The sequence below is a fragment of the Humulus lupulus genome, chromosome 1, assembly GCF_963169125.1.
Source record: "Humulus lupulus chromosome 1, drHumLupu1.1, whole genome shotgun sequence".
Lineage (NCBI taxonomy): Eukaryota > Viridiplantae > Streptophyta > Magnoliopsida > Rosales > Cannabaceae > Humulus > Humulus lupulus.
The window spans coordinates 18,793,661-18,865,749 of NC_084793.1; the positions used below are offsets into that span (position 1 = coordinate 18,793,661).

General features: G+C 34.3%; 2 protein-coding genes across 5 annotated transcripts; both read right to left on the reverse strand.

Annotated features, from left to right (window-relative positions):
* Positions 1-421: 421 nt before the first annotated feature.
* Positions 422-2,986, reverse strand: LOC133788317 (basic leucine zipper 23-like). Of its 3 annotated transcripts, none has more exons than XM_062225754.1 (3): positions 2,861-2,986; positions 1,541-2,407; positions 422-888 (listed from the first exon to the last, which is right to left on the reverse strand). In XM_062225754.1, exons 2-3 carry the CDS (start codon positions 2,319-2,321, stop codon positions 860-862), a joined length of 810 nt encoding a protein of 269 aa, XP_062081738.1. In that variant the 5' UTR covers positions 2,322-2,407; positions 2,861-2,986; the 3' UTR covers positions 422-859. The 3 variants fall into 3 exon arrangements, with proteins under 3 accessions (XP_062081738.1, XP_062081754.1, XP_062081745.1); XM_062225770.1 differs by lacking the exon at positions 2,861-2,986 and adding an exon at positions 2,682-2,851; XM_062225761.1 differs by lacking the exon at positions 2,861-2,986 and having other exon boundaries at positions 1,541-2,675.
* A 30,240-nt stretch (positions 2,987-33,226) lies between these two features.
* Positions 33,227-36,786, reverse strand: LOC133788334 (protein kinase STUNTED-like). 2 transcript variants are annotated; one of them, XM_062225792.1, is made up of 11 exons: positions 36,674-36,786; positions 36,157-36,429; positions 35,981-36,054; positions 35,740-35,858; positions 35,521-35,636; positions 34,865-35,410; positions 34,525-34,773; positions 34,247-34,410; positions 33,941-34,168; positions 33,695-33,844; positions 33,227-33,603 (listed from the first exon to the last, which is right to left on the reverse strand). In XM_062225792.1, exons 2-11 carry the CDS (start codon positions 36,326-36,328, stop codon positions 33,337-33,339), a joined length of 2,085 nt encoding a protein of 694 aa, XP_062081776.1. In that variant the 5' UTR covers positions 36,329-36,429; positions 36,674-36,786; the 3' UTR covers positions 33,227-33,336. The 2 variants fall into 2 exon arrangements, with proteins under 2 accessions (XP_062081776.1, XP_062081767.1); XM_062225783.1 differs by lacking the exon at positions 36,674-36,786 and having other exon boundaries at positions 36,157-36,524.
* Positions 36,787-72,089: the final 35,303 nt, after the last annotated feature.

Consider the following 72,089-nt stretch of genomic DNA (forward strand, 5'->3'; position numbering starts at 1 on the left):
ACACCACTAATCCATCCATCCATCTTCGTTGTTCGCCTAATAGGCACGCTAGAGCTCTCAATTGTCCGAGTCATCGGCCAAGATAGCATTGGCAATTCATCAATTCCTCAGTCTTAAAATGCCATTGAGATGAATCGTTTGGCTATGTCTTCCAATTAGAAGGAAAAAATGGTAAAAGTAGAAGTAATAATATTCTAAATTCTAATCCCTTCACAAAATTACATATGAGTCTCATGAAGGGAGATTTGTCACTCACCTTGTTCACAGCTAATAGACTGAAACATGGAAGACATCCCAACTTCCTATGTTCTGTGATGCAAGCAAGAGTTTAATGGCTTAGAAACTCAAGTATAGCCAAGGAAAGGGAAAGAAAAAAAATAAATAAATAATCACATACATATGAAACTTAAACGAATATTAGTTAAGTAATAAATATCAAAATTAAAGCATAGTAGTTTGTATGTAGCTCAATAGAATATGTAGGTTGAGACTCAAAAAAGCTGAGCTTTGTGAAAACCATAAAGTGGGTTCACCGCCACAGGTTCCAAATCCATTGACTGCACATTCTCCACTAAAGCTTTTAGCTCTCTACAAAACATGCTTAATTTAAGTTCATAAGCTGACCGAACTACCAAGTAACATCAAAATCTCGCGAAACTTCAGCTTGGTATCAGAAATCATTCTAGGTCAAAGTACCCAAATATGGGTTTAAAACTAGAACGAGAGAAAAAAAAAATACAGAGCAAAAAATTACAAATGACCTGAGCGAAGGCCGATCCTGCAGTTTGCCAACTACTTATTAGAATAGAATATGTATCTCTAACAGTTAACACAGCTTCACCTTGCCTTATCAAGCATTTTAACTTGCAGTTGCTGCATGAGCCCCTCCTAGTAAACAAAATCCAAAATAATCAGTCGAAACTAAAGGTCACAAGAAAAACATTGTGAAAGGTACTCTTTATCAGCAAGAAAGATCAGCAAGGAGAAAGAATAGAAACACAAAACTATGAACAGACTTGTGCATTGGGAGTCAATTACTGAAAGGACCCAGCAATGCATTATGATTAGGTCAATATGTTAGTTTTGATCCCTTTCGTAAAACTCAAGAAACTATACATACACGGTATAAGCAGTGGCATGAAAAAAAAAATGGCATCATGATTCATGAGCCATCGGAATTGCACTATACTTGCATTTGCATTCCTATGCGTGAAAGATTATAGCAAACAGAGCAACATTATACAAGACTAGTATCGGATAAGCACAAGCATCTGATAAAACTTCCACTTGAACAATGATAGATATGCAAATACACTACGTCCTTCTAGATATGAAGATCTCAAAAGAAACATCTATAACTTCTAAAATTAAAGAATTCGAAGCCAAGAGTGTCTATTTTCTTTTCCCTGCTTTTGTACTCCAGACAGTTTAAAGATTCAACCAAACAAGGAGGATCGGCAATAAACATCAAACAAGAAGTGTAAATCACCAACAAATAACCCAAATAATTTAATATAGAAAAGGTCATTCTAGGTTTCACCTTTCCTCTTGTTTGAGGCAGAAGATTTAGCACGAGCTGCCACATTGCCATCTCCACAACCAGAAATCTCCATGGAAGCTGAGTTCTGATTTGCTAAACATTGGAGACTCTCAAATTCACAAGCATTTATACCTTGGTCATTCAACGAGTCATCATCACATTTGTCATCCACCCCAGGATGAAGACAATACACTTGATCGTTACATTGTACATTACAAGGGTTCACCATGTATGAACCAGGCATGGTTGGGTTTGGAAGGCTGTGATTCACAGGTTTCTGATATGGAAAAGATCCAATTTCCCCTTCAATTCTTCCACGAATATCCACAAGTAAACACTTAAGCCTTGCAACTTCAGCCTCCAAAGCAGCTTGACCTTGCAACCTTTTCAACAACTGCTGATTTAGAGTTCTCAATCTTACAACTTCATCCTCCAAAGATGCTGCTCTTGCCTTCTTCTTCTCACGGTATTTACGCACTGCTTCCCGGTTACCCAAAGGGCGTTTTTTCGATTTCTTTCCTACAGAATCCGCAGAGTCATCTGTTGCAGTGTTGCCTTCAGTTGCAGCAGGCACAATTTTCGTATGGACATGAAAACAAGTGTGGGTATGCGAGTAATCAGGACCGGGTGGGTTGCAAGTGTGGGTGTGCGTGCAAGCATGAGAATCTTTCAGAAGCTCATCAAAGAAACTGTCCATCGAGCAACTGCTGGGAAGTTCACCAGCCATATTTGGACTAGAAAACACATCTTGGTTCGAAAAATCAACCTCTCCATCGTCCATTATGAGAACAAAATTACAGATAAATAACGAATTCAACCCAAAAGGCAATCAAAACTGAAACTTTAGTCTGCGCCCAATTTCGAGTCCTACCCAACACAATTCGAAGTCACAACAACAAAATAATCAAAGACGTAATATAATTCCTAAAAATCAACCAAACCCTAGATACTAACAATGAAAATTGAAGGAATTCTGTGAAATCAGCAATAACCCAGATGAAATATAACAGCCCCAAAATCTAATAAGCAACTAATTCAGCTCAAAATCAAAGATTTCCAGCACCAAGCAAAAAGGGTACCATTAAAAATTAGTAAATGCGATTAAAATTCTGTAATTACAGATTAAAAAGGGATAAGAAACCTGGATTTGATAAGCGAGCACAAAAGAGAAGAAGAAGAAGAAGATGAGGAAAACCGCATTCGAGTTTTGAGAAAGTAGCGGCAAAAAAAAGAGAACAAGAGACAGTGAGAGAACCCTAAGTATAGGCTAACATGGCCATATCTTTGTTTTTGACAGCGAAACACCAAAAATGAACGTACCAGACCTAAGACGACTGGCTCAGAGTAGGAGATTCCACGAACTTTTCTCTTTCTCTCTCTAGAGAAATCAGGATTCGCCTTTATGTGTTTCGGCTTCCAATTTATACTTATTTGGGGGGTTAAAGTGTAAAATTAAAAACTTCTTGGGGAGATACGGTGCTATCAGTCTCATGCCATGAATTGTGAGAAACACTAATGGCAATGAGTAAACAAACGGAAATTTCATATTTCATGTTCTATTCATGTTAACTTACTAAAATTATTTAATATGCCAACATAAATTATTATCTCATATACATAATAATTTCAATTTTTTTTTGACAAAAATATTCCTAACATTCATTTCAAAAATCATCTGAAATAGATATTTGAGTAAAAAAATATAAATTTCCAAAATTTTCATCAAATTTCAGTACAAAGCATCAAAATTATATCGAAAAAATATCGTTTTAGCCAAAAATCAAATTTTCATGATTGCGTCGCAAAAGCTTCTAAACACTATTGATTTTACATTAAAAAATCATCAATTTTGCATCAAAAAAACATTGTCTTGGCCAAAAAATAAGTTTTCATGATTACATCACAAAAGCATCGAAAAAGCATCGTTTTGACCGAAAAGTAAGTTTCACAATTGCATCGCAAGAGCATCATAACATCATCAATTTTGCATCGAAAAAACATCGTTTTGGCAACAAAAAAATCAAGTTTTCATTTTTGCATTGCAAGAGCATCAAAACACCATCGATTTTGTATCGATGCTCTTATGATGCAATTATGAAAACTTGATTTTTTTTTTTTTTGCCAAAACGATGTTTTTTCGATACAATTTTGATGCTCTTTCATTGCAATCATAAAACTAGATTTTTGGCCAAAATGATGCCTTTTCGATGCAATTTCGCTGCAAAATCGATGATGTTTCGATGTAAAATCAATGGTGTTTCAATGCTTTGCGATGCAATCATGAAAACTTGGAGGGTGTTTGGCACCTTAACTAAAAAATTATTTTTTGTTTTTAAGAATTAAAAACTGTTTTTTGAAAACAAGTTAGGGGTACTTGACGTTGTTTTCGTAAAACAGTTTTTAAAAACAAAGTTACAAAAAACAGAAAATTTTGAGAACAATAAAAAGTTGTTTTCTGTTGTTCTCAATTTTTTTTGTCTATCTTTTTTTTTTTCTCACATCACTTTTTTAATTATTATTGTCACATCATTTTCCCTCTCACTAGTTTCTCTCTCTTCACTTTCTCTCTCATCACTTTCTATCTCCTTATTTTCTCTCTCATCACTTTCTCTCTCTTTATATTTTTTCTCTTCACTTTCTCGCTATTTTCTCTCTTCTCACTTTCTATCTTTTCATTTTCTCTTTCATCATTTTCTATTTCATCACTTACTATATCATCACTTAATATATCCTCATTTTCTCTCTCATCATTTTTTCTCTCTCGTCATTTCCTCTCTCATCATTTTTTCTATATTCACTTCTCTCTCTTCACTTTCTTTCTCATCACCTTCTCTCTTATTTTTTCTTGGATCAATTTACCTCTTCTTAATTTCTATTTCTTCAAATTTTCTCTCCTTATTTTCTCACTCCTTATTTTTCATCATTTTTTCTTTCAAATTATTTTATCTCATTATTTGTTACAAACTTTTAAAATGTTTTTCTCTTTGTAAATATATTTGTTAATTTTTTATTTAAGATTTTAAAAAAATAAAACTTAAAAATAGTTTTTAAAAAACATTAACCAAACACCTCTTGTTTTTTGAAAACTACAAAAACTGTTTTCTGTTCTCATTTCCGAGAACACAACTTTGAAAACAAAAAACAATGCCAAATAGGCCCCAAGGAGAAAACTTTTTGCCTGTTAGGACGACTTATATTGTGGAGCAGTATGCTGAGCTATATGTGAAGGAAATTGCACAACTTCATGGGGCTCCAAGGTCGATAGTATCCGACAGGAACCCCACCTTCACCTCCAAGTTTTGGGAGAGCCTGCAGAAGGCTATGGGCACGCAATTGTGGTTTAGTACCGCTTATCATCCTTAGACGGATGGACAGTCTGAGAGGACGATTCAGATTCTGTAGGATATGCTACGAGCCTGTGTACTGGATTTTGGGGATCTTGGATTACGTATCTTCCTTTGATTGATTCTCATATTATAACAATTATCAGGCGACTATCGGAGTGGCTCCGTATGAGATGTTGTATGGGAGGAAGTGCAGATCACCTATCCACTGGGATGAGATGGGCGAGAGGAGGTACTTGGGTCTTGAGATGGTTCAGAGGACCAATGAGGTGATTGAAAACATTAGAGCTCCAATGCTCGCCTCGCAGAGTTGCTAGAAGAGTTACTCGGACTTGAAACGCAGGAGCGTAGAGTTTCAAGTCGGTGACCACATGTTTCTGAGAGTTTCTCCCTTGAGATGACTGAAACGGTTTGGTATTCAGGGTAAGCTAAGCCCTAGGTTTGTTGGCCCCTTTGAGATTTTAGAACGGTTGGAGAGGTAGCTTAAAGATTAGTGATGCCTCCTGTAACGCCCCAACTCCAGGGAGCGCTACAGTGCACATTGCAAATAGTGCTAAACTCGCTAATCGAGTCGTTTGGCCATAAACGTGTAACTAAGTATGATTAGCGGTTTAGGGATTAAAAATTTTGGTTAAGAGATAACGTTTCACTAGAACGTTTACTGTATACATTGGGATCCCAAAAATATAATTTAAGAGTCTATTACAAGAAAGTATTTACAACAGGCCGTTCTAAGCGGCAAAACAGGGTTTAACCTTAGTTCCTCTTTCAAACCTCGCCCAAGTATTGGTCGAGCAGCTGCATATGTACACATCATCACCTAAGCTCTCCAACTCAAGGATGGTCCAGCTTCCTTTTTCCTTTACCTGCACCACAAAGCACCCGTGAGCCGAAGCCCAGCAAGAAAACTCATATGCTCATAAACAGTCATATCATGATATCAAATCATATATGGCATGCCTAGCAAACATAGCTCTATTCAGCATGCAAATGAGTTCAAACAATGCTGGGGTATCCAGGATAAGAAATCCTGCCCTTCTGATTGGAGGACTATCAAGTCAATCCTAATCAGATAAGTGTCTCAACACTTGAGGTTTTGATAAACCATGCTGAGTGACTGACAAGCACGTCACTGTGGGGCCGATGCCCATAGCCATGCATATGATGATCAAAATGATCAGACAGAGCTCATAGCTCTGATCAGATGAGTGAATATCACTTGAGGTTCTGGTAAACCATACTGAGTGACTGACCAACAAGTCACTAGGGCCTCAGTGCCCATAGCCATGTAACGACACCGTTACCTGGGCTTTCCTGCAATGGCTTTTATCAGATGAGTGACTAACAAGCACGTCACTGTGGGGCCGGTGCCCATAGCCATGTGACCTAACAGTCACGGGGCTCGCTGGCCCTGGCTCTAAATGGCTAGCCCTTGGCTAGACAAGCGCTTTTTAATATTGGCATTAATGCTCTTTGAGTCATCCAATGCAGATGTCGATTAGATCTAATCTTTGTTGGCTTGCGTGGAACACGCTAAGGCCGTCCTGACTAGTGAGTCAGCACAATGTGACCAGTGCCCAGTACCACTGCCGAACCTGACTAGTGAGTCACAGCTTCACAGTTGATACTAACACCTTTGTCAATTCTGACTAGTTAGTCAGAGCCATGCACAAGTAAGCAATGCTATCAATATGTCATTTATCCAATAGTAGAACATTCAGCATGCTTACCTAACAGTTGCGAGCATAATAATGATCATGCACAAACACAGAGACTCAAGCTCTGACCAATCTCATATTCATCATTCATGGCATGCCCTAATCACATGTTTCTCGTGCATCACATGAATCACACTTAATCATTCAGCATGCCTCAATAATAATCATATGCAAATGGGCAAGATTGTCAAGCATTCATTATGCTATCAATATTTACATTTAAACATCCAACATGCATCAAACATAACCATGCATGTCACATATGGGGTGTAGTTTTCTTACCTTGGGTCCAAGCGCAGATTACCAACAAACGAGCCACAAGAACGATCCCGATTCCAAGCCTCTAGAGATAACCTAGTCACAAACATAATATAAAACCTCATCAAAATGAGTAATTAAATACTTCCAAACCCAACCCAAGCCTCCGAGACATCGAATCCCACTCAACTAAGTACGTAGTAGGATCGATCTCAGGCCCTTAAAGCTAAGTTTCCATCACAAAAACACACTTTTGGGCAATTTTTCCCTTAAGGGCCGCGGCCCGCCCCCCCTGGTAGAGCCTCCTCCATATTCTTCAAGCTAAGGCCGCGGCGCCCAAGAACAGGGTCGCGGCCCAACCTCGCACCAGCCACTTTTCTTTGTTTTTAACCTTTTAAAACCTCCCAAAAACATGTCTAAACATTCCCAAATCATCAAATCAAATTTCCCAAACTCCCCAATGGTCCAAAACCACCAAAACCTGAGGCTCAAACGAACTAAAAACTCGACAATTCACAAAATCCAATTCAAGCTTAAAAACTTTTAAAAACTTAAAACTTAAACTTGGATTACCTCCGATTGAGTTGTTTCCAACTACATCCTCCGAATAATAAGCTTCTAATTCTCCTTAGAATTGCTATGCTTTGATCCTCGCTTGAATCTGACTCCTAGAACTCCATATATCTTCAAAAACGCGATCGGGAGACGAAAATGGAACTTTTAGGGAGAGAAAACGTACTGATGGCTGTCGTATACCACACAAATTTAACAATAACTTTTCTTTCAATACTTTCAATTATTTCAGTATAATAGCAAGTACAGGTCGAACCCACGAGGACTATCGTTCACTTTATTATTCAAGAATTAACACTAAAACTTAAAAGGAGATTTTGATTTTTTATGCAAAATTAAATAACATAAATTAGAAAGCAAAATAAAGATTTGGATTACGATATTAAAAAGCAGTTAAAGGTTAACCTCCACCCTCAACAATCATTCCTAATCACTAATAATAAATATTATTCCAATTTCTCAATTAAACTATTAACCCCGCAGATAACGATGAAGCAGTCAATTATCCCAGTCTCCCTATTATAAGTAATCAAGGCGAAGCGCTCAATAATTAACTCTTTTATCTAAGCAATAAATCTATGAAGCATACAATCTATTTAACTTAGATAAAGCATTAAGTTCTATGGAAACAAGTTAATCTAGACAATAAATTAATGAAGCATATAATTCATTTAACCTAGGTTCTATTTTTCATCACAATCAACAATTCTTTTGACTTAACTATCAATTGCAATTTATCACACACTTAGAATCCTAAACTATTAGGTGAATAGTAATTCTAAGATGACAATTGAACAATGTAAAACCTTAATTAGTTGGCCACCTAACAAGAAATTACAAGATTCATAACATTCAATTGGAAAAATAGAAACAATCTAATATTGAGATAAATTGAAGAACAATATTCATTATTAATAATCAAGAATTCATGTCTTGGGTTTTGAATTAACCCTTAACCTAAAAAGAATCTACTCCATAATTGCAATCATAATCACAAACATAATTATAATTAAAATTAAAGAGATAAAGGGAAGAAAAGAACTAGATTGATGAACAAAAGTAATGTAGTCTTGTAGTCTTTTCTTCAGCCTCCTTTCAGTCTTTTTGTCTCTCTAAACCGTAATCAAAACTTCCTCCCCGATTCTCACCCTAATCTCCTTTTATATCTCTCTTAAAATAATCATAAAAATCTAATAGAATTCAAAATTTAAACTCGTGCAGCGGCAAGCATTTTCCCTTGCCGCGGCAAAGAATGACGAATGGCACTTCTGGGTTCTCGTGCCGCGGCAAGGATTTTCCTTTGCCGTGGCAAGAAGCTCTCTGTTTTACTCGTAGCAGCAAGGATTTTTCCCTGTAGCGGCGAGTACTCTGCTGCCTTGTCTCGTAGCGGCAAGGATTTTTCCTTGTAGCAGCGAGCTCTCTGCTTGATTATGCTTTCATTCTTTTTCGATTTTTTTTTTCCTCCTCTTTAACTTTACTCCAATGATTAGAACCCTACAATATTATCATCAAACCAAAAACTCATTAAAAATATATACATTATCCTCAAAAAATGGCAATTCAGTTTAAATGAAACAAATTACCAAAACAATTCTAACCATCCTCAAACACATTACTTATTAACCTAAAACCCTAAAGAATAAGAAACAAACTTTACACAAAAATGGACTTATCACATACATAACGTTCTTTTTATTTTCTTAAAAGGTTACTTCAAGCTTAAGTATCTTCCAATAAAACCTAATGCTCGGGGTCCCGAAAACACCCCCGGGGACATTATAGTCAAAACTTCCAGAATTTCCCCCTGATCTTACTAACTCCCAATTTATCACCAAATATTAATTCTCATTACCCAATAACCCGGTAATGCTCTAAATACCCCTTGACTTACTCCAAGTCAAGCTTAAATCTTGTTGTGACTTTCCCACTAACTTACCTCCTAGGATCGTCTTGTGCTGGGTAACCCTGGCATAACCAAATAATAACACAGCACCACGCCCAGTTCACATATATGCCAAAAATGTCCAAAATGGCAAAAATATGAAAATCACCCAATTAATCACAAATGGGTTCACATGCATATTTAATACACCTAAACATGCATATTATCATTAAATAGCATAATAAAGCAATTATGGCCCTCCCGGCCTCCTAATCAAGGTCCTGAACTTTATTAGGAAATTTGGGGCATTACACCTCCAGCTCTATCAAGGGTTCATGATGTATTTCACGTGTCTATGCTCCGGAAGTACGTATCAGATTCTACGCATGTACTGAGTTATGAGAACTTGGAGCTGGACCCAAATTTTTCATATGAGGAGAAGTCGGTTCAGATTCTCGACCGGAAGGATAAAGTCTTGCGGAGCAAGACCATCGCCTTAATGAAAGTGTTGTGGAGGAACAACAACGTGGAGGAGGCGATTTGGGAAATTGAGACAGATATGCGGGATTGGCCAAAACGATGATTTTTCGATGTTATGCACTGAAATTTGACAAAAACTTTGGAGGTTCATATTTTTTCACTTAAATGTCCGTTTCAGATGATTTTTTTTTTAATTTTAGTATTTTTTTGAGATCTACAATATTAGAATGAGAGAGAGAGAGTGAGTGAGAGAATGAGAGATGTTAGAGAGAGAGAGAGAGAGAGAGAGTTTGGACTGAGAAAGAGAAAATAGTGTTTGAATATTAAGAGTATTTTTGTCCAAAAAAATAAAATTATCATATATTTGATATAATAACTTATGTTGGCATATTAAAAATTTTCACTAATTTATCTTGCATATAACATAAGATTTCTCCAAACAAATCACAATTTGACTTAAAAAAAAAAAAAATTCCTATTCTATATATTTATTTCCTAAAAATTAAAATATATAATTTTATACAGATAGTAAATGTTTATACATTTAAAAAATAATTATGATACAAACTATATATTTTATCTTAATGTTACATGTATTTATATTTACTAATATATATTATAGGGTATTAACATTTTTTTATCAATTTTTTTTTATATCTTTCACAATTATATCGTGGGACCTCATAAAGGGAAAACGACCATACAAGGCTAGTTCTAATACCACATGATAACATGATACGATGCTTATCTCCACCTCAAAAGCTAGTTCCTTTGGAGAAACTTATAAAGGGTTGAGACATTGTATTTTGTCTCATTATCTGTTTGAACCTTGTGTTTTGATAAATTACTTTTTGAACCCTATATTTTGTAAAATGGTTAAAATAGAACCCTAAATCCGATTTTTGATCAATGTTTTCTCAACTAAAATCACAAATAATTTACCAAACTAACAATTCAGAACAAAAATAAAATTATTCTGTTTAAAAACTGTGTTGTTATATTCAATTTTTTCTTCATCAAAATTGAGTTTAGGGTTCTATTTTAACTATTTTACAAAATATAGGGTCCAAAAAGTAATTTGTCAAAACACAGGGTCCAAACAGGTAATGTGACAAAATACATGGTCCAAAAAAGTATATACCCATTTATAAATACATACATATAACACCTAAGAGCACTCCCAATGGATGCTCTACTCCATCCTTTAAAATACCTCCAAAAAATACATATTTTTCTATTTTACCTCTAAGTTTTACATTATACCATACATCATATTCTCTATATATTTCTCTACATTATTTAAATATTGTACGCCCTGATTTTCCCACGGGCTGATTAGCGAGCTGAGCTATGTCCTAAGCATGATTATCTCGTGGACATCCCCAAAACCGGAGCTGCCATCATAAGATCATACCTCCTTAGCTCGAGGTAACCTGAGGGTTCGCCTCTGGTTACTTCGAGGACTGAGTCCGGGCTCTGAAGGCCGAAGGTCGAGTTAAGTATCCAGCTCGTGGTACGAGCTAGAGTTGGAGGCTATGACCCTTTATAAAGTCAACCACGCAAGGTAAACATGCATGTATTAGGCATCACGTGTCTGATATATCCCTGACTTCTCGGACACGCAGCGTGAACGTGCGTATTCAGACACCCACGACTGGGTTGGGCCGTGCGGCCCATTATCTCCTTACCTATTGATTTGACCACACTTATGTGTCAGGTTTAGGAATTAATCATTAATGTCACAGAGTTGACATGATAGGTAAGAAGGTCACAGGATGACCTTCTTACCAACTCCCAGGTGTCTTCTCCTATAAATATGGAGACCTTGGGAGTTAATAGAGGTTGGATTCTTTATTGTAAGAAATACACTGTAATCAAATATCCAGTATATAGCAATAATACTGACTAATGGAGTAGAAGGATTTTAACCTTTGAACCACTTAAAAAAACGTACTTTGAGTCACCATTTCATTTCCTAAGATCATATATCTATTTCGGTTCAACATAAGCACTAATCCCTTTCTCTTCTTTTCTTAATTTCCTGTTGGCGAAGAACCGCGTCAACAGTTTGGTGCTTTCATTGAGAGCAAGTTCGATTAGTGCTATCGCAAACATCCAACTATGGTGACTACTCGATCCAGGCACGGTAACGAGACAGAACAGCATGATGGGCAGGAGGCTCATCATACTGCAACCCCTGGTGAACAAGTTCCTGAAGCCCAGCAGCGGCCAGGAAAGCAGCCGGCGGGCCAAGATGACACCGGAAGTTCGGCACCCCGGCCACCTAATCCAAACCCGTGTTATTACACAGCGGTGGAGATGGAAAATGTTCAGCTAAGGAGCCAGCTAGCAATAGCTAGCCAACAGATCAAGGATGTGTTGGCCTAACTACCCCCTCTCACAACCGACGCTAACGTCGGAGAAAGGCAAGGCGAGGCTCCTAAGTCTTGCCGGGGTAACCGGTCCAGGCGTAGCCGCTCGAACAGACCTCCGACAACCAACTCCACCCCTTCATCACACCATCGAGAGGCAGACTTCAGAGGAATGCCTAGAACCGAACAACAGCAATACAGCCGTTCGGTCAGGACGTCGACCCCTAGCTCCCAACCATCCTCGAGAGCGCCCAGGGGAGCTCGAGGAAATTCCCGAAGGAGATCCGGGGAGGGCTTGCAGCATCAGCCCGTCCCCAACAACCGTCCTGCGCCTCGTCCAAATCGCCAGGCGTGGGACCAGCAGGTTGGCAGGGCCAAAAGGCCCCCACCGAACTTGATCCGTCCAGACGGAACCAGGATTGCATCTCCAGTCAGGCATCCTCCGTCTCCAATCAGATATCCATCTCCTCCTAGGCCCGTCCGAGATATTCCATCCTACGGAAGTAGCAGGAGAGATCTGCCATCAGCTGGACCTTCCCGGCATAGCAGGGCGCCAAGGGAAAGCCCAGGTCCTCAGCACCAAAGACGAGCTCCAAGCCTCTCTAGCAGGAGCTACTGGACCGGAAGTCGCCAGAGTGACCTTTCTAGCGGAGACCTGCGTCAGCACCTAAGTTCGGCACAAAGCCCACAAACCACTCAGGGAGGCGATCTGCGGGATCGCCTTAACTCTCATAGAGGGGAGCCAGCAGGAGGAGATAGCCATGCTCGCTCAGGGGGGGCCCTGTCCGAGGGGCAATAACGGAGGGAATGCCCCAAATAACCTATCTCAAGATAGGAGGGGCAATAACCCACCAAATATGTACAGTGGATCTGGAGCTGTTGAACAGCCCCGGAATAACCAAGGACATCAGGACCAAACCCTCGAGCGCCTGGCCCAGATGGAGGAGCTGATGAGAAAGCTCCTGTCAGAAAAAGAAAAAGATGAATATGATTCAGGGGACGAGATGGAGCTCTTCGCCCCCAGCATAGCAGCAACGGCTTACCCACCTGGTTTCCGTATGCCGCACTTGTCTAAGTTCAATGGAGACGGAGACCCGTCGGATCACCTAGGGATGTTTAACACCCTGATGATGGCCCACAACATTGGCCCCGAGCTGAGGTGTTTAATCTCTCCTTCCACACTGACTGGACCAGCCAGGCAGTGGTTCAAGCAAGGTAAAAGACAGTCAATCAGCTCCTGGAAAACTTTGTCAACTGATTTCAAAAGGGCATTCCGAGCCTCCCAGGCTGCCCGCGTCAAGGCCGACTCTCTGGCTAACGTGAGGCAGCAGCCCGGTGAAACTCTGAAGGCCTACTTGAGCAGATTTGCGAACGTCGCTGCTCGAGCAAGAGACGCGGATGATAGCTCCAAGCTCATGGCCATGAGAACTGGAATCCTTGTCGGAGGGGATCTCTGGAAAGACATACAAAGAAAGGGAGTCAGCTCGGTTAACGAATTCCTTAATAGGGCCCAAGAATGGATCAACTTGGAGGAGGCCGAAGCTTCAGCTGCAGGAACCAGCCAGGTCCTTGAGCAGCCCGCTGGAGTGGGGACGCAGGTCGTGGCAGCGACCCAAAATGTCATACAAAACAACCAACTCGGTGGGGGCAAAAGAAAGGGGAATGGTGAGGGCAGTCAGCACGACCAAAAGTAGAATAAGTCCGTAGATAAATTTAAGCCCGTCTTCGTGGCTTATACAGAGCTCACCCAGTCTAGGGAGAATATCTTCCTAGCTAACTCTGCTCGAGTCCCCTGGAAGAGGCCGGAGCCATTAAAGCACCACAAGGGGAAGAGAGACACCTCCAAGTTTTGCCGTTTTCATAACGATGTTGGCCACAATACCGACGATTGTAGGCATTTAAAAGATGAGATTGAGACCCTCATCCGAGCCGGCCCCTTGGCTCAATACGCGCGGAATAGAGTCCCGGCAGGTCGACCTGCTCCAGAAGTCCCGGCCAGTCGGCCCGGGTCTCAGATAGATAAGGACGTCCCTCCTCCTGTGGTAGGAGGAGAGATATCCACCATCTCTGGAGGTCCACATATGGCCGGCACAAGCAGGGGAGCCCAGAAGAGATACGTGAACGAACTAAAGGCTCATAACGGAGTAGAGTTCGTCCCGGAGTAGCGCCTGCTAAAGCAGCAGCGATTGGAGAAGTAACCAATCATTTTTACAGAGGAATATGCGGGCCATGTCCAGTTCCCTCACAATGACCCTTTGGTCGTGGCAGTTCAGCTCGCCAATCGGAGAGTGAGGAGGGTGCTGATCGACAACGAGAGTTCGGTGAACCTCCTATTCTGATCCACGTTAGAGAAGATGGGATTGACCGTCGCCGAGCTGAAGGCGACCTCCATGATTTTGTTTTGTTTTTCGGGAGAAGGATCGGCGGCCATAGGGACGATCGAGCTGGTAATCACCCTGGGAGAAGTACCTCGAACAGTCTCGAAACTCCTCGAGTTCGTGGTCATTAACTGCACCGTTGCGTACAACGCAATTTTGGGACGACCTACGCTCATGGCATTTGAGGTCGTTACTTCCATTCGCCACCTCGTGATGAAATTCCCTACTTCCACGGGAATATGCACTGTCCATGGCGATCAGCTCGCTGCCAGGGAATGCTACAGCGTTTCCATGAAGGGAAAATCTAAACCTGGGCAGCTGGCAATGGCCATCCAAAGTGGTGAAGAGGAATCTCGGGACCCCTTGGTTGGTCCTGAGATTGAAAAACCTCAAAGCGCCGAAGGGGATAATATCATCTTAAGTGAGGATATTGACCCCCGAATAGGCGAGGACAGATCCGAGCTCCAGGCTATTGAGGAGCTCGAGGAAGTGCACATCGATCCGCAGAACCCTTTGCGGAAGGTCAAGCTCGGGAAAAATCTCTGTAGCGCGAGGAAGGCGGAGCTGACCGAGTTTTTGCGGAATAACCTGGACGTATTTGCATGGTCACGCGAAGATATGGTGGGAATCAGCCCGAGTGTCATCATGAACACACTTCATCTGGATAAAAGCGTTCCCGCCAAGTCCCAAAAGCAAAGACGTTTAGGAACAACCCGGGCTGAAGCCCTAGAAGAAGAAGTGGCCCGGCTCAAGAAATGCAGATTTATCCGTGAAGCCAAGTTTCCAATCTGGGTCGCCAACCCCGTGCTAGTTCCAAAGCCTAACGGGAAGTGGCGGACCTGCATCAATTTCTCCGACCTGAATAAAGCCTACCCCAAGGATTGCTTTCCATTGCCAAGGATTGACCAGTTGGTAGATGCCACGGCGGGACACGAGCTCATGTCATTTATGGACGCGTACTCAGGCTACAATCAGATCGCCATGAATCCGGCGGATCAGGAGCACACCAGCTTCATGACCCCAACTAACGTTTATTGTTACAAGGTCATGCCGTTCGGGCTGAAGAATGCCGGAGCTACATATCAAAGGTTGGTGAATAGAATGTTCACAGACCAGATCAGAAAAAACATGGAAGTGTACGTCGATGACATGCTAGTCAAGTCAAAGACTGCCGATAACCATGTTTCTGACCTGGAAGAATGTTTTAAGATACTTCGGGAGTATGGTATGAGGCTTAATCCACAGAAGTGCACTTTTGGAGTTGCATCAGGGAAGTTCCTGGGGTTCATTGTCAATACCCAAGGAATCGAGGAAAACCCCGACAAGATCAGATCATTGCTCGAGCTTCCCTCACCCAGGTCGCGCAAGGATGTCCAAGGCCTGACAGGAAGGGTGACAGCCCTCAACCGGTTTATTTCGAAATCCACCGATAAATGCTTGCCATTCTACAACCTGCTCCGAGGAAACAAGAAGTTCGAATGGACAGAAGAATGCGAAAGCGCATTCCTCGACCTGAAGGCACATCTGGCCGAGCCGCCCGTGTTATCCAAACCAAAGGCAGGAGAGCCTCTTTTTCTCTACCTAGCTGTCATGAAGGATGCAGCTAGTGTCGTATTAGTACGGGAAGAAGACCGAGTTCAGAGGCCAATCTACTACATCAGCAAGAGACTTCTCAGGGCTGAATCCCGGTACCCGTTGATGGAGAAATTGGCGTTTTTCCTTATCACGACCTCGCGAAAGCTCAGGCCGTACTTCCAGTCCCACTTGATACACGTCATGACCGATCAGCCTTTAAGGCAGGTTTTGCAAAAACCTGAAGCATCGGGACGTTTATTAAAGTGGGCAGTCGAGCTCAGCCAGTTCGAGATTTTGTACACTCTGCGAACTGCTATAAAAAGTCAGGCCCTGGTCGATTTTATGGCAGAATGCACGGGATTCCAGGAGGATCTCGCCGAAGACTCACCCCAAGTCACCTCACCCCAGGCGTCGTGGAGGATCTTTGTGGATGGTTCATCCAACGAGAACGGATCCGGAGCTGGGATCATTTTGATATCCCTCGAGGGACATAGATTCCATTCGACACTGAGATTCGGATTCAAGGCCTCCAACAACGAGGCCGAATACGAAGCTTTGCTGGCCGGGCTGAGGATAGCCCAGGAGCTGAAGGCGAGCTCCGTCCAGTGCTTTAGTGACTCCCAGCTCGTGGTAAACCATGTTCTGGGCGAATATCAAGCACATGGACCCAAGATGGCCGCCTATCTGGCAAAGGTAAAAGGTGAGCTGTTCGCATTTAGGCGAGGCTCGATCGAACAGATACCTTGGGAGCAGAACGCTAACGCAGATGCTCTTGCCAAGCTCGCCACCTCTAGGGAGACGGAGACCTTGGGGTTAGTGCCAATAGAATTCTTGGAGAAACCAAGTATAGAAGAAGTCAGGACGGAGGTCGAGATGATCGATGCCAGGCCGACCTGGATGACCCCCATCCTTGAGTATCTCATTGAGGGAAATCTGCCTGAAGGACGTAATGATGCACGATGAGTCCTGTATCAAGCTCCCAAGTATACGATGGTAGATTGAGTGCTATACCGACGTGGGCATTCCCTGCCTCTCCTGCGATGCGTTCTTCCAGGCGAGGCAAAGGTCATCCTGCAGGAGGTGCATGAGGGTTTTTGCGAAGACCACACTGGGGGGCAGAGCCTGGCCTTAAAGGTCCTGAGGCAAGGATATTACTGGCCAACTCTGTCCAAAGACTTGATTTCATACGTGAAGAAATGCGACAAGTGCCAGCGATTCGCCGCAGTTGCCCGAGCTCCTCCAGTCGAGTTGAAGATGATCTCGTTCCCATGGTCGTTCGCAGTTTGGGGGATCGACTTGGTGGGCGCCCTCCCTACTGGAAAAGGCGGGGTCCGTTACGTCGTGGTAGCCATCGACTACTTTACGAAGTGGGCTGAGGCAGAACCTTTGGCGACGATAATATCCAAAAAAAAGTGCTTGACTTCGTGGTTAAAAGCATTGTCTGTCACTTCGGCCTGCCCAAGAAGATCGTTTCCGATAATGGCACTCAGTTCGACAGCGACCTATTCACCGAGTTTTGTGAAAGGTATGGAATTGTGAAAGTTTCTCCTCCGTGGCCTATCCTCAGGCGAATGGCCAGGTCGAAGCTGTCAACAAGACTCTAAAGGCGAGCCTCAAGAAGAGATTAGATGAAGCGAAGGGGGTCTGTCCAGAACATCTCCCCCAGGTCCTATGGGCATACCGGACCTCCCATCGGACTCCTACAGGTCATACTCCTTTTTCCCTAACCTTTGGGAGTGAGGCAGTCCTCCCCGTGGAAATTAAGGTGCTTTCACATAGGGTCCAGTCTTATGACCAGGACCACAACCACGAGCTACTGTGCAATTCCCTTGACCTAGTTGATGAAAGGCGAGAAGATTCGCAACTCCATCTCGCCCATTACCAGCAAAAGATCACTCGCTATTTCAACTCCAAAGTCAAAAAGCGCGCCTTTAGCGTTAGCGACCTAGTCCTAAGGAGAGTCTTCTTAGCCGGTAAGGACCCCAAAGATGGAGTCTTGGGACCGAACTGGGAAGGACCATATCAAGTCATCGAGGTCATCAAAGAGGGAACTTACAAGTTAGCTCGGCTTGATGGAGGGGCAGTCCCGCGGACTTGGAACGCCATCCATTTAAAGAAATATTATCAATGATTCACTTGTAAGGCCTGGAAGGCCATTTTTCATGTATTAAGCAATGAGAATCAGCTTTTTGTTTATATCTGTACATGTTTTCAAGTGTAATCTAAAGTAACCACGAAAGACCCTTTCCCAGTTACTTGGGGGGGCATATGGTACCTGGATATGACCAGGTCTCCTTAATGACTTAGAAGTTGATCCACATCGATTGACCGTTGTTTTTCTTAAAAAAACGTGAGATATTGATAAGGATTAACGCGAACTAAGTCCTATCCTGGATATAACCGGGTCATAAAACTTAGAAGTTGATTTAAATCTATTGATCGTTGTTCTTCCTAAAGAGCTCGAGATATGGATAAAAGTTAACGCGAACTAAGTTTTCAAATTAAGTTCCTGGATATAACCGGGTCATAAAACTTAGAAGTTGATTTAAATCTATTGATCGTTGTTCTTCCTAAAGAGCTCGAGATATGGATAAAAGTTAACGCGAACTAAGTTTTCAAATTAAGTTCCTGGATATAACCAGGTCAAAAAATTTAGAAGTTGATTTAAATCTATTGATCGTTGTTCTCCCTAAAGAGCTCGAGATATGGATAAAGATTAACGCGAACTAAGTTTTTCAAAAATTGTAACCAGAATGCGTAGGGGCAAGAGAGAGAATCAATTAAAAATAAAATTATGTTAAATTGTCTCGAGGTGGAAACACCTCATGCATAGGTTACACAAAAAAAAGAAGAGTTAAAAATATTGAAGGAAAGGGCATGAGAGAGGAAGACCCTAAGCTTCGCCAGGTGGCCCCTTAGAGGTCGCCGTCTCGCCCTGCTCAGCTGCGCCGGAGCCTTCCCCGGCCTCAGAGGGCGCCTCTTTATCAAGGAGAGCTTGGAACTTCACCAGCAAGCGCTCCCAGAGGTTCGCTGACAGGAAAGAGAAGTCGGCGTCTGGATTGTAGGCCCAGCAATGGTAGAACAGGTCTTCCAAGGCCTTGTCCGCTCGGCCTCCAGGGTGGCCTTGGCCTCAACCTTCGCGACATCTAGGTCTGTCCGTGCGGTGGCGAGGGCGCTCTCAAGCTCTTGAACCTTTGGGCGGGTATTTTCCAACTCGGCCTGCGAGGCCGCCAAGGCATCCTTAGCTGCCCTGCAGAGAAGTCTGGTGCTCACTTCTCATATCCTCGAGCTAAGTTTTGGTCCTGGCGATGCTCCGATGAAGGGCAACGGCGCTCTGCGAAGGCGGAAAGGCAATTGCCTTAGAAAAAAGAGAAAGAAAAAACAGGGCAAAGTGTAATAATAAAAAGCCATAAAAGGGTAAAGTCAGCTTACCGTTAGAGTCATGCCCAGTGAAGACTCCAGCACGCCCACTGGGCTCATTGTCTCGATGGCCCGGAGCTCCTTCTCGTTGAACTTGTATATGTGGCTGACGGCGTAGTTCGCCGACTCATACACTGTTCCCCGGAAGGCCTCTGGAATCTTTTCCAAGTCCTGAGGGTTGACTGGGATGCGTACCTCGGAGGGTACAATCGCCGAAGCCTCGAGCTCCGTTCCTGCGTCCCGGGCGGCGGCCGGAGCTCGCGGAGGGGGTGGGGGCATGTTGCTTCCCCCTGCAACAGGAGGAACCGCTCCCACGACCTGGGCAGCTGGGGGTTGCTCCTTCTCCTTTGCAGGAGACTTGGTGGGGGTCCTGGTGGTGTGCCTAGACGTACGGAGCCTCTTCATTCTTGGCCCAGCGGCCCCAGCTGAGGGGTTCCCCCCAGCAAACGCACCTCGCAGGCTCTCTTCGGGCTGAGACATCTCTTCTGTCAAAACAAAGACATGGTTAGTACAAGAGTTAGCAATCATACAGAAACAAAAACAAAAGGGGGAAAAAGAGAAATTCAAGTATATGTATACTAAAGGGAATCCTACCCCCTGAGCTAGAAGAAGAACCTAAGTCAATTATCTCCTGAGCTGGTGCAAGTTCTGGATTTGACTCCGGTTCCGGGCTAGATTCTTCTACGTATTGCCTAAGCCCCAGAGCTACGGCACCCCTCCGGAGTGATGGCCATGACCGAAGGTTGGTCCCATACTCCTCGAATAGGATCGACCTAAAGGCTAGGGTGTTATCTACCACTACGGTACCCCTAGGCCAGAAATCTTGGTAGTCCAACACAAGCCGGTCGACACAGTGGAGCAGGGTGGTGTCCAGGTCCGGATCACTTCGGTGACGATGGACGAGCTGCCTAGGATTGAACCTAGCCAGCCGGGGGTCTGCTGTGGCCCTATCTAAACTCCTAAACAAGTAAGGGTTACCTTGGCCAGAAGGACCCGCGGCTTCTCCGGACAGGATCCGCTCCTCGCCCGATGTCTGGGCGACCTCCAACGATCGCTTCTTATTTCTCACGAGGGGAACCTCGTCCTCCTCATCTTCATTTCCCGCAACCTCCTCCACAATGATGGGCCTGGTATCGCGGGCTGGGGGAAGCCCCCGGGGCCTCCTTAGGTTCAGGGTCTGATTTGGGAAAATAAGCTTGCAGGCCACCATTGTCTCGTCTGTCACGAGCACGCGGTAATCCTTCTCGCTGGGGGGCAAGCCCGCCAGTCTCTCGTACTGGGCCCCGAGGGTCACAGATTTCTCTGTCCTCGCGAAGATAGCTGCAAGATTAATCTAAGTCAGAAAGGGATACAGGAGGATCTAAACAATACTTAACTTACGAGCTAAGGATGAAAAGCACTTACGAGGGCGATTGAAGTAGTGGAGCTCGCAGTTTCTGAACCCCGTCGACATGAAGAATTGATCTTTAAAGTCTTTGGGGTGGCTGGGCAGCTCGATGATCGCAGCCGTGTTGGGGAATCGGGTTAAATAGTAAAACCCGTCGCCTCACCCCCGCTGATCCGGGCTGGCCTTGAGGCAGAAAAAGTACAAAGTATCCGCAGGAGTGGGGACCTCCCACTCGTGCTTCAAAAATAAATATCTCAACCCCGCCAACAACCGATAAGAGTTGGGGGGGAGCTGGAAGGGGGCCAACTTCACATAATTTAGGAAGTCAACAAAATACTGGTCCAGTGGGAGGAAGGCCCCCGTCTTGAAATGCTCGCCGCTCCAGGCCGCGAATTCCTCGTCGAGCGGCGTGCAGCTCCGCTCGCCTTCCGCGGGAAGTCGGGAAATCACTGATGCTCTCCCCAGCCCGATGTTGTGGGAGAGGAATAGCTTGTTGATCTTCGTCTGGTCGGTAATCTTTGAGACGATCCTATCCACCTCAAAGAATGCATCAGGAGCCACCTCGAGTTCCTGCTCCACTGCCGGCCCAAAGTTGGGGATCGGGGATTCTGGCATCACCGCCTTTCCTTTGTCTTGCTGGGAGGCCGAGTTGCCGACGGTCTTCTTTGGAGCGTTCCTCTTCGGTTCCATCTGGTCGCCTAGCGAACAAAAGAAAAGATTTCAGAAAAGGCGACCTAAGCATGAGGAAGAATCAAATTGTTCTTTGCACGAGCTGAGGTAAGCCCAGCCCGTGGTGAGTGAGACCATGCGGTTCTATGAACACGCACCTGTGCTCCCAACAGATCCCCGATTACTCGGAATTCGTGTGTCAGGAGGGTCAGGATAGAATTTGCCTTGGAGGGAAAGTTCCAGTAGGCAAAGAGGGCAAAACCGCCTGTGAAGCGTGTCCCCTAAGCTACCCAGTTTTGCACCCAAAATTCCAAAACTCCTACCCATAAATTTTCCCCAGAAAATGCATCCTGTAAACCATACTCCTAAACGATTTCCTACAGCAAAAATACCCTAACCTAAAAGGCTTTCACCCTTCATACCCACAAAAACCAGTAAACCCTTGCATGTGGCTACAGTAAATATTTACCTAGACTACAGTAAAAAATATTTTCAAAACATGCATAGTCAGGGGACTTACAGAGTGTTTGGTTGGGAGGTGGATGAAGGTGTCGCCTAGATGGGAGCTTCATCGGAGTATTTGTTTCCAAAGCTTTGAAGGAGTCCTTATGCTTGAGCTTCTTGAACGCTGAAAATGGCAGTCGGAAAGAAGAGGGTTTTTCTTTTTTTTCTTCTGAGATGAAGAAAGAAGAAGGAGAGAGTTTCTGAGAAATTTTAAATGAAAGGGTGGCCACCCCTTTTATATACGCAAAGGGTCACGTAAAAGGGGCTGTTGGATGGCCTTGATGTGGGATCCAAGGCCCTCCACTCGAAATACGAAACGACGGCTGGGCATAGGCTAGCCATTAAATGCGGTTCTCGGAAGACGTACCGTCACCAACCATGATGTTCCACGTATCAGGCGCCTGCGTAAAATGTGGAATGTGAAGAGTTTATGGGGAAGCCTAAAAGCCCCTACTGTGGCCTTATACGACGTCGTATGCCACGAGCAGGAGCTTTGGGGGGCAGATGTACGCCCTGATTTTCCCACGAGCTGATTAGCGAGCTGAGCTACGTCCTAAGCATGATTATCTTGTGGACATCCCCAAAACCGGAGCTGCCATCATAAGATCATACCTCCTTAGCTCGAGGTAACCTGAGGGTTCGCCTCTAGTTACTTCGAGGATTGAGTCCGGGCTCTGAAGGCTGAAGGTCGAGTTAAGTATCCAGCTCGTGGTACGAGCTAGAGTTGGAGGCTATGACCCTTTATAAAGTCAACCACGCAAGGTAAACATGCATATATCAGGCATCACGTGTCTGATATATCCCTGACTTATCGGACACGCAGCGTGAACGTGCGTATTCAGACACCCACGACTGGGTTGGGCCGTGCGGCCCATTATCTCCTTACCTATTGATTTGACCACACTTATGTGTCAGGTTTAGGAATTAATCATGAATGTCACAGAGTTGACATGATAGGTAAGAAGGTCACAGGATGACCTTCTTACCAACTCCCAGGTGCCTTCTCCTATAAATATGGAGACCTTGGGAGTTAATAGAGGTTGGATTCTTTATTGTAAGAAATACCATGTAATCAAATATCTAGTATATAGCAATAATACTGACTAGTGGAGTAGAAGGATTTTAACCTTTGAACCACTTAAAAAAACGTAATTTGAGTCACCATTTCATTTCCTAAGATCATATACCTATTTCAGTTCAACATAAGCACTAATCTCTTTTAGGGGTGAGCATCGGTCGGTTTGGGCGGTTTTTTCACCAAAAAAAATCTAGAATTTGGTTTTCGGTTCGAATTGGTGCAATCCGAAAACCGATCGTTTTGGACCGCGGTTTGGTCGGTTAAACCGACCAAACCGAATTGATTATTTTATTTTATTATTATTATTTTTTTTTTGAAAGTTTTAGTTAAAAAATTAAAATTTTTGGATTGTTAGAATCCATTTTTGTATGTTTTTAAAACATAAATATATAGAACATAATTACATTTACAAGTGCCTTAAGTTTTTTTTTTATTTATTAAAAATTTTAATAATTAATAATTATATAATATTATTTTATTGTGTTCGGTCGGTTTCGGTTTTTTTGGTCGGTTCACCCAAAATTTCCAAACCGACCGAACAGTGGCGGTTTGCACCGTCGGCGGTTTTTTCGGTTTTCGGTTTAAACGGTTTTGGTTTTTTCGGTGTTCGGTAGGTCGGTGTACACGGTTTTTTCGATTTTTCGGATTTTATGCTCAGCCCCAATCTCTTTCTCTTCTCTTCTTAATTTCCTGTTGGCGAAGAACCGCGTCAACAAATATTATATCTTTAAACATATTTTATTAATTAAAGTAAAATAAAATAATTGAAAAAGAAACAATAAATAATAAATATATATATATATACTAAATGGGATAGAGAAAGCTTATAAAGAAAAATAATAATATTAAAATATTATATAAATGATATGTAAATGTTATGTAAATGTAAATATGGATTAATTGGAGTTTGTGCATAACTATTATAAATATATGTATAAATGAGGTGATGGAATGTGTTTTTGTGAGTTTTAGTTAAATATTACAGAGAAAATGTATTACAAAATACATCATCAAAATATTTTTTTTTATAATTTACCTCAAACTTTTACATTATATTATATATCAACTTCTTTATTTTTTCTCTACATCATTTAAATATTATATTTAAAAAATATATTTTATTCATTTTAAAAAATAAAATAATTAAATATAATAATATCACACTTGTATATATATATACAAAAGTTTATAAAAAAATAATAAAATATTTATAGCTTGATGAATAGTGTTTCACTACATATAAAGAAATACTATTCATTTATGTAAAAAAATATAACTTTACATCACCATTGGAAAACTATTTAACAATTTTTTCTCTATATTATAAAGAATTAGACATTTTACCTCTTCCATTGAGAGTGCTCTAAGACCACTCTTACTAACCAATCTGATCTTATCCTTTCTTTCTATTTTAATTTTTCCATCTTTATTTTTTTTTCTCATTTTATCTCATCGCTTATCCTTTTCATTTTTTTATAATTTTTTCTTTTACGTTAATTTCTCTTTATTATTTATTACAAACTTTCATAAATATTTTCTCAATAAAAATATATTTATTAATTAATTTATTCAAAATTTTCTGAACAAATTTAAAAAAAAAAAAACATTAACAACTTTTTTTTTTAAATAACAAAAACTGTAATATATTCTCAATTTTTAAAACACACAACTTTGAATAGAAAAAATATACCAAACACATCCTTCAGTTCTAACTAGATAAATATACGTACGTGTAACAAATAAATGTATTAGAATTTACATTAAATGTGGATCATAATTGTTATATTTGAAGTTACTTTTCTATTTCCAATTCTTTTTAATCTTGATATATCTTGTCACCCTAGTTAGAAAAATAAATCCCTCCTAATTAATGATTTAAACAAATAATTTGTCAATTTATCTAAACAAATTATTGGCGGGATATTATAAATTGTTAAGTATATTAGTATTAGGTATCGTGTTTTTTTTCTAAATTAGTAGTAGGCATCATGTTGGATAATGTTGAAAGTTGTTGATCGATACATTTGGTCAAATGATTAGAATTGCAACATGTTTGAATTATTGATTAGTTTGATTTGTTAATAGGCATATAAAATGGGAAAAAGACTATATAGTGCCTAATTAATAATTTAGTAAGTTTCATGAGTTGGGTTATTACTTATTAGGCCTTGCAATTCACCAAAGCTTACTTGAAAAAGCATGGATCAGACCTATAATAGCATTACTTTTTTTTTGTTATTATTATTATTTGGTAGAATTGACTTCTTCAAATCATATTTTATATTAAAATAATAAATTTAATTAGATTGTTTTAGGGGAAACTTAATTAGATTGAAAATAAGATAGGGACATTGCATTTGACAAATTTATTTTTAAAAATTAAGAACACCATTTAAATATATATAGATATATATTTATATTAACACAATAGTTTTAGTGTTCTCTAACTTTTGTAACTCTTATAATTTTCATAGTAAAGTATTTATAATTTATCATTAGAGAAAAAATTGTTTGTTGATCTCATTCTCTGCATGAAATATGTTTGTAGATTGTAGTTATTAAAATATAAAATAGATTATACTAAACATACATAAAATTAAGGCTTAATTCGAAAGTTAGTCTAAAATAACTTTTAATTAAAAATTCCATCTATCACATGTACTTATTCATTTCACATTTCATAACCCTATATAGTAAAACATTTATATAAGAATAGTTTTGGGATCAAACTAATTGAAGAAATCGTGAATGACTTGATCTTATTGATATATTTTAGTAGTATATATATACAAAAGAATAGAAAATAGGAAACTAGAAAAAAGGAAATTACAGTTGTAATTCTAATCTAATTCATAAACTCACAGTTATCCATATATACAAAACATTAAGAGAATATCTCAATAATATCTCAATACCCCCCTCAAGTTGGAGCATGAGGATCATAAATGCCCAACTTGGAAAGCAAAAACTGAAATTGACGGGTCCCCAAAGGCTTGGTAAAGATGTCTGCAAGTTGAACAGTTGTAGGAACATAAGAAGGAAGAATAGTGCCGTCTTGGATAGCATCACGAACAAAGTGACAGTCTGCTTCAATGTGCTTTGTTCGTTCATGGAAGACTGGATTCCGAGCAATATGTAAAGTCGACTGGCTATCACAATATAGCCCAATAGCATCAGTATGTTGAATCCCCAAGCTAAGGAGAAGACCCTTCAACCATTTCAATTCACAAGTAAGAGAAGTCATAGAGCGATATTCAGCCTCTGCCGAAGAACGTGCCACAGTAGGTTATTTCTTGGTTTTCTAGGAAATCGGGAATGACCAAGAAACACAAGCCAACCCGTGAGAGAGCGACGAGTAAGAGGATAAGCTGCCCAATCAGAATCACACCAACCAGTCAAGGAAAGAGAGCTATCAGCACGAAGTAAGATTCCTTGTCCAGGAGAGCCTTTCAAATAGCGAACAACACGCAAGGCGGCTTCCCAATGTTCCTATCTTGGTTCTTGTAGGAACTGTGATAAAACGTGAACAAAGTATGCCAAATCAGGACGAGTGACCGTTAAGTAAATCAAACGACCAACCAAACGACGATAAGGTTCCGGATTGGACAAAGAATCTCCTGAAGCATGAGCAAGCCGATGGTTTTGCTCAATGGGAAAAGATGCAGGCTTAGCACCCAGAACACCAGTCTTAGAAATGATGTCAAGAGAATACTTTCGTTGACAAAGAAATATACCATCAGGACTTCGAGCTACCTCAATCCCGAGGAAATATTTAAGAACCTCGAGATCCTTCATATGAAAACAAGTGCTTAAATAGTTCTTAAAGATCTTCAAAGCAGCAGAATTATTCCCAGATATAATTAAATCCTCAACATACACCAAAACATTGATTTGAGTATCACCCTTAGTATAAGTAAAGAGAGAATAATCAGCATAGGATTGTAGAAAGCCATACTCTCTTAAAGCAGTGACAAGTTTGGAAAACCAACACCTCGGTGCCTGTTTCAAGCCATATAAGGACTTTCGAAGACGACACACCATATCAGGTTGAGAAGACCCAAAACCAGGAGGAAGCTTCATATAGACTTCTTCATTAAGATCCCCGTGCAAAAAAGCATTATGCACATCCATCTGATGCAGCTCCCAATTTTTAGATGCTGCAATGGCTAAGAAAGCATGAACGGTGACCATTTTTGCAACAGGTGCAAAAGTCTCGTTATAATCGATCCTGACAATTTGATGATTACCAAAAACAACCAAACGAGCTTTAAGCCGTTCAACACTGCCATCAGAGTTGTACTTTATTTTATAGACCCATTGACTACCAAGAGCATGTTTACCAGGAGGTAATTTTTCCATAGTCCAAGTACCATTATCCTCTAAAGCACGAATTTCTGTGTGCATAGCATGACACCATCCTTCATCTGTCATAGCTTCTTTAAATGATTTTGGTTCACAACCTGCAGTAACAGCGGCAAGAAATTGCCAATGGCTAGCAGAAAATTTTGCACAGTTAATATAATGTGTTATAGGAAAGGGCGTACCAGAGGGAGCTGACGGCGCGAGTGAACTTAAAGAGATAGCAGATGGACTTTGTGTGATAACAGTATTAGTAACATAGTCACGAAGCCGAGTGGATGGAACCTTTTCACGGAGTCCACGTCCCATGTGAGTGTCATTGATAGAATTCGGAGCAGTCCCTGCTACCCCCCTTATAGATGGATGTTGGAGTGGAGATGTGGACTGAACAGGACTCTGTGCAGCAGTCGGGCTAGACTGTGCTACAGGAAAAGAGAGAGTAGGCTCTAAAGTGGTAGTTCTTGGAATTTGGGTGGTGACATGTAGTGGGGAGGATTCATTTGTGGGTTCAGGTTCATTAGACAATGGTTCAGAATCACCAAAAAGATTAAAATCAAAGTCATCATCACCTAAACTCATGCTGCCAGAATTATATGTAGAGCTAATAGTAGAAGGATCATTTTCAGCAAAAGGAAATTGATTTTCAAAGAACTTAACATCCCTAGAAACAAAAAAACTTTTATTTTCTAGATCAAAAAGTCTCCACCCTTTCTTACCAAAAGGATACCCAACAAAGATACATTTTCGACTGCGACTTGCAAATTTATCATTCTTAGCACGTTGATTATGGGCATAACACAAGGAACCAAACACTCGCAATTCATAAAAAATTGGCAAAGTATGAAATAAAATTTCATAAGGTGTTTTATTCTGAAGAACACTTGAGGGTGTTCGATTGATCAAATGAGAAGCTGCTAAGACACATTCACCCCAAAAATAAAGAGGAAGATGACTTTGAAAACGTAAGGCCCTTGCCACTGTTAAAATATGACGATGCTTACGTTCAACTCTACCATTTTGTTGTGGAGTCCCCACACAAGAGGTTTGAAAGAAAATCCCATTTGAAAGAAAATAATCTTGCAAACAATTAAATTCTGTCCCATTATCACTTCGAACAATCTTAACCTTTTGACCAAATTGTCGATCAACCATAGCAAAAAACGACATAAACATTTTAAACACGTCCAATTTATCAATCAACAAATAAACCCATACAGCTCGGGAAAAATCATCCACAACAGTCAAAAAATAACGAGCCCCACATGAAGAAACAGTATTGTAAGGACCCCATAAGTCACAATGTACTAATTCAAAAATTAGGGAGGCCTTATGGTCACTAAGAGAAAAAGAATCACGAGTTTTTTTGGCACGAGGACACACATCACATGCCTTATTTAATTTATCACTAGAATTACGTAGGAAAGGTAATGACTTTACTACTTTCTCTGAAGGATGTCCAAGACGTTGATGCCAAAGTTCCAACGAAGATGAAGAACCATCCACTGAGATAGCTTACATTGTAGACGGTGGCCGGAAGTAGTAAAGTCCATCTCTCCGTTCACCCGTTCCAATCAGCTTCCTCGAATGACGGTCCTGTATAACACACATATTATAAGCAAATTGTACAAAACAGTGCATGTCATCAATGAGTTGTGTAACCGAAATTAAGTTGCAGTGCAATTTAGGGACATAAAGAACATTTTTAATAAATAATCCTTCTAAGAGTCTCACACTTCCTTCTTTAGTAGTAATTAATTTTTGGCCATCAGGGAGTCCGACGGGACATGCGGCAATATCATGAACATTAAACAAACAAGATTCATCCCCCGTCACATGATTAGAAGCACCAGTATCAATAATCCAAGAAATCCTGGAAAACTCACCATGTAAACGGTCGGTAGAGGAATGAGTATTACCAAACATAGTAGCGATAGTTTGCCATTGTGTTGCACTTAGGTGAGGAAGAGAGGCAGCAGTGTTTGACGTGGTGGCTGCAGCATTGGAAGAGTTTCTTTGCCCATTGACCGAAGATCCAACCATAGTGGTATTGTTACCGTCAGCCATTGTCGATCGTGTATCTTAGCCGTGTGGCTCTGGTACCATGAAGAAATCGTGAATGGCTTGATCTTATTGATATATTTTAGTAGTATATATATACAAAAGAATAGAAAATAGGAAACTAGAAAAAAGGAAACTAGAGTTGTAATTCTAATCTAATTCCTAAACTTACGGTTATCCATATATACAAAACATTAAGAGAATATCTCAATAATATCTCAATACTAATTGTATTTGAATTGAGAGGTTATAACTTAATAGAGGTATTGGTACAAATTTTTTTCTAAATACTCAAAAATATAAACTTTAACAACAATAACAATAAAAACTCTATAATAACTAATACATATTTAAAAATAATATAAGTAATTCAAATGTAGGATAAATTCTTAATTTTCTCATTTGTGTACAAATAAATAACATAATATATATTTATTTGACTCTATATATAATCATTATTATATAGATGTATATTTTAACTAATACATATTTAAAAATAATAATAAAAACTCTATAATAACTAATACATATTTGAAAATAATTTAAGTAATTCAAATGTAAAATAAATCTTAATTTTTTCATTTGTGTACAAATAAATTACATAATATATATTTATTTGACTTTATAAATAATTATTACTATATAGAGGTATATTTTCTTAATGCGAGATTTAAAAAAATGTATAACTAATTATATTTTAAGAATTATTCTTATTTATAACTAGCTTAAATTAGTATTAATTTTTTTTATAATAAAATAAAAGTCATTTTTATACGAAGTAATCTTATTCAAATGATTTACTGTAAATACAATATAAAAACTAAGCACCTCTTGTGATATAAACACCGAAAATAAATAAATTAATTAATAGTGAGGGAAAAAAAATCAAAGCATTCGTTGAATTCTAACTTTCAATTAATATTTTCTATATATTAAACTTGTTTTTGGATTTTAGAAGTTCTGTCTTGTATGACTATGATCTCTTTTGATATTATAGAAGCTGCTGCACACTAACATTATCCATTAATGTATATTCTATTTTAATTTTGTTTTTTTTTTAAAAAAAGACAGAACCGAAGGTACAACTCATCGTCGACAATATTAATTATATATATCTAAAAATTAATTATTGTAATCTTGGGAATGGTTAATTCTTTTTGAGTTTATCCAGATTTTGAAATTCCCATCACACCAAAATGAACATGTTGACTTTTTTTGTTTGAAAAGATTAACATGACTGTTGCCTTCGGTATAAATTTACCAGGAGCCTAGAAAAGCAACCTCTCTTTGCAATACGAAAACGACGATTTAAATTGGAGCCTGTTACAAATAATGTTCCATTTTTTATTTTAATTGTTAGTATAATTTGGGAAATTTCGGCAATGTACTTAGATTTGTTGCTCTTAAATATCTACATAAAAGTTTTGACGACAATAATGGTTAGTGTTACTCATTGTTGGTTATTGGACCGTTAAATTTGACCAATGATTTACGTGGTTATATTTTATTGGTCCAATTTTATTTAAATATTAAAAATTATTTAAATTTTAAAAATTAAAAAAAAATCTAAAAATATAAAACAAAATAATTAAATTTTATTTCATTAAATAAATATATTTAGACATTTTTTTTATTTTTATTTTTTGCTCTTCTTTGTCTCTCCCTTCTTTCATCTTCTTCTTGCCCTAAAAAAGTTCATCATCTTCATCTTCTTCTGCCCCTAAAAACGTTCATCATCATCTTTTTCTTCTTCTTCTTCTTCTTGAATACCCGACCCCTTTCTTCTTCTCTTTCCCAAATACCAAACTTTTTTTCCCTCTTCTTCCCAAATACCCAGTCATTCAACCTCCCAGCGATTTGAGTCAAATTTCTGGGCAAAGTCTTCTATTGAAGATGGCATTGATTATCGATTTGAAAAAGTCTTGTATTTTGATGGAATTTTCTGGGTTATATTAGACAAGGTGAAAAAGATAGAAAAAAAATTTCATTCTTCGAGGGATTAGTTTAGCATTAAAGAGTCGAGTTAATTGTTTTTGCTCATAAGTAATTTGATTTTTGAGTTTTGATTTAATTGATATTTTTTTAATTAAGTTTTATGATAATTAAAAAATTAAGTTAGTTTAAATTTATATTTTAAATATATGAAATAAAATTGAAGTATTTTTTTAAATATTTTTGGATTTTTAATATTAAATAATTTTTTAATATTGAAGTAAAATTGGACCAATCAAGTATACCAACGTAGGTCCCCGGTCAAACTTAACGACCCAGGGGTCAACGTCTGCACAAAATGAGTAATGGTAGGCATTATTGCCGCCAAAATTTTTACATAGACATTTAAGTGCAACAAATCTAACTACATAGGTATTATTGTCATAAATTTCCCTTATAATTTTATGGTTTGTTATGTCAATGTAGTTTTGTTATCGAACCATATAAGTAGTTGTATTTTCATGAAATTTACATAATACATTTAATTAGCTAAAAAAATTTATTTTTACGAACTAATAATTTTTTTTTTCAATTTTACATTTGAGGGAAATTTTTAAATTTGTATATTTTTCTTTTTCTTTTGTGATGTTTTTTAGTTGTTTAGGTTTATGTATAATTGTTTTTATGTTTTTTTTAGTTGTTTAGATTTATGTATAATTGTTTTGTTGTTGTGTTGGTGCCTAATTGATGTTTAGTTGTTCTAAGATATATATTTTTAATTTATTTTTTAAAATGTGTTAGTATGCAGTGAGTTGATGTCTAATTGTTGTCGAATTTGTTTTTGAATGTGTTGGAGTGTTGTCCTCGGGCCTGGAGGGAGCGTCAGGTGCCAATCACTATAGCCTTGGGCCACCACAAGATTGTTTGACAGCTTTTTGGATGCCTCAAGTAGCGGTGTCGAGTTCGTACACTCGACAATTGGTATTTCCCACAACACCGCCTGATCCGGGAAAACGTGCAGCCACATCCTGACAATGTCAGAGGCATGTCTCCTACAAAGTTGATGGGATGCAACCTACGACTTAGGCCTCCTGCGATACACACAGGCCCACAGCCTTTATTAGAACTATAAGAGAGGTTAAATAACAATTAACTCTCCAAATATAATTGAGGAATATTTGTAAATAATAATATTAATGACATTCAGCCCCTATAAATAGACTGAGATATCATTCTAAAAGGATTCACAACTTTTGTACTCAAAGCAATATATACATTGCTTGAGAAACTCTCGTTGAAGCTTGTTTTCTCATGCTTTAAGAACTCTAATACTACAAACCTGTGAATTAAGGTTGTTTTATAACTTAAACCACATAAAACCTTATTGTTTATCTTCATTATTTTCTTTAAATTTTTTTTTATTAAGTTGATAGCTAATAAAACAATCATATTTAAAATTCTCATTTTAATATTCTCATGATTCATGAATTAGATAAAGTTGAACTTGGGAAAGTTCTCACTCTTATTATTATTATAATTATTATTATTATTATATATATGATTTTGTATTTTCATGCCCTCCATAATTAGTTAGCGATATTCCATAATACTTATTAAATTCAAATAAGTAGGACTCGATATTGGATTGCACCAATAGTAATATTCCACCTACTTGTTGGACACCATGGTACCCCGGCAATTCTCAATAAAAAAACCACCTCAAACCTTGGGTGCTTTTCTTTTTTGTCATGTTTTTCTCTACTGTACATCTATAAATTACAGGATCCATCCACAAGTTTACAGCTCTGATCAATCGAAACTTGATGACCTACTCCATCGGTCTTTATAGGACTCATCCAAATAGAGGCTGCTGCATCTGTCTGTACTGCTAAACGACGTCATTTCATCGTCATCAACATCAAGCAATGCAAGACTCAAATGCAACTCTGCACTTGAATTAGGATACACTTCATCATCTTCTTGTTCTTGGTTCTCTGCTATGTCATGTTGTCGAAGATTGTTTTTTGAGTTTGCCCACTTCTCAATATCTTCTTCTCCTTTTAATATCTTCATTATCTGGGCACCAAACCAAAACACAAAACAACTGTTAAAAGACAAACTTTCCCGGGAAAGTGATGACATGGTTTACAAAATGCTGTAACATTACTTGGATGATACTAGGCCGAAGCCTAGATGAACGAATGAGGCAAAGAGTTGCTGCCAGAACCATTCTCTTCATTTGGACCTCATCAACTTTGCCATCCAAATCTGGGTCTAGTAAAGCTTTTACATCTCTGCTCTCTAGTATTGGCTTTGCCTATACACAATAATTCATATAGTCAAATCCAAAGCAAAAAAGTTGTGTTTATATATGATGATACAGGGTTGATTTTTGATCAGTTTTAACTCTTACCCACATGACCAAACTCTCTTGTCCTTTAGGAGAATCAGAATTAATTGGTCTTCTTCCTGACAAGAGTTCAAGAAGTACAACTCCAAATGCATAGACATCAATCTTGTCACTGACTTTTCCATACATAAAATACTCAGGTGCTAGATAGCCAAATGTTCCAACCACATCTCCTTGGGTCAAAAAAGATGAAGTTATGGGACCCCATATAGCCAATCCAAAATCAGATAACTGTCACACGTAGTAAAACACAATCAGACATTGTTAGTCTATTATTATTATTATTATTATTATTATAATAATAATCACCTTTGCTTCAAACTCATTAGAGAGAAGAATGTTTGCAGACTTAATATCTCTATGAATCACTGGTTGAGGACTTTCTTTGTGAAGGTAATGGAGAGCTTCGGCAATCCCAATAGCTACATCATATCTTAGCTCCCATGACAAAACAAACTTGTCTTCCTTCTTACCTAATTTTTTTTTTTGGCTCAAATTGTATTAAGATGTAATCTTATGATTAAGTATAGCAAGTAATTAAAAGAAAAAGTAAGATTAGACTAGAGTTAGACTAAGTGAAACTTTACCATGTAGATTTTCTTCTAAGCTTCCATTAGGAAGAAAATCATAAACAGATATCAAAGCATTATCTTCAACACAAATTCCCAGCAAAGAAGAAATGCGTTTGTGCTTCAAAGAAGATATAATGTCGAATTCGATGGCGAAATCTTTCCACCCTTGTTTTGATGGTTCAAGAATCTTAATTGCCACTAATTTTCCATCTTCAAGAGTTCCCTTATACACACGGTTACACCCTCCTTTTCCAATCAAGTTTTCTGTCAATAAATGAAAAAAAATGGTTTTAACATATGCTTAAGAAGTATAAATTAAATGATATAACCTTTTGGAGAACAGAAAAAGAAAAACCTGAAGAGAAATGAGAAGTTGAAGCTTTGAGATCATCAAGAGTGAACCATTTGCAACCACATGAGTTGGTTTGTAAGAGATTTTGCAACCCTTCTGGTATTTCATTAAAATCAGATAACTTGATACTATTACTAGTGTCATTATCAAAGTCACTGAGCTCTGCTTCCATGTTGGGGTTCTCTACTATAGTTGGACAATGTAGATATTGCAGTGGAGACCGATCTGGTAAGTTCATTACCCATTGAACCACTGAGATGTTCTTTGCCTTTGGGGTATTTGAGGTCCCTGAACTTGATCTTCTGAGCAAAGGCCAACCAAGCTTTTGGTCCATAGAAAAAGAATCTGTTGAAAGAAGAGAATCTGATCTTGAAAGGCTTCTTCTCCTTTCTTGATGGCTTGTTAGGCTGAAAGAGTCAGCACTCCTTGTCGTTTCACAAATAGATATCACAGTTTCTGTCTCCGCTTCAGAGTCACCAAATTCAGACACAGTTTCTTTTGCTGTAAAAAGACCTTGTTTGGGTCCTTTGGGATCATCCTCTTGAGGGCCTATATAACATAAACAAAAACCAAAAGTTCATTATTTTCTTCTAGATAATGTGCAGATGGGTCTTTTTTCATCTTTCGTTTTCCATTTTCCTGGGAAACAAACACCAAACCTGAAAGTTCAACGATGGGGCACCTCCTGAAGAGAATTTTCCCATTGTGAATAGCCAGAACCTCTGTGGTTGAAGATAGTCTCTTGGCACAGTATTTGGCTGTGGAAATCCTACTCCTGCAGGCAATATCTGTTTAGAAAAATCAGAATGAAACCAAACTAAACTTAAAAAAATAAATTAATTTTTCTTTTTTAGATTATCTTTAACTTCTGAACCTACCGAATATTGCTTTGTTTACTTATGCCCAAAACCAGAGCTTCAGCACCATAACTCTTTGCCTCTCTCACCAGGGCCCTTCTGCCTGAACTTCCTGTTAATATCTGACCAGTAAGTTCCACCTAACAAATTTAATACAAAAACAAAAAATATCCAAGTCAAAATCAAAATCAAAATCTAATTCCTAAACAAGAAAAACCAAAACCCATTTGACAAAATTCAATTAGGGTAACGAAGAAAAAACCTTTTTAACACTACATAAGCCTTGGTACACTTCCAGGTAATCATCTAAAGAGGGTTTCTTTTTCAAAGCTTCATCTGCAATACTAGGCAAAAAATGTATCAATAAAACATTTAAAATTTCTCTACAAGTATATTACAATATATATATATACACACAAAGATAATAGGTAGATTTACCTGAATTTCGACAGATATGGATTGCAACAACAGAATCTCCAGGCTCAGCAACCTTCACAAGAGCCCAGCTGAGAATCTCTCTGCTATGGCTATCGATTCGAATACCAACTAAAACAATTCTCTCCTTTTTTGTGTTCTGATGAACAATCAAACACTCCTCAAACGCAGTCATGGTGCTAAGATAGTCGATCAGTCTCTTTCTCGTATACAATTTTCAAAGTTTGTACAAGCTAAACTCTCTTCTTCCTTGACTAATAATAGTCATTACAGCTCCTGTAATAATAACAAAATTATCAAACAAGGGTATGATAGAATGGTAGAACACAAGAGTTTGAATATGAAGTTGCCACTCAATCACTATAAAAATGGTGCCCCATAAACTATTTATTATTTAAAGTAAACATTTTTTTTCTTCCAAAGTATTTAATGCAATAAAAAAAAAAGACAAGTTAGCATAAAAAGAAAGTTGACTCATGAATAGGAAAAGATAAAAGAGACCCGACAAATGAAATTGTACCTAAAACTTGGTTCCATCTGTTGTAGAAGCCCACCATGACCATACCATTTTTAAAACCAGAAATACCGCCAAATAACATCACCTTCTACCTACTGCAACTCTATTATTCAATACTAAAAAATGAAAAAATAACAACAAAAAAATAAATTGTAAATTTTTAATAAATTTTATTTCTTTCTTTCTTTCTTTTTTTGGTAAGAAAGAATCAAAATGAAGAACAATTAATAAACGTTTTTTTTTATTGGAAATTTGTGCAGAAGAAAGTGTCGGTAGAAGACTGAAATTCCCTCAACGAGACGGTAGAGAAAAAAAAAATTGTTTTTCGTTTTTTAATTTTTTTTTATAAGATTTTCTATTTATTTTTTAATGGGGTGACACTCTTCTTCTTGTTTTATTATTTTGGGAACATGATGTTTTTTTTGTGTGCGAAAAAGTGTATTGTAAAATGGTATTATTTTGTATATAAAATGAGTCCGTTAAAGTGACCGGCAAATATTGCGGGAAACCCCGATACCCGGTCGCTAAAGGTGAACCGACGTAACAGGAGAATGGCTTTTCCACCGGCTATTGCGGGTGGACGATTAGTTATTTAACTTATAATGTCAATATTTGTTTTTGTCCCCAAAAAAACAAACTAAATTAACCGATACTATATGATCACATTTCGATATGTATGTAAAACCTTCTAACCAATTATTAGGTCAACTTCAAGAAGTTGAATTTGATATAATTAATTTGTGCTTTTAACTTCATATGTTTTCTTAAAGAGAGAGAGAGAGAGAGAGAGAGAAAGTTAAAGCTAAATTTAGTCGAATAGGAACGATTCAAGGGGTGAATTCAATCTTATTTTCTTAATTGAAATGAATATATACATAAGTAATTAAGTTTGAAAAATAAACAAGTTCAACTTAAATGATGTTATACATGGTTAATTGTCTTGTAAAATCATGAATTATTATTATTTGGTTTGGGAAAAATCTTGGATTAAATATATAATATGTTTATAGTAGAATAATCAGATAATTTTTTTTTTGTGCTGATGTCTCAATTATAGTTTAAAAGATCTATTATATTGAGTAAAGACTTTTCTAATAATGTTCTCGACATGCGTTTAATTAATTAGAATTAGGTGATAAAAAAGAAATTATGGTAGTAGTTGATATGTGATATCACATAAATTTATTTTTAGAAAAGAAATTGAAAAAAACTAAATCAATATAACTCATCGATAGTGTCATACCAGCTAATTAAGTTATCAAAATGAAACAAATTGATTGACATATTACTAACTATGCAAGAAAATATATATAAGATAAATACATAATATATATTTTAGTAAAAAAAAAAGGAATGAATACTCGATCAATATATCTGTGTTATATATATATATATATATATATATGAGCTATATAAAAGCAAATGTTGATTGATGGTGAGAGATAACAATCAAAGCAAGTTGATTCAATAGGAATAGTCGTACCATTATAAACTTAACCTAAGCTAGATAGAAGTGATTGAGTATCGATATCTCTATTATTGAATATTGAAAATATAGCCGTGACATCAAACTTATATAGTGATATAAACCGAAAGATTTTTTTTTTGAATAAAAAACCGAAAGATTAATAATTATAACCATAATAACATTTTTTTTAGTGACGGACTCAAATATACTATTGAACAAACTCAAAATTAATACGTTCAAATATTAAATATTCTTACAAATCTTCATGTGTTAGTAAAATAAAATGAAACATTGTCAAGATAACAAAAATTACAATTTACTTTGACATATTTTCATGTTTTAAAATCACTATGCATTTTTCAATGTACACTAGTAAACATCATTCATTCATTGATCTCTTCTATTTCGTAATTGAGTCTTCAAAATATTCACTAAGAAAAATGCTCTCTACTAACAGCTAACTGTTAATGTTTTAATATTTTTGCTCTAATTTATTTCATTAGCTAATGAGAAAATAAGAGAAAAGTAATAAAAACAAAACAATTTATACAAAATTGTAAAAAATGTAAGTCGTGACCTTTTTTTTTCTTTCTTATATTTCTCACATTTCTTTTTTCGTTCTTTTGGAAATTAAAAGTGAAGTCAATGTATTTTTAGAAAAATATAAAGTTAACTTGATGAATTAGTTTTCATTATATATAAAATCAAATTAATTGGATTATATGGGATATATATATAAATTTGATGGACCGCCTATGGAATATAGTAGTTGAAGTAAAAGCAAAAATGGGTCTTAGACATATATTTATCTTATTGTTAATTATTATTCATTTTAAGATATTTTTATTATAAATAAAATCAAATCAAATAAATTAATAAATATATATATATATACACTTTTTTATTTCCAACTTTTGAGTGTAGGCTTCAGCACACACTTAGCCATACATGGCTCCGGCTATATGTATAGAAATTAACTAGACTTGAAATTCAATTATTGATCATATAATTTAGCTAACTATAACTAAATAAATAAATAAAAAGTCGGCACATCAAGACATTTAATTTTTTATGCATGTCATTGTTCGTCATTTTGTGGTTACAAACATATGCGTAAATATCCAATCAAATAACTGAAGTGTTGAGTCTGCCATATATGCCTGAATTAATTATACGTCTCTTTCTGATTTGATATTATTCTCCTCTTTTGATCGACAAAAAACTTCTGTACACATCTTTTAGTTTAACACAATTATAAGTGTTTTTTTCCCTTTGGAAAAAGACTATTTATTTACTGGGGATTTGTCATTTTAGTATTGGGTTGATTCTACTTTGAATAACCGAAAGCTATAAACTTTTTTGAATCAGATGATTTATTACTAATGAGGTGGTAGATAATTATGAATTATCTTAGGTAATAGTGATATATATAGTTACGTGTGTAATTTTTTTTTATAGTAGATTAGATAGATATATAATAAATAACCATCTAATCCATTGTCTAATTTGACTTTAAAAAAGGTGTTTGTTTTATTCTTTACGTGGGTAATCCGTCGTCCGATTCCATAATTAGAATTTACAATATCTTGTTTGTTTGGTGATATTGACTTGAAGTCATCTTTTCAAAGTCATGATCTATTATTTATATGTATTTTAATCTTTCTTTTAACTCCTTTAATTAATGATAAAATTGAAGCTGTTGATAAATTCCAAGTTCAAGATATATATAAATATTTAAACCTTTTACTCCAACTACTTAACCTAATATTGATCCTTCATCTTAATATATTATTTTTAAAAGGCTATTTAGGATTTTTATTCTCAAATTATAACTAAAGTATTATTGTGCTTATGATTTTTTCAAGCTGTTAAAAATTATTCGTAAACTATTCACATTGTTATAAAGTGAGATTTCTATTAAGTTTTATAATATGTGACTAATGGATTGATGACGTGACTATTTGGTCATTCACTTGTCATTTTCACGTTAGAGTTATGTGTATAATTTAAAATTAAAAAATATATATAAAAAATATTTTTACTTTTTAATTCTTAAAAGATTAATTAAATAAATTTTTCAAAAATTTTGAAAATTTTATTCAATTAATCTAATAATAATTTATTAATAATTCAAAAATATTTTTTTAATTTTAATTTTTTTAAAAGAAATATATTTTTTTAATTTTAAATTATACGCATGACACTAACATGACAATGACAAGTCAGTGACTAAATAGCCACGTCTTTACTAAATAGTCACGTCATCAATATGTTAGATGCATATGATAAAACTTAAGAGAAATCACACTTTAGAATATTGTGAATAGTTCGAGAGTAATTTTTAATGACTCAAAAAAATTAGGGGCACAATAATGTATTAGTCATAGTTGAGGGGCGAAAATCCTAATCATTCTTTTTAAAATATATATTATATTCTTTAATAAGGATTGAAAATTTTAGGGTTTATACATTTTTAGACCCTGTATTTTTTCTAATTACCTGTTTAAACCTTGTGTTTTTAAAAAAATTATTTTTGGACCCTATATTTTGTAAAATAGTTCAAATATACCAATAAACTCAATTTTGATGAAGAAAAAATTGAAAACACAATTTTTAAACAGAATGATTTTATTTTTGTTCTGAATTGTTAGTTTTGTTAATTATTTGTGATCTCAGTTGAGAAAACTTTGATCAAAATCGGATTTAGAGTTCTATTTGAAACAATTTACAAAATATAAAATCTAAAAAATAATTTATCAAAATATAGGATTCAAATAAATAACGGAAAATAACACAAAGTCCAAAAAATTATAAACCCAAAATTTTATAAATGGAGGAAGAGAGAGCTGGTTGAGACCACAAAATCATATAGTTCAACTTTTTGCAAACTTTTTGCAAGCTGCGAATTGAGTATACTATTTGCAAATAATAATAATATATAATTAATAAAAAAATAGAATTTTCTTTTTGCAAATAATCCTAGTATATTTTGGCACCTCCGTACATTGGTCAGATGTCTTTATCGGTAACACGTGTAAGGACATCAGCGAATCCACCGACACAACAAAGCTAGTGGGACACGTGTGATAATTACAGCAGTACACACCTTTATTTCATTAAGATTAGAGATTATTAGTGATGATGATTATTAAATAAATAGCAATCTAACTCTTTTTGAGTATTAATGATGATTAACCCTTCGACTATTAATTGGAGACTTGGGACTTTGAGAGTTAATCCCTAACCAACATTTAAGAATAACTTTTTGTACCCAAAAGATAATTATAAATTAAATATTCTACAATAATGCATAATATATATACTGTATGTAGATCTTTATTGGTCAAATCAAAGCAATGGAAATTATAATACAACTAGAAAATATAACCGCGCTCCGCGCAATTTTTTGTAATTATTAAAACATATATATTTTAAAATATTTTTTGGGAGACTGTGGGAGTGGTGATTCATTTTGACCATACTCGTACAGCATGTTCTTTATATAGACACGTGAAGACATTTTGACCATAATTTTTTATTTCATGATGGTGTTTACTGTAATTATATAGTGAACCTCCTGTAGTATTTTTCAACAAATTTTAAAGTATTGAAAACAAAGTTCAAAAAGCTTGTTGTACATTTACTTTTATTTATTATTATTATACGCTTTGCGTAGTTCTTTTTATAAAAAGTCTAAATTATGTATAAGAAAATTTATATTTTGTGTAAGATTTATTTTGGTCATTTACCTGTTTGAAGTCTTTATTTTTAAAAATTAACTTTTAGATCTCGTGTTTTGTCAAAATAATAAAAATTAGAATTGATAGATTGATTATTTGAACACTGTATTTTTGCTCATTACCCGTTTTGACCCTATATTTTTTAAAATGAACCTTTGGACCATGTATTTATTTAAAATGTTCAAACTTCTTATGAAAATTAAATTATATATTTATATAATTTTTTTTTCTGTAAGGGTTCACGCTATTTTGAACCTTGTATTTTAGTCGATCACCCATTAAAACTTTTATTTTTACAAATTAACTTGTAGACCTCAAGTTTTGTCAAAATATTAAAATAGAATTAGATAAATCTATTATTTGAACACTATATTTTGGCCGATTACTCATTTTGATTGTTTATTTTTAAAAATTAACATGTGGATCATATATTTATTCAAAAGGTTAAAAATTATTTATAAAAAGTAAATTATATAAATATATATAATTTATGTTTTCTACAAGGGTTCACACCATTTTGAACTTTGTATTTTAGTTGTTTATCAATTTTGACCATTAATTTTTTTTAAAATTAACTTGTGGACCTTGTGTTTTGTCAAAAATTAAAAAATAGGAATGTAAAAATAGATTATTTGAACCACATATAATTTGGTTGATTACCCGTTTGAATATTTTATTGTTAAAAGTTAACATTTGGATCCTGTATTTTGTCAAAAAGTTAAAATATAAATAGATAGATTTTATTATTATTATTATTATTATTATTATAATATGTAGATATTTTTATCTATTATAATTTTTATTAAAATAAAAATGAGAAAAAAGAGAACAGACAAAATAGATAAAAAAAATTCCTTAATAAATTAATAGCTATAAATTAAAAAAGTAATATAAAAAATGAGAAAAAAATATTGTTTACTTATATTTATAATTTAATTAAATAGTTGTTGTAATGAAATATCTAATCAAATTTAAATTCAAAATATACATCGTTGAAATAAATCAAATTTAAATTAAATTATACATGTTGTTAATATATATTTTTGTAAAACTATTACATTTAAATTAAAAAAAACATAAATAATTTAAATAAACATTTATTATTTTTGTTGTTGTGCATTATTTTATTTTTAGTAATATTATTTTTCATTCATAATGTGTTCCTTATTTCTAAAAAGAATTTTTCGTGTTTCACATCAACCTCCGCATCTTTTGTTGCTGCGGGAATGTCCACTAAAATTACAATCTATAAAATATTTATTTATTATAGTGAAAACAAATCACAAATCCAAAGAATGCCATTAGTAATATCTTATTTTCACAAGTTTAGTAAAATATCAAATAAGAGAAAAATACAATTATAAATATTGATGATTGATGATAATAATTATAATATTTTGTAAAACTATTCACTTTTGAATAAAAAACATAATTATAATATAATCAGAAAAATAGATATATAGAGAACCGAAAACTATTATGTAATTTTTAATTAATTTTTTTAGTATTTTTCAATGATTAAGTAGTTAGGATATTTAAGTAAATTAAATTAATATGTATATATATATATTAATATTTTTAATTGTTAAGATATTTTAGAAAATAGAAAATGAATAAAAATTAGATTAAATGAGAAAATAAAAAGAGTGCTTTGAATAAATTTTAGAGTCTCACATAATCTCCTCGAAACTCTCCTTTATATATAGATATAGATATAGATATAGATATAGATATAAAGATATAGATTTAATATTTACTGAATTACATAGCGAAAAGAAAAATTGAAAATTTGGTACGTGGGTTCTTTAAAATTCATATATACAGTGTAAATCGATATACTCAGAGTTTACTTTCTTTAGTGAAAATAATAATAATTAGAATTTTAAATAAAAATGACAGCATCAAGCGATTCAACACCCGATAATAAATTTTAATTCTCATTAATATTAAGGTATTATATGTTCTTACTAATATCAAGGTAGTTCTCTTTCTAAGAAAGAGAACTGCCTGCAAAAGCAACATATTATTTGTAACGGCATACTTTTATGGGTTAAAACTGAAAAAATTAATAAAATATTAAAGAAAATAAAAAATTAGATACTTTAGATTGTAAAATGTTAATTATAAAATGATATAATAATATAATAAAATCTAATTGTGATAACTATTTAGTTAAACCATATGTGACCATTCTCATTGATATCTCTTTCATGCTATTATTATTGGATAACTACTATTACGTATAACTATATTAGAATCAATGTATTTATAAGTATGTGTATTAATTTTGTTAATTCTGTTACATTTGTTGAAGGGTTGATGTACGTATATATGTATGTATATTTTTTTTGAACACAATATAAAATTCTCACAAAATAGTAAAAATAGATTGTAAAAAATATAGGATGCCACCTTCTCATTTATATATAGATATAGATGTAAGTATTTTGTAAAACTATTCACTTTGGAATAAAAAAACATAATTATAATATAATAAGAAAAATAGATATATAGATAATCGAAAATTATTACGTAATTTTTAATTAATTTTTTTAGTATTTTTCAATAAATAAGTAGTTAAGATATTTAACTAAATAAATTTTTAATCAAATTAATATGTATATATATTAATATTTTCAATTGTTAAGATATTTTAGAAAATAGAAAATGAATAAAAAAATTAGATTAAATGAGAAAATAAAAAAAGTGGTTTGAATAGATTTTAGAGTGCCATGTAATATCCTTGAAGCTATCATTTATATATATATAGATAGATAGATAGTCATTATATATAATTAATAAATAATACTGCGTTTATATACTAGTTTTGGGCACGTCCCTTTGTGTTAATTTGTGTATTGACTTAAATACATATATTACAACGTGTATATGTAGTTTCCTTTATATATCTATATTTACATATTTCCCTCAAATATATATATATATATAAATAAATAAAGGGGAATTCTTCTACGGCGGTTTTACTTTAAGCCATTTGGTGGGGCTCTCAGTGTTCTCGACCCGTGAATTATTTTCAGCGCGATTTTTTTTATGACTGTGTATATTGTAGCTATTTAGAGTATTTTGCAAATTTTCATAAAATTCTGAATAGTTTACAATACCGAAAATTAAGTTCAAACATGTTATTGCACTCGTGACTAATTTTTTTTATGCGCATGAAAAACAACATGTTTGAACCTAGTTTTCGGTACTGTAAACTATTCTGAATTTTCTAAAAATTTGCAGGATGCTCTAAATAGCTACAATATATATGATCATAAAAAAAAATCACGCTGAAAACTGTTTACGAGTCGAGAAACACTGAAAACCCTACTTGTAGGGCTTAAAGTGAAGAAATTGTCCCCTCTATATATATATATATTTGTTGGTATTCTGTTTATATCAAAAAACAAATAGCTTTTATTATTAATTTTTGGGTTACAATTATATTGTTAATAAAATATATGTATAGTACACTACATATATAAAAGGGGCTTTAAAAATGGATTATTTGAAGAAAAACAAGTAGAATGATAGGCAATATATTGTTAAAAAATGTAGACTACTTAAATTTAAAACTGTTAAAAAAAATTGGAAGTTAATAAACAATTGTTGAGTTAAACCTTTAAAATAATAATAGTTTATATTTCTTGTTATTAATGAATAAAAACTTAAATTATACATAAATTAGGCAATATAACCGTGCCTTACTCAGTGTTTATAATATTATATTTAGTTTTAGAAAAATAAGATTTTGGTTTTTTTTTGTAAATTTCTTGTAAGTTTTTCATATTTTAATGCTGGAAAATTTATACCTTAAAGAGTTCATAACATTTTAACTAAAAAAAGTACATAATATCAATCATGACATTTTGCTATTAGGGAATCATTTATTTATATATATTGATTCATTCTAGATAAATTAAACAATTTGTGTGCTAATGCATCTAGTAACTTTTTAGTCACAACATTAAATAAGACCAAAGTTGTATCTATAGTTTTGTTGATGACTTTTATATGTATTTTGTACTTACTTTAGAACAATCATTACAAAAAATTAGACTTTTGCGCCGGCAAAAGCCCTTGGGGCTGTCTCGATGCGTTTTTGCGTCGGGGAAAAGTGACGGCGTACATCCGTCGATAGTGAGACTTTTGCCAACGCGAAACGTACTGCGCCAGTGAAGGTATCTTTTAGCGACACAAAATTGTGCCGGAAAAAATACGGATGCGCCGACAAAAAATTTGTCATGGGATTGTGGAAAACACTTTTAGCGGCGTAAAGTTGTGTCGGCAAAAGTTGTTGCTTTTAGTGGCGCAACATTGCGCCGGCAAAGGAGGATGTCTTTAGTGACACTTTTTTGCGCCAGTAATAATAGGATTTTTAGTAGCGCGTTTTTGCGCCGATAAAAGTAGAGACTTTTGCCGACGTAATTTTGCGTCGGTAAAAGTATTTTTTAAATAATTATTTTATAATATTACTAATTTTATTTTCAATATATTAATATTAATTAATAAATTTTAATTTTAATATATTAATAATTATTTAATTTTTCAGTAATATTATTTAATTAGAAATAAAATAAAAATTAAGATTTTATAAATAAATAAAAAATATTTTATAACTATTAATGTTTATTATCTCCACCAAACATGAAAATATAAAAATAGTTTAGTAAATTAAATCTCTAATCAATTAAACTTTAAATAAATAAAAAGTTGTACAAATGTGTATTGTCCTCCTCATCATCCCCGCCCCCGTGAGCATCATCATCACCTAGACCATCGTCCTCACCCGGGTCCTCTTCTGGTAAGTCGACAGTAAAACCAGGAGTCAATACACCAACCTGCTTCAATAAAGCACTGAGCAGTACATCTTGACGCCGTTGACAACTCTCAAGTTTAGTCGTATACTTCTTTAGGTTCTGATTTTCCTGCATAATGTCTCGAGTTTGCTGCTAAATGGTGTCCACTTCAGGTGGCAATTGCCCAGACATTTGAGAAGTTGATGATGATGCTGCCCTCTTTGCGCCAATTGCCCTCAACCTAGGCAACCCCCCAAACCCTTTCTTATAACACGAGCGGGGCCCAAGGACATCCGTAACAATATCCACATCAGGCGGGAACTGACTGTCGACATTATCGCCGACACAAGAAGCAGCAAATGATACAGGGGTCGTACTCTGTGATGCTCGACGCTCGGTCATCTCAGTTTGCACCATAAAAAACACATATATCACATTCCAATATAACATTATTTGAAAACCTAACTTAGAAATTTTTAATATAACTACATATAAAGTATAACTTTATTATCTAATTGCCAACATCCTATCATTAATGACTGCAGACCAGTGATTAGAAAAGAATGTTATTTATTGTTCCTGTATCATGGAGCAAATGGGACAAAGTTAATTTGGTCATGAAAATTCATATCTAAATCACAATAATGAAGATATTGTTGATATATCTAGTAAAAGTAGTTAATTCCATTAATGGGAAATTTACGTCTCTAAATATATACATCAACAATATTTGCATGTTTGTGATTTAGATATAAATTTTCATGAACTAACTAACTTAGCCCATAAGCTCCCTGATACGGGGACAACATTAGTTACGTTCTTTTTTTTTATCTTAGTACACAATAATTAATCATAAAAATATTGGCACATAGATTATAAAGATTTAATTGTTATAAATTTAATTAATAATTAATATGTAATTACTAATTGACATCAACCAATTAATAATTAATATTTATTAATTATTTACTAAACTTTTAAAGTTAAATGATCATAAATTAGTTAAGGTTAGGCAACTTACATGTTTTGTCGTCGCTTCATCGCTAATCCACTTATCTTTCTTCTTGCTCGAATATGTCGATCATACTCGGAAACTAGCTAGTAGACGGGTCGATCTAAAAATACAAATTATTAAAACATTGTTACCTTTATAATATTTTCGTAACTATAAAGATATAGGTTATTATAATTTACATGATCATAAACATGGGCAATGATGAATTTGGAACTGTGTCCTCCTGGTATAGTCATTTTTGCTTGAGCCTCTTTATTTCTCTTCGATAACACTTCAAATAGAAAATGATACTCATTAATCTAGATTGTAATTTTATAATTAAACATTAATGTAAAAACTAAGGTATACTTGCTGAGAATCAGAAACCCAAATATCGCATAGAATTGCCCAATCAGAAGAATTAATTGAATTATAAGGTTTCGACTTCGCTCTCTCGTTGTCCACCTTTCCTCCAACCTCTACCCAGTGTTTCTTCATCGTGTGGTGCCAATCACTCAGATGCTTTTTCATTTGTCTTACCATAGCATCGTTGATTACTGGATTGTCTTGTGGATAAAAGAATTTGTCCTAAAATCACAATTAAATTTGGAATTTGTTAAAATATTATGAAGACAGAAAAAATAATTAATAGTGAGTTATTAAAGATTTACAAAACGCTTACAGATAACCTATGCCGAATAACTTGGAGATCAGCTGGCGTTACTTGTTCCCAAGCTAGTGTAGTTGGGAGTACGGTGTCACACATATAACGAGCCATGGAATTGTTGAACCATTTGTCGTACGTTTGAATAGTTTTTCCATTTTGTGCATCAAACACTACTTTCAGATGGCTAACTTTTTTGGTGGCCAACTCCCTCTCGATATTGGCACTGTAATAAGTTCCCCTGCCCCTCTTGGAGCCACCACCGGTGTAATTACTTGGTTCGGCCATTCTACATTAAAATATTCATTAATCAACTGATTTAAATTATGTATGTATATTGCTTTTTGTTATAAAATTAACATTTTATTACTTATGGTCTTTCCCAACCTATCATATTCTGACCTAGTGGATCCCTTGGAGATAGTAAGCAGTCATGTACTTCTTCAGATTTTTTCAAGATGTTTTTCAAACATCTTGAAAAAATGAGGAGCAGTACATGAATACATTGGCTATCCCCAAGGCATCCACTAGGTGCATGTCTATTGTTTTTTGTTATAAAATTAACATTTTATTACTTATGGTCTTTCCCAACCTACCATATTCCAACCTAGTGGATCCCTTGGAGATAGTAAGCAGTCATGTACTTCTCCTCATTTTTTCAAAATGTTTCTCAAACATCTTGAAAAAATGAGAAGCAGTACATGAATACATTGACTATCCCCAAGGCATCCACTAAGAGCATGTCTATTACTTTTTTTTTATATATAAAATTAACATTTTATTACTTATTGTCTTTCCCAACCTACCCTATTTTGATTTAGTGGATCCCTGGGAGATAGTAAGCAGACATATTCTAATACTCATTTTTTTCAAGATATTTGATGAAATATCTTGAAAAAATGAGTACCAGTACATGAATACATTGACTATCCCCAATGCATCCACTAGGTACATGTCTATTACTTTTTTTATATATATAAAATTAACATTTTATTACTTATTGTTTTTCCCAACCTACCCTATTCTGACTTAGTGAGCAGACATGTTCTAATACTCATTTTTTCAAGATATTTCATCAAATATCTTGAAAAAATGAGTACCAGTACATGTATACATTGACTATCCCCAAGACATCCACTAGGTGCATGTGTACGTATATCTGCTACTATCCTTAAATATTGATAATAAATAAAATTTTCATTGAATTAAATAAAAAGTTACAAATATATGTTCAAATTACATATCACTATTTTCATCATCACTAACTACAACATCATTACGGACACCACTAACGCTATCACTATCGACTAGAACATTGTTGTCATCCTCATCGTCTTCATACTCGGCCAAAGTGTCATCTTCAAATTCAACTTCATCATCGACAACAAATTCATTTGAACCTTTGCCAACCAAATTATCGATGTTGTACACTTCAGTGGGATTGACATCAACCCGATCATACTGAAGATTATAAAAAATTGGAAGTTCTACCCACAACTGAAATGAAGAAGAATTAACTTCTTGCAATATTGGTATATCATTTGTGGTCTCAGTATCATCAACATCAGAATTTGAGAAATCCCATACATTCCTCGGAATGTATTCATTAACGAGCCTCCAATCATCCTCATTTTTCACATCTCGAAGATAATACACCAACTTTACTTGAGATGCGAGAACGAAATGATCATCTTTATAACATTCTTCCTTAACATATACGCTCGTAAAATTGAATTCTATTTTAATTCTACTTGTATTGAACCATATACACTTGAATATGAGAACACTGTAACCCATCAAGTGGGGAAATTCAATTACTTCTTCCATAACTCGATAGTAGTTCACTCCTTCCTCACTTGGCACCATTACACCGCAATTTTTTGTTTTCACCTTCATATCACGACCATGAATCACAAATTTGACACCATTCACTATCATCCCTGGATAAGAGAACATGGTGCTGCTTGATTTGTTTGCGAGAGCATAAAATTCATTATTAACTTTAGTAGGTGTTGACTCATGCAAACTGTTCACCTATCAACATTAACATTGAAAGTTAGTTTTGGATTGATTAAGTGGGGTTTCAGAAAAGAATTGACTAATATACTTACTCGTTCTTTGAACCACTGAGGAAACTCAGCTTCTTGTCGAACTTCAAGATTCGAGCCCCCCCGTCTTCTTAATTCATCCATATGCTCACTAAAAATGGACAATAATTTTATGATTTTTGCCTTTACTCGGTATATAAACCAAAAAAAATTATTGAAAAAGACTAGAAAACACACCTAAGGTACTCCTTAATTTTAGCACAATTGTTCAAGATATACCACTCAGCCTTTTGCTTTAACTGTGGATTGAGGAGCAGACTTGATTTCTTACCAAATGAACGACCAACAGCCTTATAAATAGAATATTCCCGATTTCGTTGGGATTCAGCACAATCGTCATTCCTCTTAAGTCGGTTGAATTGAGTCTCAACCCCCCGGAGGTACATTGAGCAAAAAGTTAAGGCCTCGTTCACCACGTAAGCTTCTGCAATTGAACCTTCTGTACGTGCACGATTTCTTACATAGTGTTTATAAACCGCCATTGAACGTTCAATGGGATACATCCACCTAAAGTGCACAGGACCGCCAAGAATTTCCTCTTTCGGAACATGCAAAACCAAATGCACCATAATGTCAAAAAATGCATTAGGAAAAACCATTTCCAACTTGCGTAAAATGGTGATAATGTCTGTCTCCATCTTCTCAAGGTCTTTCACATTCAAAGTCCGTGGACAAAGATTTTTGAAAAAACCGCACAACTCAATAATTGGCTTCCAAACTTCAAGAACAAAAAACGATATAATTGCGGCGGGCAACAACTGCTGAAACAACACGTGGCAATCATGTGATTTCAGCCCAGTTATCTTGCCATCATTGACATTGAAATTCTTCGAAAGGTTTGCTGCAAAACCATTCGGGAATTTAGCTGACTTCACAAATTCACAGAAAACTCGACGCTCCGGGACACTGAGGGTGTAACTGGCGTGCAGTTTCTTCCACTTGTTTCTCTCTTTGCGAAGGTGGAGTTTTTCCCTAATTTTCATGTCTGCTAGATCAAGTCTTGCCTTGTCAGTGTCTTTAGATTTTCCCTCTAAGTTCAACAAAGTTCCCAAGACACTATCGCAAACATTCTTCTCAATGTGCATTACGTTCAAGTTATGCCTCATCAATAATTCCTTCCAATAATCAAACTCGAATAATATGCTCTTATTCGACCAATTAAGTTCAACCAGAGCCCTTTTGCATTTCACACCACCAAATTCTTTGTATTTCCCAGGTTGTCTAATCTGAAAATTCTCTAATTGCTTCAACACATCATCACCGGAGTAATCTTTTGGTGGTGGCCTGAGTTCCTTGTTAATGTTGAATAGTGCTCATTTACTCCTCCATTCATGATCTATATCAAGAAACATTATATGGCCAATGTTTGCAATTTTAATTCTAATCCCTACAAAGGGAGTTTCTTCATTACATGCGGGGCAGGCCTTGTACCCTTTTGTGATCCACCCAGACATCATAACATAAGCTAGGTAGTCGTTAATGGTCCACAAGATTGTTGCACGCATATTGAATAAGGTACTATTGTATGCATCTCATGTTTCGACACCATTCACCCATAACTCCTTCAACTCGTCAAGTAAATGTCTGATATACACATCAATATCTTTTCCAAGTGAAAAAGGACCTGGAATTAGAATAGACATCATTAATGACTATGGTTTTATGCACTTCCACGACGGCAAGTTGTATGGGATAAGTATCACAGGCCACCTGCTGTAAGAGTTGCTCATGTTCCCAAAAGGATTGAAACCATCCGTAGCCAACCCAACCCTAACATTTCGAGGTTCGGCTGCAAAAGATGGGTACAACTCATCAAGGTGCTTTCAAGCCTTACTGTCAGCGGGGTGCCTCATCACACCATCTTCCTTTGCCTTTTATAATAGTGCCATCTCATATCCTCTGTAGTATATCTCGAACTGTACAATCTTTTCAATCTCGGCGTCAACGGAAAGTACCGCATTACCTTATGAGCCACTTTCTTCCCGTTCCCACAATTATCTTGCCAACAACACTCACCACAAACCGAACAGAATTCCAAATCTGCATTCTCCTTCCAAAACAGTGCACAGTCATGCTTGCAGGCATCGTTGGACTCATATCCCAATCTAATACCCCGCAACTTTGCCTTCCCCTCATAGTTAGACTTAGGTAAAATTATTCCGTCAAGGATAGCATCGACTAACAATTCCAGCAAACCATCAAAGTAATGGTTGCCGCACTTGTTAATAACTTTCAGATGCATCAACTTCACCAAGAAGTTCAACGTGGAATACTTTATGCAACCCGGGTATAGTTCACTTGACATCTCCTTGAATAAATTGTCATACTTGTCAGGATGTTGAACATCATCTTGGGGATGATCATTATAGTTTCCAGTGGGAGCGTCATCTTCAGCGTAAACATCTTCCAGGATATCCGCTATCTCATCTCTATCCTGATCTCGTACCACATTTGGTGGCGGCGGTAGCGCCTCTCCATGGTAATGCCACACTTTGTAGGACTGTATGATGTCATTGTTGAATAAATGCATCGAAATTGCATTTATAGGCTGGAACTTAACATTCCCACATTTCTTGCACGGACAACAAGTGAAACCCTGATCATTCACCATATTTTGAGCGACCTCGAAGAACTCTTCAACACCATTTCTATACTCCAGAGAACAACAATTCCTCGCACTCATCCAGCTTATGTCGCTCGTCATCTTCAACTAAAATTATTAAGAGAACAAATTATCACTAAGTGATAATAATATTTATAATGTATTATGATCTCTTATTTTCAAAACAATAAATTATGATGTATTATGGAAGAATCGTTCAATTATGTCTTATGCAATTATATTTTTTTGTAAATCATTTGATTAATTGTTGGTTTTATTTATTCATTATTTAATTAAATGTTAATTAATTAAAATATAATTTTAAATTTATTTAATTATATATTAATTACATTTTGTAATTATTTTTAATTATTCCTCAAATTTATTTAAATATTTACTTAATTATTATTTAATAACAATTTATTATATTTGTATTTTACTTAATTATATTTTATTTAATTAAATTTTTTTCAACATTACTTAAAATAAAAATTAAAGTTTACTTAAAATTTAATTATTATTTTTTATAATTAATATTAATTTTTCTAAGACTAAAATTTGGGCAGCATAATGACTATATTTTAAACTATCTCAAATTTTTATAAAACCTGCAAACTACACACAAATATATACAAAATATTCCCAGAGAATACACAACATAAACCAAGATTAATTACATATATCAAATCTTTTTTTACAATAAAATCAAAATAATTTATTTAATAAAAATTTATAAACAAAAATACAATAGAACATAATAATATAATCTATTCTTTTAAAAGAAAAACCTATACATATAGCGCATTAAAATAAAACAAAAATACATATTCCATTTTTTTATTTTACAAAAACTATTGTTTTTTAATTACTAATAACATAAATTATAAAAATAACTAAATAACAAAGAGAAAAAAATTACAATGGGTTTTCTCGGGGTCGGCAACAGCAGCGGCGAGGTCGTCTCTACCAAAAATAAAAAAAATTAACCAAAAAACAATTAAAAAACTAAATAAATGAAAAATAAAATAAAAAATATTTACATAAAAAAAAAAAAAACAAACCGTGGGGAGGCACGGCTGATCAGCGGGGCTGGGTTCGTGGGGAGGCGCTACTAGTCCGCAGGGCTGGGTTCGTGGGTTGGACAAAGGCGTGGTGAGGGGCTGGGTGCGTGGTGGTCAGGGCGTCGGGTTGTGGTTGTGCACGAGGTTTGGGCGAAGGCGTGGGGCTGGACTCGTGATGAGTCGTAACGCATTCGTGGGTCTAGACGGAGGTGAGGCGAACGGGCTGAGTTCGTGGTGAGGCGTGGGTTGGGTTTGTGGGGTGGGGTGGGGTTGGGTGTCGACGGGTTGGGGTGGGGTGTCGAAGTGGTGGAGGGTGGTGAAGAGAGAGAGAGTGTGTGTGTGTGTGTGTGTTAGCATAATGGGGAAGAAGGGAGATGGCGACTGGTGAAATATCCTTAAACTTTTGCCGACGCGTTTCTTTGTGCCGACAAAAGTAAAAAATTGTGCCGGCAAAAGTCATCCATGTTGCCCTAATACAAAACCGTGTCGTTTCATTTAAGTGGACTTTTGCTGGCGTAATTTATGACTTTTTCCGGCGCGTTTCGTTTTAAAATGTGAAGGCGAGAATTTTTGTGCTTTACTTTTGCCGACGCATTTCGTCAAATGTGCCAGTAAAAGTACTTTCACCGACGCAATATTACGTCGGCAAAAGTGGTTTTGCGCCGGCAATTTTTTTTCTTTTTCTCTATTTAATAAAATTATTTCAATTATCCGCACACAATAATTGAAACATTTTATTTTCTAAACAACAAAATAATAGTTCAAATGTTTAATGTAATATTAATTTAGGGTATTATATCGAAGGAAATCGAAACAGACATGCACTACCAACAAACCAAGTTAATTATCAGTACTACTTAACATTTCCAATATTTTAACACTTACAGTTTAAACGAACTATTTATAATGTCCATAATTAATAATATATACTAAATATATCTAAAAATTGATATGCTTAACGTATTTTTCGGGTGTTATATTGAACGAGATCAAAACAGGCACTACCAACAAACTATGTTAACTAGTAGTATTGTTTAACATTTCGAATATTTTAACACTTAAGGTTTAATCTAACTATTTATAATGTTCATAATTAATACAAAAAATACTAAATATATCTAAGAATTGATGAAATTTGATTACATACAACCTACCCTATATATATCACAAGAGTTTATCTATTTACACATTCAATAAAATTACTATTAATTCACGTTAATGATAATAAAATATCAGTGGTATGATCGACTATTTATTTGTTCCTAAAAAACTGAATAATTCTTTAACGTTTCAAGAAATTATCAATAATGAAATGTACATATATATATTAACAAAAGAACAATACTTGATCATATGATTGGTAACACTAATAATGTTGAGTAAGACAAGGATTGTATATATTCATAAACTTATGTGTAATACAACAATTTATTAGACCTATGATAGCAATTTTTAAAAATAAATGATATTCGTATGATTAGATAAGCATAATCGACAATGATCACAACAATCTTAGTTCATAATTATAAAATTAATTAGTATTATTGTTGATCTTAGATCAATCTAACAACTTTATACCCTTGATTAGATGTTAAATAATTATTAATTAATGAATGATACTATATAAAACTATAATTACTTATAAAAATTAAAAAGAATTGTGTATTTAAATTCCTTAATACTTTTACTGGCGCAATTTTATCTTTTACAAGCGCATTTATGACTTTTATCGGCGTGTTTAGAAGATTTTTGCTGGCGCAACATCGTAATACATTGGCAAAATATCACCGTCAAATGAAGGTTCGTATAAAAATCATTCTTGCTAGCGCAATAATGCCTAGTGCGCCGGCAAAAAGTAGGTCGTAAAAAGTGTGTAAACTTTTTTCGACGCAATTGGAAATGGCGCCGGCAAAAGTTTATTTTGCCGGTGCATTTCGTAATTGCGTCGGGAAAAACCACTTTTGCCGGCGCAAATTGCCGCCGGTGATAGTGAAGTTTTTTGCCAGCGCAATTTGTGAAATGCGCTGGCAAAAGTCTCATTTCTTATAGTTAATAAATTAGAGAAAAAAAAACAAATAACATAATACTCTATTATGAAAACTGAAAGAGTTTAGAAAGAATAAGAAAAATTAGAGAATATGAGAATATATATAAAATTACGAAAAATATATTTATATATATCATTAATTTAAATAACTCCAAAACATTAAGTTTTGTTATTATAATTATAATAGTTGTTCATGTGTGTGAACGTTTGTAACTTGGATTTACGTTTGTAATTTTTTTTTTGGTTATTCACTTAATATTATTATTATTATTATTGAAATTTGAATTTACGTTAGTAACTTTAATTTGTTATTCACTTATTATTATTATTATTATTATTATTATTATTATTATTATAGTCATTTATGTGTCAACGTTGTAACTACATTTATTATTATTATTAAGATGGTAAAATTAATTTTATTTTTTAGTAATTTTTAATGATTAATTAGTTAAGAAGTTAGATTTAAAATTAATTACTATATATTATTATTATCATTAAAAATGAATTAAAAAATAGATTAAATAAGAAAATAGATAGATTGATTTGAGGAGATTTTAGATCGTCACACCATCTTCTTGGGCTCTCTTTTATATAAATACTAGATACTAGATAAAAGCACTTCGTTTTATTTATAAAATTTATTAATTATTTTTATTAAATTTGATCATTATCATATAAATTTTGAACAAATAAATAAAATTATATATAAAAGAATGACATACACATAAACATATTAAATGATTTTTTTAGACATGTAATATGATAGTCTTTTTAAACATAAATAATTATTATTTTAATAAAAAATAAGATTATGTATAATATATTATTATCATGATATTGTATAATATTTAAATTTATCTTAATATAAGTATTAAATATTATTATTATAATAATATTTTATAATATTTGAATTCATATTAATATAATTAGTAAAAGATTAGGATTATATAATATTATCATAATAATATGTGAATTTATATTAATATAATTATTAAATATTTATTTTTGTATTATATATTATTATAATAATGATATTTTATAACATTTGAATTTGAATTTATATTAATGTAATTAATAAATGTATAGTTTTAGTTAGTTTTAAAAGTATATTCCATTAAATATTTAGAATATTCCGTTAAAATTAACAAAACAAATCTTTAAAACTAAAAAAAAAATCATTATTTACCCACTTTTTATATAGAAGAGACATAGATGGTTTCACTTAATCCAAATCATAAATATGAATTGAACTCAGGACTGAATATATATATATATATATAGATATATAGTTTATATATTTTTGGACCATGTGCTTTGTCCAATTACATATTTGGATCCTGTGTTTTGACAAATGACTTTTTGGACCTTGTGTTTTGTAAAATGGTTCAAATAGAATACTAAACTCAATTTCGGTCAAAATTTTATGAGCTAAAATTACAAATAATTCACCAAACTAACAATTTAAAATAAAAACAAAATTATTTTGCCTAACAGATGTGTTGTTATATTCAATTTTTTCTTCATTAAAATTGACACTACAAGAAACAAGGTTTCTTTCGGCGCAATTCGGAATTGCGTCGGCAAAAAAAACTTTTGCCGACGCATTTAGTGAATTGCGCCGGATAAAACAAGCACTTTTGTCGACGCAAAATTGCGCTGGCAAAAGTCTATCAGATTTTTAAAAAAAAATACCGTAGACTTTTGCCGGCGCATTTCACCTAACGCGTCGGCAATAGTCAACGTACATTTTTGAAATTTTGTTTATTTTCAACAAAGTAGTTGGCTAGACTTTTGTCGGCGCGTTTCGTTGCCCCGACAAAAGTCTATTTTGCATTGGTAAAAGTTGGACTAAGTAAAACGACATCGTTTTGTCCTAGGGTTTATTAAAGACTTTTGCTTGCGCATTTTTAGACTTTTGCCGGCGCAACGAAACGCGCCGGCAAAAGTCATAGCGATATTATAGCAGCCGTGAGCCCTTCTTCCCCATTTTTTTTTCTTCCTTATTTTTTTCTCTCTTTCTTCTTCTCTTCTCAATCCTCCACCACACTCCGCCCACACCACCACCAGCTGCACCCCGACGGCACCTCACCCCGACGGTCACCCCACGCCACCTGAGCCCACCCACCCCAGCCGAGCCCACCCACCCTGATGGCCACCCCACCCCGACGCCACCACGAGCTACCACTGCCGCCCCCTCCTCCTCCAAGTTGCCCACTGTAAGTATTTTAATATACTTTTGTATTTTATTTATGTATTAAATTTAATTTTTTTTTGTTACTATGGAGTCCTCGAGCCATTGTTGGAGCGGAGCCAATGCAGGAACAGTCCGAGCGGAACCACTGCCGGAGCGGAGCCACTTCACCCATTGTAATATTTTCATTTTTGCATGTTAATATTTATTATATTGTATTTTGTGATATATGTATTTTAGTTAAAGTATGAATTTAAAAAAAATTAGATTAATAATGTATGTTTATATTTTTTAATTGTTTTATATTAAATGTGATATGTTTGTAAATATATATTTAATAATTTTTTTTGTATTAATAAAAAAATTAGTTTTGGTATATGTTTTTTTGTGGTTAAATATTTGTATATATGTAAATTGATGTATTTGTTAATGTATATATATGTTTTGTATGATCTGGGAATATTCTGGTTATATATGTGTTTAATTTGTAGGTTTTTAAATTTTTGGGATAGTTTGAAATGTAGTCGTTATGCTGCCCAAATATTGTTAGAGTTAGTAAAATTAATAAAAGTTTAATAATTAATTAAATAAAAATTTAATTATAATAAAAATATACATCAAAAAAATAATTTTTAACTATAATTTAAATAAAATAAAATTACCAATCATAATAATTAATAATTAATTTTAACATTAATATTAGATGTTTTGTAATTGAAAAAACTTAAAAATATAAATGATTTAATAAAATATAATAAAGTAAAATATAAATATAATAAAATTGTTATTAATTAAGTAAATAATCCAATACAAATTGAAGAATTTAATAAAAAATTACAAAATGCAATTAATGTATAATTAATTTAATTTTAAAATAAAAGTAATAAATAAGTAGATGATTTAAAAAAATTGTAATAATTAATAATTAGCTACATTTTTTTTGGTAAATATAAATAATTATTTTTGCCAGAGAAAAGATATTATTATTAGTTAGTGATAATTAGGGAGACAAACAGTCATGAAATATTTTGACTATCATTTCCCTCATTTTAAGACAATTATTAATATTTTCTTAATTATTTCGCTTAAAGATGGCGAGCGACAGAAGCTGGATGAGTGCGAGGAATCGTTGGTCTTTGGAGTATAGAAATGGTGTTAAGGAGTTCTTCGATATCGCTAAAAATCAGTTGAACGATCGAGGTTTGGTTCGCTGTCCGTGCAAGAAATGTGGGAATGTTAAGTTCCAGCCTATAAATGCAATTTCGATGCATTTATTCAACAATGGCATCATACAGTCCTACAAAGTGTGGCATTACCATGGAGACGCGCTATCGTCGCCACCAGCTGTGGTGCGAGATCATGATAGAGATGAGATAGCAGATATCCTCGAGGATGTTTACGCTGAAGATGACGTTCCCGCTGGAAACTATAATGATCCTCCACAAGATGATCCTCAACATCACGACAAGTATGACAATTTATTTAAGGAGATGTCAAGTGAACTGTACCCGGGTTGCCGAAAGTATTTTGCGTTGAACTTCTTGGTGAAGCTGATGCATCTGAAAGTTATTAACAAGTGCATCAATCATTACTTTGATGGTTTGCTAGAATTGTTAGTCGACGCTATGCCTGACGGAACAATTTTACCTAAGTCTAACTATGAGGCGAAGGCAAAGTTGCGGAGTATTGGATTGGGATATGAGTCCATCGATGCTTGCAAGCATGACTGTGCGCTGTTTTGGAAGGAGGATGCGAATTTGGAATTCTGTCCGGTTTGTGGTGAGTGTTGCTGGCAAGATAATCGTGGGAACGGGAAGAAAGTGGCCCATAAGGTCATGCGGTACTTTCCGTTGACGCCGAGATTGAAAAGGCTGTACAGTTACAGATATACTGCAGAGGATATGAGATGACACTATTCTAAAAGGCCAAAAGAAGATGGTGTGATGAGGCACCCCGCTGACTGTAAGGCGTGGAAGCACCTTGAGGAGTTGTACCCATCTTTCGCAGCCGAACCTCGAAATGTTAGGCTTGGGTTGGCTACAGATGGTTTCAATCCTTTTGGGAACATGAACAACTCTTACAACATGTGGCCTGTGATACTTGTCCCATACAACTTGCCGCCGTGGAAGTGCATGAAACCACAGTTATTAATGTTGTCTATTCTAATTCCAGGTCCTTCTTCACCTGGAAAAGATATCGATGTCTATATGAGACCTTTGCTTGACGAGTTGAAGGAGTTATGGGTGAACGGTGTCGAGACACGAGATGCATACAATAATACCTTGTTCAATATGCGTGCAGCAATCTTGTGGACCATTAACGACTACCCAGGTTATGCTATGATGTCTGGGTGGAGCACAAATGGGTACAAGGCGTGCCCCACATGCAATGAAGAAACTCCCTCTGTAGGGATTAGAAGTAAAATTGCATACATTGGCCATAGGAGGTTTCTTGATATGGATCATGAATGGAGGAGTAAACGAGCACTATTCGACGGTAACAAGGAACTCAGGCCACCACCGAAAGATTACGCCGGTGATGATGTGTTGAAGCAATTAGAGAATTTGCAGATTAGACATCCTGGGAAACACAAAGAATTTGGTGGTGTGAAACGCAAAAGGGCTCCGATTGAACTTAATTGGTAGAAGAAGAGCATATTTTTCGAGCTTGATTATTGTAAGGAATTATTGCTGAGGCATAACTTGGACGTAATGCACATTGAGAAGAATGTTTGCGACAGTGTCTTGGGTACTTTGTTGAACTTAGAGGGAAAATCTAAAGACACTGACAAGGCAAGACTTGATCTAACAGACATGAAAATTAGGGAAAAACTCCACCTCCGCAAAGAGGGAAACAAGTGGAAGAAACCGCACGCCAGTTACACCCTCAGTGTCCCGGAGCGTCGAGTTTTCTGTGAATTTGTGAAGTCAGCTGAATTCCCGGATGGTTTTGCTGCAAACCTTTCGAAGAATGTCAATGTCAATGATGGCAAGATAACTGGGCTGAAACCACACGATTGCCACGTGTTGTTTCAGCAGTTGTTGCCCGCCGCAATTAGGTCGTTTTTGGTACCTGAAGTTCGGAAGCCAATTATTGAGTTGTGCGGTTTTTTCAAAAAACTTTGTTCACGGACTTTGAATGTGAAAGACCTTGAGAAGATGGAGACAGACATTATCACCATTTTATGCAAGTTGGAAATGATATTTCCTCCAGCATTTTTTGACATTATGGTGCATTTGGTTTTGCATCTTTTGAAATAGGCAATTCTTGGCGGTCCCGTGCACTTTAGGTGGATGTATCCCATTGAACGTTCGATGGTGGTTTATAAACAATATGTAAGAAATCGTGCACGTCCGAAAGGTTCATTCGCAGAAGCTTACGTGGTCAACGAGGCCTTTACCTTTTGCTCAATGTACCTTCGGGGGGTTGAGACTCGATTCAATCGACTGAGAGGAATGACGATCGCGTTGAATCCCAACCAAATCGGGAATATTCTATTTATAAGGCTGTTGGTCGTCCATTTGGTAAGAAATCAAGTATGCTCCTCAATCTGCAGTTAAAGCAAAAGGCTGAGTGGTATATGTTGAACAATTGTGCCGAAATTAAGGAGTACCTTAGGTGTGTTTTCTAGTCTTTTTTCGGTAAATTTGTTTGGTTTATATACCGAGTAAAGACAAAAACCATAACATTGTTGTCCATTTGTAGTGAGGATATGGATGAATTAAGAAGACGGGGGGGGCTCGAATCTTGAAGTTCAACAAGAAGTTGATTTTCCTCACTGGTTCAAAGAAAGAGTATGTATATTAGTCAATTCTTTTCCGAAACCCCACTTAATCAATCCAAAACTAACTTTCAATGTTAATGTTGATAGGTGAACGGTTTGCATGAGTCAACACCTACTGAAGTGAATAATGAATTGTATGCTATCGCAAACAAATCAAGCGGCACCGTGTTCTCGTATCCAGGGATGATAGTGAATGGTGTGAAATTTGTGATTCATGGTCGTGATATGAAGCTTAAAACACAAAATTGTGGTGTAATGGTGCCAAGTGAGGAAGGAGTGAACTACTATGGAGTTCTGGAAGAAGTAATTGAATTGTCCTACTTGATGGGTTACAGTGTTGTCCTATTCAAGTGTAGATGGTTCAATACAAGTAGAATTAAAGTGGAATCCAATTTCACGAGCGTATATGTGAAGGAAGAATGTTATAAAGATGATACTTTCGTTCTCGCATCTCAAGCAAAGTTGGTGTATTATCTTCGAGATGTGAAAAATGGGGATGATTGGAGGCTCATTAATGAATACATTCCGAGGAATGTATGAGATTTCTCAAATTCCGATGTTGATGATACTGAGACCACAAATGATATACAAATATTGCAAGAAGTTAATTCTTCTTCATTTCAGTTGTAGGTAGAACTTCCCATTTTTGATAATCTTCAGTATGATCGGGTTGATGTCCATGCCACTGAAGTGTACAACGTCGACGATTTGGTTGGCAAAGGTTCAGATGAATTTGTTATCGATGATGAAGTTGAATTTGAAGACGACACGTTGGCCGAGTATGAAGACGATGAAGATGGCAACAATGTTCTAGTCGATAGTGATAGTGATAGTGATGTTCGTAATGATGTTGTAGTTAGTGATGATGAGGACAATGCTATTTAATTTAAACAAGTATATGTAACTTTTTATTTAATTCAATGAAAACTTTATTTATTATCATTAATTAATGATAGTATCATATATATGCACACATGCACCTATTGGATGCCTTGGGGATAATCAATGTATTCATGTACTGGTTCTCATTTTTTCAAGATATTTGATGAAATATCTTGAAGAAATGAGAATTACTACATGACTGCTTACTATCTCCAGGTATCCACTATGTCAGAATAGGGTAGGTTGGGAAAGACAATAAGTAATAAAATGCTAATTTTATAACAAAAAACAATAGTGATGCACCTAGTGGATACCTTGGGGATAGCCAATGTATTCATGTACTGCTCCTCATTTTTTCAAGATGTTTGAGAAACATTTTGAAAAAATGAGGAGAACTACATGACTGCTTACTATCTCCAAGGGATCCACTAGGTCGGAATATGGTAGGTTTGGAAATACCATAAGTAATAAAATGTTAATTTTATATATACATATATATATAAAGTAATAGACATGCACCTAGTGGATGCCTTGGGGATAGCCAATGTATTCATGTACTATTCCTCATTTTTTCAAGATGTTTGAGAAATATCTTGAAAAAATGTGGAAAAGTACATGACTGCTTACTATCTCCAAGGGATCCATTAGGTTGGAATAGGGTAGGTTGGGAAAGACTATCATGAATAAAATGTTAATTTTATAACAAAAAACAACAGACATACATAATTTGAATTAGTTTATTAATGAATATTTTAATGTAGAATGGCCAAACCAAGTCATGACACAGGTGGTGGCTCTAAGAGGGGCAGGGGAGCTTATTACGGTGCCAATATCGAGAAGGAGTTGGCCACCAAAAAAGTTAGTCATTTGAAAGTAGAGTTTGATGCACAAATTAGAAAAGCTATTCAAACGTACGACAAGTGGTTCAACAATTCCATGGCTCGTTATTTGCGTAACACCGTACCCCCAACTACACTAGTTTGGGAACAAGTAAAACCAGCTGATATCCAAGTTATTCGAAATAGGCTATCTGTAAGCATTTTTTAAACCTTTAATAACTCACTATTAAATATTTTGTCTATCTTCATAATATTTTAACAAATTCCAAATTTAATTGTGATTTTAGGACAAAGTCATTTATCCACAAGACAATCCAGTAATCAACGATGCCATGGCAAGACAAATGCAAAAACATCTGACTGATTGGCGCCACACGATGAAGAAACACTGGGTAGAAGTTGGAGGAGAGGTGGACAACGAGAGAGCGAAGTCAAAACCTTTTGGGTCGATTACTGCTTCTGATTGGGCAATTCTATGTGATTTTTGGGCTTCTGATTCTCAGCAGGTATGCCGTAGATTTTAATTATAAAATTACAATCTAGATTAATGAGTACTATTTTCTATTTGAAGCGTATATCGAAGAAAAATAAAGAAGCTCGAGCAAAAATGATCATACCAGGAGGACACGGTTCCAAATCCATCGTTGCCCATGTTTATGATCACGTAAATTATAATAATCTATATCCTTACATTTACGAAAATATTATAAAGGTCACAATGTTTAAATAATTTGCTTTTTTAGATGGACCCATCTACTGGCGAGCTCCCAAGCATGATCGACACATTCGAGCACCTCCACAAGAAGAAGGATAAATGGATTAGTGATGTAGCGGCGACAAAACATGTAAGTTGCATAACCTTAACTAATTTATGATAATTTAACTTTAAAAAAGTTTAGTAAATAATTAATAAATATTAATTATTAATTGGTTGTTGTTAATTAGTAATTATTTATTAATTATTAATTAAATTTTTAACAATCAAATCTTTATAATCTATGTGCCAATATTTTTATGATTAATGATTGTGGACTAAGATAAAAAAAGAATGTAACTAGTCCCCGTATCAGGGAGCTTGTGGGCTAAAGTAAATTTGGTCATGAAAATCCATATCTAAATCAAAAACATACAAATATAGTTGATGTATATGTTTAGAGACGTAAATTCCCCATTAATAGAATTAACTGCACTTACTGTATATATCAACAACATCTTCATGATTTTGATTTAGATATAGATTTTCATGACCAAATTTACTTTAGTCCACTTGCTCCTTGATACAGGAACAAAATTAATTACATTCTTTTTCAATCACTGGCTTGCAGTCATTAATGATAAGATGTTGGCAGATAGATAATAAAGTTATATTTTATATGTTGTTATATTAAAAATTTATAAGTTAGGTTTTCAAATAATGTTATATTGGAATTCGAGATACGTGCTTTTTATTGTGCAGACTGAGATGACCGAGCGTCGAGCATCGCAGAGTACGACCCCTGTATCATCTGCTGCTTCTTGTGTCGGTGATAATGTCGACGATCAGTTCCCGCCTGATATGGATATTGTCACAGATGTCCCTAGACCCCACTCGCGTTATAAGAAAGGGTTTGGGGGGTTGCCTAGGTTGAAGGCAATTGGCGCAAAGAGGGCAGCATCTTCGTCAACTTCTCAAATGTCTGGGCAATTGCCACCTGAAGTGGACACCATTTTGCAGCAAAATCAGGACATTATGCTAGAAAATCAGAGAAGCATGCGACTAAACTTGAGAGTCGTCAATGGCGTGAAGATGTCCTGCTCAGTGCTTTGTTGAAGCAGGTTGGTTAATTGACTCCTGGTTTTACTGTCGACTTACCAGAACAAGATTCGGACGAGGACGATGATGCTGACGGAGGCGGGGATGATGAGGCGGGCAATACTCATTTCTAGAACTTTTTATTTATTTATTTAAAGTTTAATTTATTAGACATTTAATTTACTACACTAATTTTATATTTTCATGTTTGGTGGAGACAATAAATATTAATAGTTGTAATTTTTTTTATTTATTTATAAAATTTTAATTTTATTTCTAATTAAATAATATTACTAAAAAATTAAATAATTATTAATATATTAAAATCAAAATTTATTAATTAATATTAATATATTGAAAATAAAATTAGTAATATAATAAAAAAAATTATTTAAAAAATACTTTTACCGGCGCAAAATTACGTCGGCAAAAGTCTCAACCCTCACTGCATATATACACCTTTCCCGGCGCAAAAACACGTTACTAAAAGAGTCATCTTTTGCCGGCGCATTTTTGCGCTGCTAAAAGTGTTTTCCACAACAACGTGACAAAAAATTTTCCTGGCGCATTTTTTCTTCGCCAAAAGATACCATTGTCGGCGCAAATTTGCGCCGGCAAAAGTGGGGTTTTTTGTAGTGTGAGTTTAGAGATCTATTTGAACTATTTTACAAAACACAGAGCCCAAAAATAAATTTGTCAAAACACAGAATCCAAATAGGTTTCGAGACAAATCATAAAATTCAAAAAGGTATAAATCCATATATATATATATATATATATATATAGTATATTATCACTTAAGTCTAAAAATACTAAAAAAAAAATCTGTTTTATTACTATTAATTTGAGTCAACATCTTTTTTGATTAGTGGTGAAAACCTCACCCCAAGTAGTGCATATTGTATGCTTTCGTAACTTGTAATCTTCGCTTTATCTTCTTTATTAATTAATCAAAATTAAAGTCTTCACTTTTAATTATATTCTCTAAAACCAATTTTCACTCTACTATTTATGGTGTGACTACTAGGGTCTACTTTGTATAGTGTCAACACTATGCATTAATGTTACCATGTGCTACTCTATTTCTATTTAAAACCCTAGAAACCATTAGAGCTACTGAGCTACCATCTAAGCTGATAAACAAAGCAAGTGGCCATTGAATTTTTTTTGTTCTTTCTTTTTTTTTTTTAAATAAAAAAAGCTATAAAAGGAAAAGACTTTAGAATTACAATTTGAATTATTTACATGGTCTATAACTATATGGATTGTATTCTCTTTCAAAGACTATAAGACAACTACGACTCAAGTCAAGAGAGTATATATTAGGTTAAGTATATATAAATGGCCACCACTATATGACCCTTCAAAATATTATAATAACGTCAACTATGTATAAATTGAATTACTTCCATAAAAAAATATAAATATATTTATTACTAACTAACTGAATAATAATATACCATATTATTGTACGCTGTAGTCATATAGAAATATAAAACAAATAAATAATTATACATATGCCCGTGTATATGTACGTATAGGTCAACTATATTAATGTTAGCACACGCCAAGTATATAAAAATTCGAACCTGGACATTGTCTCTTATTAAATTATCAATTGGCAGCGGCACCCTTTTGAGAGTGAAAAAAAAATATAGGTGCTAATTTAAAAAAAAATAATGGCAGTTTTTTTTTTAAACCTAATCTGATAATATATATTTTTAAATTTTTATAGTGAAGCTCTAATTTTTCCATTGTAAAATAATCAATAGCGCTGGCTATAAATATATATCTATATATATATTATAGCGTGGAAAAATCTATATATGGATGTGTTAGGTAATGACTTATGAGTATTGACAAACTAAACCGTCTAAATAGTGACAACTATGTATGACACTTAAGTAATGTAGAGAAAAAAAAGAAGAAGAAATAATTAATAATAAAAAAATAAAAAAAAGTCATTACTATAAATTATTAGTACATTATATGCTGACTTGCCTTGACATTACCTTTATTTTTAGAATAAAACGATCGGTAGATGAAATTTACATCACATTTTATAAACAATTTTTTCTTTAGTAGGTAATAATTTGACATAATTAACCATTGTATATAACTTAATTGATTGATTGATTTATTTATTTCTTCCAAACATAGTGAAATTGAAACATTTGAACTAAATGATATATCAGAAACTACCATAAGATATCAGAAATTATGTTTGAACTATGAAGGTAAGAATTTATAAATCATATAAATTTGCAATTTCATGATCGTTTTTCTTCATTTAAAAAAATATATAGAACTAAAAAAAAGTAGAAGGCTTTGTCTTTAATCAAATTGAAGAAATACGTACCCTCTTATCCTTCATTAAAGATCGGTAATGTTAGAACTCATATGATATATTTTTAGACAATTCTTTTAAGTATAGTAAAATATGTAAATTTAAACAATGGAAATAAATATAAACAAATATATATATAGGGTGGTGTTTTTCTGATGCACCCAAAAGAAGGTGTACCAATACATCTGATTAATTTTTTTATAATTGTGTATATTATAATTATTTGGAATTTTTTGTAAATATTTAAAAAATTTCAAATAACTTACCATATTAAAGTAGAGTTCAAAGATAGAACTTTTTACTCGCACAAAAAAATGTATATAATTACGCATGTAACAAATTATTTAAAGTAAAATTAGATGATAAATTATTTAAATTTTTTTAAAATTTTTTTAAGATAATCTAAATAACTACAATAACATGATCTTACAAAAAATTATACTAAAAATAACACAAGTACCAACAAAATCACAAGGAGTGATGTGCCCAAATATCTAAAATTAGTGTATATTATAGAATTTTCATATATATATATATATTTATATAAATGAAATATGTTAGGTAATGATCATGAGTAAGACAAAACTAAACCGTCTAAACAGTGACAACTATGTATGACAGGTCAGTGAAAAAGAAAGAAGGAAAGAAATGTCATTACCATATTAAATTAGTACATTACAAAATTACATACCGATTTGCCTTTACCACATTATTATTCTATTATATATTGACATTATTGCTTTTACTTTTAGAATATAAATTCATACGAACAATCACATTTGTAAATTTTATATATTTTTTTCTTTATTAGGTAATTATGGTGAGATATTTAGGTAAAATATATGAAATGAAACATTTGAACATGTGGGATATGCATATGAGATGAGACTACAATAAGATAAGAAAACAAAACAAAATACAGATGTCATAGAGACGGGTCCAAGTTTTATTAAAGAGCATTTCACAGGCTTAAGAGATCAAGACCATTTTAGACTCTTTTTTTTTTAATTATTTCACTAATTAATTAATTATATATATCAACTAAGACAAAAATGGAAGAAGAAGCGTGAAGTAATTAACTAAATATTTTATTACACTATATTTATTGTGAATTTTGTAGCGTTTGAATTTTTAATAATTATTTCACTTCCGCATCATATAATTTTAATAACAATAAAATTAAACAATATATAAAAATGCAAACAGAATATATTTTATTAGATACGGAAAGAAGAATATTTTTGGTATTTTTGAAAAATCTTTAAACTTAAAGCTTTGCTTTAATATTGTTCCATGCTTCAATTTGAGGCTGAGTTTTGCAAAGTGTTTTATTTATTTATTTTTCTAGAAATAAAGGTATCAGTACTAATTACATTCCTAATTTTTTAAAAAAAAAAAATTTGGAGAATTTTTTTAGTTTTTAGCAATTAGTTTCCTAATTTTTTACCCTATATAAAAAAAATTATAGTAAATGACAAAAAATAATAGCATCAAGAAGTTAATATCATCATTTTAAAAATTGTAGATAAATGATTATTTTAAAATTACCATTGTCATATAAATCTCTCATTTGAATTTCATTAAAGTGATACTCATAAAAAATGACCTCTCATTTTTTTAGGATAATAATTAATAAATGTCTTTTATATTTTTTTGTGGGGAAATGTCTTTTATATTTAAGTTAGAGAAAAATAATATTTTTTCAAAATTTTAAATTTATTATATATTTATTTTTCCAATTTACTTTTTTTTAATCATTTATTTATTTATTTAGAAGAGTGTGACTTTAATACAGTTATATATGTATATTATTTTTGTTCAATTAGTTTTTATTTTAAAGTTATAATGATTTTTTTTATTTTTTATGGATTGTTGGTATATTATTTTCCAATTGCTATATATGCTTTTTGTGGTATGGTATATCATTTTTTCGATGATATTTAGTTTCTATTTTGTTATACATAATGTTAGTATATAATTTTATATCATGGTATATACATTTTAATGGTAATATATAATTTTGTTAGCATAGTTTATACATTTTTTACTAATAATTTTGTAAGTTTTGTTGGTATATTAATTTTCAACTTAGTATATGTATTTTGTGGTATGGTATATTATTATTATTTAGATAATATTTAGGTTCTACCTTGTTATGTGTAATGGTGATATATAAATTTGTTAGAATGGTATATACATTTTTTTAGTAATAAATTTTTAAGTGTTGTTGGTATATTATTTTCCAACTCAGTATATATGTTTTCAGATATTTTACATTTATATACCTAGAATTCAATGTATTTACAAAATTATCTTCAACCAAATTATTTACACATATATCAGTGTCACGTTAACACAATATACCCAAATCCAAAATAATCACTACCAAAGTAGGAAAAAATGGGAAAATCTCGCTTCTCGAAATTTTTCGTTTTTCTGGGTTTTAAAAAAGCTACGTTTTGGTATCTTATAATGCTAATAAGATAACATTTTTTTTCATGAACTAAAAAATTTCACTTTAAGATAACATTATCTCATATATATTTTGGTTACCTATTTTGAATAGTCACCTTTAAAACTATGGTTTTATTTTTAGGTTATGTTATGTTGTCTTGTTGTTTAAGATACCTTTACGTTTTTTTTTTTTAGCAACATTTACGTTACCTTTAAACATATATAATAAACTAATGAGTTACAAGGTATAAGAATTTAGCTTATAGCTTATTAGCAAAGTTAATATAGTTAATTTTGTTAGTAATGTTATTGATTGTATGATGGAAAAAAATATATGCTTCTGACATATTAATATGATCTCTTTGAAGAGTAGGTCGCAATAGTATTATTCTTGAGCTCAACCAACCAACAATATGGCCGTAAAAGAATTTTGAAGTTAAGGATAAGAGAGAAAGAAAGAAAAGATAATGGTAATATATATAAAAAAGATAGAAAAATGTGGGCAATGATGTAGAGAAAGAAAGAGAAAGAGAAAAGAGAGAGAAATTTAATTAGATCAATAAATTTATTATTTTTAATATCGGTATACGGATGTGTTAAATAAAACACATATATAATGTTATATGTGTAAATAAATTAGGAGTCGATATTCTTGTAAATAAAACGAGTAAAACGTCTCCAGACTTAGTTTTTCTTATGTTTTGTAGTATGGTCTATTATTTTTTTTTGTAGATGATATTTTTATTTTTTGGGATATTTATGGTGAAAATACTCAATTTATTATGTTTGTAGTACTTAAGTACCCAAGTTATTTTTTTTAGCGGCGAAAGTACATTCCGCTATGTTTTGGTACAGTTTAGTACATTTGTCATTTCTCACTGTTAAGTTCGATTGTGACATGTTGGCGAAAGTACCCAATTAAATTGATACTTGCGGCGAAAATACTCAATTAAAGGAATATTTGTGGCGAAAGTGCCCAATTTAAGATATATTTGTGGCAAAAGTATCAAAGTTATAAGTAGATTTCACACTATAGTGGCGGGCTTAACAACGAAACAAACAGATGCACTAAATTGCATCAAGACATGGACGAAATGTATTTTGGCCGCAAAAAAAATAGCTTAGGTACTTAAGTACTACAAATACAATAATTTAGGTATTTTCGTCGCAAATATCCCTTATTTTTTTTATATATAGTGGTGATATATAATTTTGTTAGCATTGTATATATAATTTAACAATAGTATATAATTTTTTTAGCATGTTATATATATATATTTTTTCTTTCATTTTTTAAGTGTTGATATATTGTTTTCCAACTTAGTATATATGTTTTTTTTATAGTATGATATATTATTTTTTTAGCTGATATTTAGTTTATATTTTGTTATATGTAATGGTGATCTATAATTTTATTAGTATAATATATTCATTTTAATGGTGGTATATGGTTTCGTTAGCAAGGTATATACATTTTTTGAGTCATAATATACTAATTTTATTTTTGTTAAAAAAATTATAGTGTATATAATTTTATTATCATGGTATTAATTTTTTTTCTTATGGTATATAAAATACTATAGTACATATGATATATATGTTCAATAGCATGATATATCTATTTGTTGTACTATGTTATAA

Excerpts from the sequence above, each read along its gene's own strand:
- LOC133788334 (XM_062225792.1), bottom strand. The coding sequence starts at position 36,328 with ATGACTGCGTTTGAGGAGTGTTTGATTGTTCATCAGAACACAAAAAAG. Across the intron at positions 35,859-35,980 it reads GCTTATGTAGTGTTAAAAAG|GTGGAACTTACTGGTCAGAT; the intron begins GTTTTTTCTTCG and ends TAAATTTGTTAG. Across the intron at positions 35,411-35,520 it reads CCCCATCGTTGAACTTTCAG|GCCCTCAAGAGGATGATCCC; the intron begins GTTTGGTGTTTG and ends TATGTTATATAG.
- LOC133788317 (XM_062225754.1), bottom strand. The coding sequence starts at position 2,321 with ATGGACGATGGAGAGGTTGATTTTTCGAACCAAGATGTGTTTTCTAGT. Across the intron at positions 889-1,540 it reads TGCCTCAAACAAGAGGAAAG|GAGGGGCTCATGCAGCAACT; the intron begins GTGAAACCTAGA and ends TTTGTTTACTAG.